General features: G+C 44.7%; 1 long non-coding RNA gene across 5 annotated transcripts; it reads right to left on the bottom strand.

The window, feature by feature from the left end:
* Positions 1–21,044: 21,044 nt before the first annotated feature.
* On the bottom strand, positions 21,045–26,624 carry LOC125543962 (uncharacterized). 5 transcript variants are annotated; one of them, XR_007299169.2, is made up of 6 exons: positions 26,165–26,622; positions 23,876–23,919; positions 23,605–23,748; positions 22,851–22,934; positions 22,481–22,565; positions 21,045–21,516 (listed from the first exon to the last, which is right to left on the bottom strand). It is a non-coding gene; the product is annotated as an uncharacterized LOC125543962 (long non-coding RNA). The 5 variants fall into 5 exon arrangements; XR_007299168.2 differs by having other exon boundaries at positions 22,467–22,565; XR_007299167.2 differs by having other exon boundaries at positions 22,515–22,565; positions 26,165–26,620.
* Between the last annotated feature and the right edge of the window lie 45,465 nt (positions 26,625–72,089).

The following is a 72,089-nucleotide window of genomic DNA, read 5'->3' on the forward strand; positions in this document are numbered from 1 at the left end:
AAGCCGTGCCCGCGGTTATGGGCAGATTGGAATTTGTTAATGTCCGGTTGTAGATAACTTGAACCTTAATTAATTAAAATGAATCAACTGAGTGTGTTACCGTGATGGCCTCTTCTAGGCGGAGTCCGGGAAGTGGACACGGTGTTGGAGTAATGTTTGCGCAGCTTGCTCTCTAGTTTCTCGCTCGCGCTTTGCCTCCTCTTCTCGCTCTCTTTTTGCAAATAAGTTAGCCACCATACTTGCTAGTCGCTTGCTGCAGCTCCACTCATATTCACCTTGCCATACCTATAAGCTTAAATAGTCTTGATCGCGAGGGTGCGAGATTGCTGAGTCCCTGTGGCTCACAGATTACTATTACACCAGATGCAGGGCCTGATGATTCCGCTCCAAGAGACGCGTACGAGCTCAAGTGGGAGTTCGACGAAGACTCTCAACAATACTACGTTTCTTTTCCCGATGATCAGTAGTGGTGCCCAGTTGGGGGTGAACGGGACCGTTGTCGCATGTTGGGTTCTCTTTTATTTTGGCGCCGTAGTCGGGCCATGAGTGTTTGGATGATGTAATGTTATTTATGTAATTGATTGACGTGGCGAGTGTAAGCCAACTATGTTATCTCCCCTTTATGATTTATATTACATGGGATGTTGTGAAGATTGCCTAACTTGCGACATATGCCTTCAATGCGATTATGCCTCTAAGTCGTGCCTCGACACGTGGGAGATATAGTCGCATCAAGGGTGTTACAAGTTGGTAATCAGAGCCTTCCCCAACCTTAGGAGCCTCATTGCTTGATCGTTTTTAGCGGCCGAGTTGTGTCTAGAAAAAAATGTTTTGAGTCATTTAGGAATTATATATCGGAGAGTTTAGGAATTCTTTTTACTTCCCAGTCTCCTCATCGCCCTGGTAAGGCATCCTGATGTAGAGTTTTGACTCTTCTCTTCTCAAATTTCACTAAATTTTTTTTAGGATCACGCGGGTATCTTGGAATCATTCCGATGGTTTTATGATGAGAACATTGTCTTGGTGCCTCCTGTCAGGGGTTTAGTGGAAGTGTCCCGGGGAGTTGAGCTCTAAGGTGTTGTCATCATAATTTTATCGTTGTAGTTCTGGAATACCTGAGTTTAGTACGCCGACATCGAAAATCTCTTTTATGCAGTTCGTTGGTGAGATAACCACGACGCCACCCAGTACTGGGGCGGGAGTTCGGGAGTATTGCCATAACTTGTATAACGGATGCTTTTTGAAGGTTGAGGTAGATGGTTTTCCGAAGGTTTCTTGGTTATGTGTTGAAGGATGGATACAGCTGGATGTAGGATTTGCTAGATTTGGGTGAGATATTATGCTTCCCCTGTATCCCCAACACCTGATTGCATAACCGGAAAGGTTCGGGAGTTTCATAGGTGGGAATTCTAGTAGCTCTAGTTCTTCTTCCACGGATATTGGTTTGAGATTGGGATTTCTTACCGATTATTCGTTCTTGATCCGTACCTTGTTGATTTATTTCTCTACCTTAATTCTACGTGGCTTCTCAATTTGTGGATATGTGACCATTTCAAGAGGAATGCATTCGTTCATTTTGTTCGGATGTGAAGACTATATGTTGCAATTTTCATTCCGTTGGATTCAGCTTCAATATTTGTCTGTCTACGTGCTAATGGTGGTCAACCTCTTCAGGATGGCTCCTCCAACACGCACGACTCCGAATCCTGATCTGCCACCACCTCCACCTCCTCCGGAGGCATGGCAAGCTGTGATGGCCGCAACCAATGCAAACACACAGTTGATCACGCAAATTCTTAAAGAGCGCAATCAAGGCAACCAAGGGAACCAAGGCAACAATCAGAACCACTTTGATACACTCAACCAGTTCCTTGCTAACAGGCCAAAGACTTTCAGCAATTGTGTTGAGGCAACCGATGCTGACGATTGGCTTGTGGATCTGTGTAAGTATTTCGAGTGCAATAACGTCAGGCCTAAGGACTTTGTCAAGTTCGCTTCCTTCCAACTCAAAGATCAAGCTGCAGAATGGTTCCAGCAGTACAAGGACTCCAGAGGTGGACGTGTTATCACTTGGGATGATTTCCGTCGAGATTTCCGAGCTCATCATATTCCTCAAAGCGTGGTTGAAAGCAAGCGTGGTTGAAAGCAAGCGTGAGGAATTCTGCAATCTGAAGCAAGGCTCTTTGTCTGTCTATGACTACAACAAGTTGTTCCAGAAGCTCGCCCGCTTTGCCAAGCAGGACGTTCCTGATGAGAAGAGCATGATATATCAGTTCAGGGGTGGTCTCAGAGAAGAAATTCAGCTCGCTCTTGTTCTCTTTGAGCCCTTGAGATACGATGAGTTCTACAACATGGCATTGAAGCAAGAGGCTGCTCAGTTGAGGTGTGATGCTTCCAAGAAGCGAGTCAGAGATGTTACTCCTTCTTCCTCTACTCAAGTGGCCAAGCAGCAGAAGTTTTGGCTTCCTCCTCCTCCGTTCCGTGAGCTGTATCAGCAGAAGAGCAAAGGTGGCAGTGGTTCTTCCCACCCACCCAACCCTAGCTTTCAGAACAAGACTTCGTCTCAAGCTCCAAGATCGAGTGCTCCGTATCACTGTCCGCTTTCAGAGGTCACGTGCAACAAGTGCCAACAGAAGGGTCACTATGCCAACAAGTGTTTCAACCAGAGGCGTCTTACTCCTCCTCCTCCTGTGAGATCGGCAAGTACAACTGTGGTCAAGCATAACCCCAAGTACGCCAAGGTCAATATGGTGAATGCAGCTCAGGCAGAGGACTCGTCAGATGTCATCATGGGTAACCTTCCTGTTAACGATGTTCCTGCAGAAGTTCTTTTTGACACTGGTGCATCGCATTGTTTTATCTCGAGACCTTTTGCATCTAAGCATGGGTGGTTTTCTCAAGCTATGCATAAGCCATTAGCAGTCGTCTCTCCGGGTAGATGCTTGCTTGCTAACTACGAAGATCCGGATATTTCTATCTCGATGGGCGATTTCAAGTTTCTGGCTTCTCCAATGATCCTTGGTAACTCGGATATTGATCTTATTCTCGGGATGGACTGGCTTTCTAAGCACAAGGCTCAGCTTGATTGTGCAGCCAGGAAGATTCAATTGACTCATTCGTCTGAGGATGTAATTGTCTTTGCTGCTCGGGATAATACCATCCGTCTGTTTTCTCTCAATGAGAAGGGTGAACTCGATGCCATCTCTCAAATTCTAGTCGTTTGCGAATATCAAGACGTCTTTCCAGAAGAGCTTCCAGGAATGCCTCCGCACCGGCCAGTTGAATTCGTTATTGATCTTGAGCCTGGTACGGAACCTGTGTGCAAACTTCCTTACAAGCTCGGACCAGAAGAGTTGAAGGGGCTGAAGAAGCAACTCGATATTCAATAGAAAATGGGTCTCATACAGCCTAGTTCTTCTCCGTGGGGTTGTGGTGTTCTTTTTGTGAAGAAGAAGGATGGAACGGACCGACTTTGTGTTGATTACCGTCCAGTGAATAAGAAGACCATCAAGAACAAATACCCACTTCCCAACATCAATGATTTGTTCGAACAACTCAAAGGTGCCCAAGTATTCTCCAAGCTTGATCTCCGTATGGGTTATCATCAGATTCGAATCCGTGAGCAAGATATTCCCAAGACTGCTTTCAGGACAAGCTTTGGTTCATACAAATACACTGTCATGTCTTTTGGTCTCGTCAACGCTCCTCCGACTTTCTCTCGCATGATGAATTTCATCTTCAACGCCTACACCAATGACTTCGTTTTGGTCTATCTCGACGACATTCTGGTTTTCTCCAAGAACAAGGAAGATCATGCCAAGCACTTGCGTTTGGTTCTTGATAAGCTCAGGGAACACAAGTTCTACGCCAAGTTCTCCAAGTGTGAATTTTGGCTTGATGAGGTTCTTTATCTTGGCCATATCATCTCTGCCAAGGGCATTGCCGTGAATCCTGAGAAGGTGTCTGCAATTGTGAATTGGGAACCTCCTCAGAACGTGAAGCAACTCCGTAGCTTCCTCGGTCTCGCAAGCTATTGCCGAAGATTCGTTGAAAACTTTTCTAAGATCGCGAAGCCTCTCTCAAATCTTCTCTAGAAGCACGTCAAGTACGTCTGGTCTCCGGAGTGTGATATTGCTTTCAACACTTTGAAAGAGAAATCGATCACTGCTTCAGTTCTCACTCCGCCTGATGAATCCAAGCCGTACGAGGTCTTTTGTGATGCCTCTCTCCAAGGTCTTGGCGCAGTATTGATGCAAGAGAAGAAAGTTGTTGCTTATACCTCTTGCCAGTTGAAGCCTAATGAGAAGAACTACCCCACTCATGATCTCGAGTTGGCGGCAGTTGTGCATGCTCTTTTGACTTGGAAACATCTTCTATTGGGAGGAAAAGTGGACATTTTCACTGATCACAAGAGTCTCAAGTACATCTTCACTCAGCCTAATCTCAACCTCAGGCAAACTCGATGGGTCGAAATGATTCAAGAGTATAATCCGAGTATCAAGTATACTCCAGGCAAGGCCAATGTGATTGCTGACGCATTGAGAAGGAAAGCTTACTGCAACAGTCTGATTCTTAAGCCTTATCAACCCGAGCTTTGTGAAGCTTTCCGCAAACTTAACCTGCAAGTTGTTCCTCAAGGTTTCCTCGCCAACCTTCAAGTCTCTCCTACCTTGGAAGACCAGATTCGCCAGGCCCAACTTCTTGATGCTATGGTGAAAAAGGTGAAGATTGGAATTGCCAAGAGTCAGTCCAAGTACAAGTGCTACCGCCTTGATGACAAGGACACTCTCTTCTTCGAGGATCGTATTGTTGTTCCCAAAGGTGACCTCCGTAAACTGATCATGAACGAGGCTCACAATTCTCTCCTCTTCATCCACCCTGGGAGCACGAAGATGTATCAGGACCTTAAGCAAGCTTATTGGTGGACTCGAATGAAGCGCGAGATTGCTCAATTCGTGAATGAATGTGATGTCTGCAGAAGAGTGAAGGCAGAACACCAAAGGCCAGCTGGTCTCCTCCAACCTCTTGCCATTCCAGAATGGAAGTTTGACCACATTGAAATGGACTTCGTGACTGGGTTTCCAAAGTCCAAGCGTGGCAATGATGCTATATTCGTTGTCATCGACAAACTCACCAAAGTGGCTCATTTTCTGCCTATCAAAGAGTCGATCACAGCAGCTCAATTGGCGGACCTCTATACCTCTCGTATTGTCTCTCTGCACGGTATTCCTCAAGTGATCTCTTCAGACCGTGGCAGCATCTTTACCTCGAAGTTTTGGGATTCTTTTCAGAAGGCCATGGGCACCAACATCCGCTTCAGCACAACTTTCCATCCTCAAACTAGCGGTCAAGTCAAGCGTGTCAACCAGATTCTTGAAGATATGCTCAGGGCTTGTGTGATCTCCTTCGGCATGAAGTGGGAGGATTGTCTTCCTTATGCTGAATTCTCCTACAACAACAGTTTTCAAGCAAGTTCGGGCAAGGCCCCATTTGAAATTCTGTATGGCAGGAAGTGCCGTACCCCTCTCAACTGGTCCAAAACCGGTGAACGCCAGCTTTTGGGTAATGACTTAATCACAGAAGCAGAAGAAATGTGCAAAGTCATTCGTGATAACCTCAAAGCAGCCCAATCCCGCCAGAAGAGCTACTATGATAGTAAGCACCGTGATTTGGCTTTCGAGATCAGAGATCATGTTTACCTCCGCGTCTCTCCTATGAAAGGTACTCGTCGCTTCGGTATCAAAGGGAAGCCCCTAGATACGTGGGACCTTTCAAGATTGTCAGCAAGAGAGGCGACCTCGCCTATCAACTCGAGCTTCCTTCAAACTTTGCAAATGTTCATGACGTGTTCCATGTCTCTCAGCTTTGAAAGTGCTTCAAGACTCCTGACCGCACTGGCAACTTCGAGGACATTGAGCTCCAAGAAGATCTCTCTTATCGTGAGCACCCAGTTGCTATTCTGGAAGAGACTGAACGCAAGACTCGCAACAAGTCAATCAAATTTCTCAAAGTCAAGTGGTCACACCATTCCGACCGTGAAGCTACCTGGGAACGCGAGGATCACCTCTGTTCTGAGTACCCGGCGTTCTTTCAGTCCTAGATCTCAGGACGAGATCCTTTCGTAGTGGTTGAGTGTTGTAACACCCCGGATGTAACTTTCCCTATTTGTACTCCAACTCTTGCCGTTTTCGGCGTTAAGTTATTTTATTTTCTCGGGTTCGGGTCTTTGTCTCCGTGTGTTGTTATCGTTGTCATGCATCTCATATCATGTCATCATGTGCATTGCATTTGCATACGTGTTTGTCTCATGCATTCGAGCATTTTCCCCGTTGTCCGTTTTGCATTCCGGCGCTTCGTTCTCCTTCGGTGGCCATTTCTAGCTTTCTTTCGTGTGTGGGGATTAAACATTTCCGGATTGGACCGAGACTTGCCAAGCGGCCTTAGTTTACTACCGGTAGACCGCCTGTCAAGTTTCGCACCATTTGGACTTCGTTTGATACTCCAACGGTTAACCGAGGGACCAAAAAGGCCTCGTGTGTGTTGCAGCCCAACACCCCTCCAATTTGGCCCAAAACCCACCTAACTCTGCTCCATCATCTAGAGCGTTCGATCACGATCGCGTAGCCGAAAACCGCACCTCATTTGGACTCTCCTAGCTCCCTCTAGGCCTATAAATAGACCCTCTCCGAAATCTCCTTCCCCTTCCTCCCGAAAAACCCTAGATCCACCTCATCGCGCGCCGCCGGACAAAACTGCACCGACGGACATTGTCCGGATCATCCCCGCCGCCACTTGTCGCCGCGCCATTCACCCGCGCCCTCAGCCCCACTTCGCCGCCGCCACCAGCCCGCGGGGCCCGAGACGGGCCCTCCCGGCCCACGTGTGCCCCGCGCCTCCCCCCGGGCAGCGCCGCCCGCGCCCCTCGCTGGCGCCCTTCGCCCCGACGCCGGCCGACCGCTCCGCCCCGCCGCCTCGACGCCGGCGCGTCGCCGCGCCTCGTCCGCCGCGCCCACCACCTCGGCGTCCGTGCCCGCCGGCGCCGCCTCCTCGCCACCTCCTCGTCGTCTCCTCGCCGCCCCGGCCGCCGTCCTCTTCTTCTCCGGCATGAACAGTAATTCCGGTGAACTTCGTAATCCGTGCCCGCATCCCAGATCTGTGAACAGTGAAACCCTAGGTCATTTTTTTTCTCTAAGTCCCGGAGATTTTCAATTCATATGCTCATGTTCGTGGCCCCGTAACTTTGCATCCGTAGCTCCGATTCATGCATATAGCATATCAAAATGTTCATCTCGGAGAGTACATCATTTCATTCCATTGCATCATTTTTATTTGAGTTCATCTTGATGCCCGAAATGCCGTTAGAAGAGGGCTACTTGAGTTAATTGTCAGATCTGCTGGTCCATTTATCTTTGTCATTTTTGCCATGATTAATGTGTGCATGATATGCCCTGATGTTCTACATATGTTTTGTTAAGGGTTTTGTCATCTTTCCAGAGGTGCAACCCATGTATTTTTGTGATGTGTGTGGTGACTAGTGCAAGCTTGCAAAGTGGTGCACTTGTTAATTCTGTTTTCAGGGACTTGGCAATTCCACCAAGTCCTTGGGCTGTTTATCTCATGATGCCATATGTTCATGTTGTTTCCTAGTGATCCGTGACTCTTTTGAGGATGATCAGTAAGGATGTTTTGTTAATATTGTAGTGCTCTATCCATCCATGTCTTTGTTTGCAATTATGGAGCACCTAGGTTGAGTCAATCGAGCTCTACTTTTGCTACTTTGTGAATCTAGGCAGATTGTCAACTTGTTTGCAATTTTGCCGGTGTTGTTGTAGTTGATCCGTGCATGCTATGTTATTGTTCTTTCCATGTCTAGTTTGCATTTTGTGCCTTCTTGATGGGTGTATGCTTTTCTTGCCATGACTTGCACCGTAGTGAGTGCATCGAGCTCGTAAACATGCCTACTTGAGTTATGTTTTAGCATGTGCCAGATTTCACTAAGTCTAAAAACTGATTATGTTTTTGCTATGTTCACAGGCTTGCAATTGTATTTTCCGATCCCTTTTGGCTCAAGGTAACTAAGGGACTTTTGTTAAGATCTTTGAGTAGCTCCATGCCATGCCTTACTTTGCCATGTTCAGGTCCGGTAGCATGTAGTTTTGTTGCTCCGAAGTGGGCTACCTAATCTGAAATTCCAGACGAGTGTTAATTTCACTAAGTCTGAGTTCTGTTTGCCATATGCATTTTTGCCATGCTTGTTTGAACCTGTTAATGGATGAATTGGCCATAGCTCAGTGCTAGACTTTTGTGAAGCATCATTAATGCATCCCTGCCATGTATTTTGTTGTCTTGTTTGGGTGCTGTAGCATGTTCATCTCGTTGCATTTAGATGGCTACTTGCTGTAAATTGCAGACCGGTGTCATATTTGAATCGCTTGCCATTTCCAAACCGTAACTCCGTTTCTGGTGTTCTTTATATCGTTTTCAAGCGATTTCATCTCATCTTTCCAGTGGCACACTTGGAATTCCAAGTTGAGGCCAGGTTCTTGCTTTTCCTGTCATATCTTGCATTTTGCATCCCACATCGCATCCCGCATAGCATGTCATTTTTGCATCATCTTGTTTGGTCCTTGCACGTGGTTGATTGTGTCCTTGTTGATTGTTTGTCTTGTTTGGGTAGAGCCGGGAGACGAGTTCGCTAATGAGGAGCCCGTTGAGTTTGCTTTCGAGGATCCAGTCAACTCTGACAACTGTGCAGGCAAGATGATCATACCCTCGAAATCACTACTATCTTTGCTATGCTAGTTTGCTCGCTCTTTTCCTATGCCAATGCTACGATGCCTACCACTTGCTTTCAAGCCTCCCAAATTGCCATGCCAAACCTCTAACCCACCATGTTCCTAGCAAACCGTTGTTTGGCTATGTTACCGCTTTGCTCAGCCCCTCTTATAGTGTTGCTAGTTGCAGGTGAAGATTGAAGGCCGTTCCTTGTTGGAACATTTATTTACTTGTTAGGATATCATTATATTATCTTGTTATCTTAATGCATCTATATACTTGGTAAAGGGTGGAAGGCTTGGCCTCTCGCCTAGTGTTTTGTTCCACTCTTGCCGCCCTAGTTTCCGTCATATCGGTGTTATGTTCCCGGATTTTGCGTTCCTTACGCGGTTGGGTTATAATGGGAACCCCTTGATAGTTCGCCTTGATTAAAGCTTTTCCAGCAATGCCCAACCTTGGTTTTACCATTTGCCACCTAGCCTTTTCTTTCCCTTGGGTTCTGCAGACTCAAGGGTCATCATTATTTTAACCCCCCAGGGCCAGTGCTCCTCTGAGTGTTGGTCCAAACTATGAGCCGCCGGTGGCAACCAGGGGCAACTCTGGGCTGGCCTACCGGAAGTTTAGACAATCTGAGTGTGCCCTGAGAAAGAGATATATGCATCTCCTATCGGGATTTGTCGGCACATTCGGGCAGTGTTGCTAGTCTTGTTTTAACCTATCGAAGTGTCTTGAATTACCGAGATACCGAGTCTGATCGGAACGTCTTGGGAGGAGGTCTATTCCTTTGTTGACCGTGAGAGCTTGTCATGGGCTAAGTTGGGACTCCCCTGCAGGGATTTGAACTTTCGAAAGCCGTGCCCATGGTTATGGGCAGATGGGAATTTGTTAATGTCCGGTTGTAGATAACTTGAACCTTAATTAATTAAAATGAATCAACTGAGTGTGTTACTGTGATGGCCTCTTCTCGGCGGAGTCCGGGAAGTGGACACGGTGTTGGAGTAATGTTTGCACAGGTTGCTCTCTAGTTTCTCGCTCGCGCTTTGCCTCCTCTTCTCGCTCTCTTTTTGCGAATAAGTTAGCCACCATACTTGCTAGTCGCTTGCTGCAGCTCCACTCATATTCACCTTGCCATACCTATAAGCTTAAATAGTCTTGATCGCGAGGGTGCGAGATTGCTGAGTCCCTGTGTCTCACAGATTACTATTACACCAGATGCAGGGCCTGATGATTCCGCTCCAGGAGATGCGTACGAGCTCAAGTGGGAGTTCGACGAAGACTCTCAACGATACTATGTTTCTTTTCCCGATGATCAGTAGTGGTGCCCAGTTGGGGGTGAACGGGACCGTTGTCGCATGTTCGGTTCTCTTTTATTTTGGCGCCGTAGTCGGGCCATGAGTGTTTGGATGATGTAATGTTATTTATGTACTTGATTGACGTGGCGAGTGTAAGACAACTATGTTATCTCCCCTTTATGATTTATATTACATGGGATGTTGTGAAGATTGCCTAACTTGTGACATATGCCTTCAATGCGATTATGCCTCTAAGTCGTGCCTCGACATGTGGGAGATATAGTCGCATTGAGGGTGTTACAGGCTGGGAGGAGGTGGCTCGCGCGCGGCGACCACGCGCCCTTCGTCCTCCTGGCAAGAGAGGTGGGGATGGGCCGGGCTGGCCAGCCAGCTGGGCCGGCATCTCTCCTGGGCCAGGTAAGCCAGGTGAGGTTTTTCCCTTTTTGTTATTCTTTTCTATTTCTGTAATTTGTTTCCTGATTTAGTAAAATACTAAATCAACTTATTTTCTTCTGAAATTTATTGTAGGAGCTAGTTGAAATATTCCAGAGCCCCTCACATAAAAATCAGAATTATTGGACATTATAAATAAATATATCATATATATATCCAATGCAAATAATTATTGCATTAATTCCAAATGGCCAAATAAATATTTATGAGCTCATGAAAATATTGGTTTGATTTTTATCTCTGTCCAATATTTCCAGAGAGCAACATGAACATTTTCTTGGACCTTTTTGGAGCAAATTTTATCTGGGTCATTTCCAGAAATGATTTCTGAGGGTTTCACAAATCCACATTTCAAGTTTCAACGAAATTTAAACATGATGCAAACATGAAGGCTAGCCTAGGTCATACCAGAACTAGGGATGTGACAGGTCCTCCCGTTAGGGGTCTTGAATCCAAGATGGATCTTCTCCATAGAGGTCGCGGTCTCTCTTAGTGGGGTAAATTCAGATGGATGGGCAAATCTCTATCTCTCAAATGAGCTATCACCTTGCTAACCCTAGAAAAAGGGAGGAGGAGAAGTATATATAGTCAAAGGGGGTGAGAGGATGCAAGGGCCTCGGCTCAACACGCTGTGCACAGGCAAGCGTCGATCATCCGGACGCTGTCAGACGTCCGGTGGCTCGCGAGGGTCCAGACGTCCGAAAACGGTCGGATGTCTGACATTTTGGCTCGGGTCAGGTGGCGTCAGATTTCCGGATCCGGTCGGTTGTTCGGTCGTCGGTCGTCCGTAGGCTTCGGACTTCCGATAATTTACCTTCTATTGGGTAACACCGGATGTCTAGAGGGGCTCGGTCGTCCGGTCGCTGGGGGTCGTCGGACGTCCGGTCTGTGTCGGTCGTTCGACCACTGTAGCGAGTGCAGGATGGAACTTGGCTGGTGAGCTGGTGCTTCAGGCATCGGACATCCGGTGAGGTCCGGTCGTCCGGTGGCTGTAGAACTCCTAGTAGCACGTTTTCTTGGACCCTGTACTTGGTGTCCTCACCGTTATGGCCGTTGTGTGTAGTTGCTCCATGGCTATCCTCTAGGTACTTGATCACACATAGTATTTCTTCTTGAGGTAGTAGCCATGTCTCACATGTAGAAAGTGGTAGTTCGGAGAGGAGCGAGTTCACCTTATCTTCGATAGCCTTTGCTCGAGCTCTTCTCATTGGTCCAAGTGGTGTCGTGGGAGATGTAGATATGTCCATGGGGATGACCGAAGGACACTCTGCATCATCTCCCCCCCCCCCCTGGGAAAGATTCGATCTCGGATCAAAAACATCATCACCATGATAGGGAGAGAGATCTCTGACAGTGAAGACATCACTCACATTGTACTTGTCGCGCGGAAGATCGATCTTGTAAGCATTGTTGTTGTAGCATGCTAGCACCTTGAAGGGTCTGTTGGCTCGAGGTAGAAGCTTGGATTTGCATTCGTTGGGGAAATAGTCCTTGTGAAGTTGTAGCCACACGAGATCTCCGATATTGAATAGCATGGGTTGCTTGTTGAGGTTGAGCTTGGTCGCGAGTCTGTACTTGGCGCTTGATGGTGTGCCTTGAATCTTCATGCATCTTCTTGACGCAGCTCACTCGTGCACTCATGTCCATGTTGATGCACTCTTGTACAGGTAGAGGAAGAATGTCCTATGCGGATGATGGGTTGAAGCCATAGACGACCTCGAAGGGGGACTTGCCGGTAGTCGGATGTCTTGCACGTGTAGGCGTACTCAGCGATCGGTAGACATTCCTCCAACTCCTTGATGTTCTTCTTGTTCAACGCGCGTAGTAGAGTGGAGAGCGTCCAGTTTGTGACCTCTGTTTGGACGTCGCTTTGTGGATGGTATGCCAAAGAGAACAAGAGCTTTATTCCGAGCTTGGCGCATAAGGTCTTCCAAAAGTATCTCAAGAACTTGACGTCGCGGTCCAAGAGAATAGTCTTTGGCACTCCATGTAAGTGCAAGATTTCTCTACAAAAAAAGATTTGCAACATGTGAAGCATCCTCTATCTTGTTGCATGGGATGAAATGTGCCATTTTAGAGAAACGGTCCACAATAACAAACATGAAATCTTTGCCATTTCTAGTTTGACGCAAACCAAGCACAGAGTCCATACTAATTTCTTCACATGGGTGATATGGAATAGGAAGTGGCGTATAGAGACCATGGGATTGAGCTTTTCACTTAACTTTGCAACATGTAGAGCATCAGTTTGTAAAGCGTAGGACATCACGGAACATCTTGGGCCAAAAGTAGTTCTTGGAGAGCGTTGCGAATGTCTTGTCACGTCCGAAGTGTCCCATAAGTCCTCCTCCATGAGATTCTTGCATAAGTAACAAACAAAGAGAATACTCAGGGATACATAGTTTGTTAGCTCTCATAAGATAGTAATCTTTGATGAAATAGCGTTCCCAAGATGTATGCATCATACATTTGGCATAAGGAATAGCAAAAGTAGGATCATGCAAATAAAAGTCGTTTATGTGCTCAAAGCAAATGACATTCAATTCCAAACATGCATCAATGGGAAAGTGCATCCACCACAACATTTTCCTCACCTTTTATGTACTTGATGGCATAAGGAAATGACTCAATGAATTCACTCCACTTAGCATGATGCTTGTTCAACTTAGTTCGACCCTTAAGATACTTGAGTGTTTGATGATCCATGTGAAGAATGAGCTCATGAGGGCGGAGATAATGTTCACAAACATGCAAGACTCTAAATAAAGCATATAACTCTTTATCATAGATGGGGTAATTGATTTGTGCTCCAGAAAGTTCTTCACTAAAGTAAGCTATGGGGCGCTTCTCTTGGATTAACACACCGCCTATGCCATAACACCGCTAGCATCGCACAAATGGTTTATCAAAGTTGGGTAATGCAAGCAAAGGAGCATGTGTAAGCAAATTCTTCAGCTCATTAAATGCGGTATCTTGGGATGGTCCCCAAAGAAAAGGTGCATTTTTCTTACTCAAAGCATGCAAAGGGGATGCAATAGTGCTAAAGTCCTTAACGAATCTACGGTAGAAACCGGCTAAACCAAGAAAACTACGCGCTTGTTGCAAGTTGGTTGGATGGGGCCAAGTTTTAATAGCATTGATTTTAGATTCATCAACATGAACACCCTTAGAAGACACAACAAAACCCAAGAAAACGAGCTTATCAACACCAAAAAGGCATTTTTCCATATTAGCATAAAGGCGCTCTTTTCTAAGAGTTTGCAACATGGTTCTAAGATGAGTGACACGATCTTTAAGAGATTTGCTAAATACAAGCATATCGTCAAAGTAGAACAACAAATACGCCAATGTACGGGTGAAGGACAAAATGCATCACACGCATAAAGGTGTCGGGTGCTTCGGAAAACCCATTGGCATGACCAACCATTCATACAAGCCAAACTTGGTTTTGAAAGTGGTTTTTCATTCATCACCTTCTTGTATGCGTATTTGATAGTATCCACTTTGAAGATAAATTTTAGAGAAGATGGTGGCTCCGCTAAGCTCATCTAGCATGTCGTCTAAGCGTGGAATAGGATAGCGATACCTAACCGTGATAGCATTGATAGGACGACAATCAGAACACACCTGATATGTAACATCTTTCTTGGGAACAAGGATTACCAGGACGGCACAAGGGCTCAAGCTTTCTTGTACATGGTCGTTGTCTATGAGATGTTGTACTTGCTGTTGGATCTCCTTGGTTTCCTCGAGGTTGACATGGTAGGGGGCCTTGTTAGGAAGAGGTGCTCCGGGGATGAGGTCGATGCGGTGTTCGATGCCTCGTAGTGGAGGTAGACCCGAAGGTAGCTCGTCGGGGAATACATATTGGAATTCCTGCAATAGAGAAGATAAGACTAAAGGTAGATTGTGAGTGGTGTTAGTTTTTGGTGTCTCGTCCTTGCACAAAAGGACATAGTGCATAACACTTGATGGGTTCTCACACAATTTTCTCACCTCACTTTTGGTGGCAAATAGTACTAAGTTTTTCTTGTCACTCATCGTGGAGGCACTCAATTTGGGCTTGTGGCACTCACTCTCTTTTTGGTGGTTCGCTCTCTCACTATTCTCTCCATGATGGGTGGCTTTCTTGTTGGCGATCACTTGGATAGGAGACATTGGTCATAGCACATACTCCTTGCCCTTCATCTTGAAGCTATAGTGATTGGTACACCCGTTGTGGATGACGCGTCGGTCAAATTGCCATGGTCGTCCAAGAATGAGGTGGAAAACGGACATCAGAACGACATCACATTCCAACGTGTCTTCATATGCTCCTATCTTGAAGGAAACTTGCACCACGTGCTCCACTTGAATAGTGCTGGAGTCGCTTAACCATTGGACCTTGTAGGGATGAGGTTGCTTCATCTTGACCAGTTGGAGGTTGGAGCATAGTTCTTCAATTGCCAAATTAAGGCAACTTCCTCCGTTGATGATGACCTTCACAGACCTTCCATGTATGCGGGCCTTAGTGTGGAAGATATGTCATCTTTGGTGTTCGTCTTGTTGATGTTGAAGTGTCAAGACCTTGGAGACAACAAGAGCGAGGCTCAAATCTTCGTCACAAAAGACTTGATCATCGTCATCCATATTCACTTGTCGGTGCATAGCCAGATTCTCAAGGGCTTCCATTTCTCCTTCACTCATGGAGTCATATGTACCGTCATCGTTGAAAATCATGGTGCGCTTGTTGGTACATTTAAAGGACTTGTGGCCTCGGCCACCGCATGTGAAGCATTTGGTGGAACTTGTCTTATGGTCTCATCTGGTGGAGTTTTATATGATGAAGCTCTCGGCTTGAAGTTGCTTGAAGTAGGAGGACGACTTGAGGTTTTCAAAGTTTTCTTGTAACATGACTTGTCGCCGTTGCTTGTAGAAGGCTTGCTTGAGGTAGACGGTGTTGGAGTCATTGAATCCTGGGTGTTGGAGAAGCCATAGAACTTGGAAGAGAAATTGGCATACTTGAAGTCATGTTGTACTTATGCCTCCGCCTTGGTGGCTTGGTGTACTAGCTCGATGAGGTTTGAGTACGGTTGGATGTCGACAATCTTCTTGATATGATGATTGAGTCCATTGAAGAAACGTGTCATAGCACTACTAGGAAAAAGCCTAGTAGTAGCGTGGATTAAACAACTAGTAGTAGCGCGGGTGCCCGCGCTACTACTACGACGCTACAGCTAACTGGTAGTAGTAGTGCGATGCATCCCGCGCTACTAGTATGTGTGTTAGTAGTAGCGCGTGTCTGTGACCTGCGCTACTACTATTAATTTCAAAAACCAAAAAATATCTCGACCCCGTGCATGTTGTCAATGGTTCAATCCAGTGACGACAGGGGTCGCCGGAGGTGCGGACAGGTAGCGGCAGACCAGATCCGGTGACGGCTGTTGGAGAGGGACCGGATCCAGTGTAGAGAAAGACAACGGTGTGAGGATCCTCATCGGCGGCCAAGGTGGAGAGCTCCTGGTTGTCCATTTCGATGACCTGCGCGGGCATGGGCATGGGAGGTGAGTAAAATGGAAGGGAGAGGGAGAGGGAAAAAGAGAAACCAGGGAGAAAGGAAGGAGATGGAGGGCACATCGGGGCAGCTCACCGGTGGTGAGGTGCTCCCTTGTGGTGGCGTGGAGGCGAGGGGGAAGACGGGAGAGGTCCTGGATGCCAGCGACGCGAGGAGGCAGACTTGTTGGGCGCCATGGAGGAGTAGATGTCCTTGGGCAGGAGCACCTAACCACCGGAGAGCCTATGGAGAGAGGGGAGAGTGAGGGAGAGAGGATGGACTCGACCGAGGATATGGGGGACTTCATGATGTAGGGTGGAAACCCTCAGGCCGATCTTTCACGATTGGAGCGAATCCTACGAATGACCACAAGAGGGGAACGAGGGGATACACAAGAGAAAACTCTCAAACCAACAAGATTCGGTCACACATATGCTAGATTCTCGAAACACAACGAGATACACGATCTGAATCCAATAAAGTACGATACATAGGTAACGAGTTCTTCTCCGTGAAGAGGTCTTGAGGTCTTCCCGTTAAGGGTCTTGAATCCAAGTGGATCTTCTCCGAGGAGGTGACGGTCTTTCTCGGGGGAGTAGATCCGGATGGATGAGCGAGGCTCTATCTCACATATGAGCTATCACAACGCTAAGCCTAGAAAGAGGGAGCAGGAGGTCTATTCATAGTCTAGAGCCACGAAAGGGTAAGTGGGCTTCGGCCCAACACGCGGGCGACATATAGGAGTCGGACGTCCGACCATCATCGGTCGTCCGGTGGCTCGCATGGGACCGGACGTCCGTCCAGGGTCGGCCGTCTGATGTTTTGGCTCTGTTGGCGCTTGGTCGGTCGTCTGGTCAGGGTCGGATGTCCGGTGCGTCGGTCGTCTGGTCGGGGTCGGATGCCCGGTGCGTCGGTCATCCGGAGGTCTCAATTCTTCTGATGTTTTGGCTCGGACCCATAGGTGTCCGATTTCCGTAGGGCGTTGGTCGTCTGGTGGCTGGTGGCTGGAGGGTATCGGCCATCCGATAGCTGTCGGACGTCCGGGCACTGGAGCCTCTTCTGGCTAGGACTTGGTCGGTGGGCTGATGCTCCAAGCGTCGGTCGTCCGATGGATGAGGACTTTCAGGCTGCTTTTCTTCTCACTCCTTGTACCTAGTGCCCTCGCCGTCTTGTCCCTTGGGTGTAGCTGATCCGTGGCTATCCTCTAGGTACCTGATCACACATAGTGTTTCCACTTGAGGTAGTAGCCATGTGTCACATGTAGTAAGTGGTAGTTCGGAGATGAGTGAGTTCACCTTATCTTCGATAGCCTTTGATCCAGCTCTTGTCATTGGTCCAAGTGGTGTCGTGGGAGAGGTAGGTAGGTCCATGGTGATGACCTTGGGGTGCTACGCATCATCTCCCCCTCTTGGGAAAGATCCGACCTAGGATTGAAATCTTCATCACCATGGTAGGGAGCTAGATATTTGACATTGAAGATGTCGCTCATGTTGTACTTTTCACACGGGAGATCGATCTTGTAAGCATTGTTGTTGTAGCACTCGAGCACCTTGAATGGTCCATCGGCTTGTGGTACAAGTTTGGACTTGCATTCATTGGGGAAGCGGTCCTTGCGTAGGTGTAGCCATACGAGATCTCCAATGTTGAATATCATGTGTTGCTTGTTGAAGTTGAGCTTGGTCGCAAGTCGTTGTACTTGTCGCTCGATGGTGTGCCTTGTATCTTCATGCATCTTCTTGAGATAGTTCACTCATGCACTCGCATCCATGTTGATGTGCTCTTGTAATGGTAGAGGAAGAATGTCCAATGGGGACAACGGGTTGAAACCGTAGACGACCTCGAAGGGGGACTTGCCGGTAGTCGAGTATCTTGCGCGGTTGTAGGCGTACTCGGCAATGGGTAGGTACTCTTCCCACTCCTTGATGTTCTTCTGATAAACACGTGTAAGAGAGTGGAGATCATTCGATTTGTCACCTCCGTTTGGCCGTCGGTTTGAGGGTGGTATGCCCAAGAGAACAAAAGCTTTATTCCAAGCTTGGTGCATAAGGTCTTCCAAAAGTAACTCAAGAACTTAACGTCGCGGTCCGAGACAATCGTCTTAGGCACTCCATGTAGGCGCAAGATTTCCCTACAAAAAAGATTTGCAACATGTGAAGCATCGTCTATCTTGCTGCATGGTATGAAATGTGCCATTTTAGAGAATCGATCCACAACAACAAACACGGAGTCCTTTCCATTTCTAGTTCTAGGAAAACCAAGCACAAAGTCCATACTAATATCTTCCCTTGGGTGATATGGAATTGGAAGTGGCATATAAAGGCCATGAGATTGAGATTTAGACTTAGCTTTGCGACATTTAGAGCATCGGTTGGTGAAACGTGAGACGTCACGGAACATCTTTGGCTAAAAATAGTTCTTGGAGAGCGTAGCAAATGTCTTGTCGCATCCAAAGTGTCCCATTAGTCCTCCTCCATGAGATTCTTGCAGAAGTAACAAATAAAGAGAAGACTCGGGGATGCATAGTTTGTTAGCTCTCATAAGATAATCATTTCTGATGTAATAGCGTTCCCAAGATGTATGTGTCAAACATTTGGCATATGGAATAGCAAATGTAGGATCATGCGCATACAAGTCTTTTATGTGCTCAAAGCCAATGACTTTCATTTCAAGTTTGGTGACAAGCATGCATATGCGGGAAAGAGTGTCTGCCACAACATTTTCCTTACCTTTAATATACTTGATGACATAAGGAAATGACTCAGTGAACTCACTCCATTTAGCATGATGCTTGTTCAACTTAGTTTGACGCTTAAGGTATTTAAGCATTTCATGGTCGTATGGATTACAAATTCATGAGGGCTAAGATTATGTTCCCATTCATGCAAAACTCGCACTAAAGCATATAGCTCTTTGTCATAGATGGGGTAATTGTGTTGCTCTCCGGAAAGTTTCTCACTAAAGTAAGCTATGGGGCACTTCTCTTGCGTCAACAAACCTCCTGTGCCATTACCACTAGAATCACAATGAATTTCAAAGGGTTTGTCAAAGTTGGGTAATGCAAGCACGGGAGCATGAGTAAGCAAACTCTTAAGCTCATTAAATGTTCTATCTTGAGATGGTCCCAAAACAAAGGGTGCATACTTCTTACTCAAAGCATGTAAAGGAGATGCAATGGTGCTAACATCCTTAACAAATCTACGGTAGAAACCGGCTAAACCAAGGAAGCTACGCACTTGTTGCAAGTTAGTTGGTTGGGGCCAAGTTTTAATAGCGTTGATCTTAGATTCATCAACATGAACACCCTTAGAAGACACAACAAAACCCAAGAAAACAAGCTTATCAACACCGAAAAGGCATTTTTCCATATTAGCGTAAAGGCACTCTTTCCTAAGAGTTTGCAACACGATTAGATGGGTGACATGGTCTTTGAGGGATTTGTTAAACACAAGAATATCGTCAAAATAGACCACAACAAATACACCAATGTAGGGCCTAAGAACAAAGTACATGACTCGCATGAAAGTACCAGGTGCTTCGGATAAACCCATTGGCATAACAAGCCATTCATATAAGCCAAATTTGATCTTAAATGCGGTTTTCCATTGATCACCTTCTTGGATGCGTATTTGATAGTAGCCACTTTTAAGCTCAGTTTTAGAAAAAATGGTGGCTCCGCTAAGTTCATCTTTCTTGAATGGGATAACGATAACCCACGGTAATAGCATTAATAGGATGACAATCGGAACACATGTGATATGTACCATCTTGATAACCCACAATTTTAGGGTATCATTTGTATCCTTCTTCGATAAATAAGAGTGTCGAACCCAACGAGGATCTAAAGGCAGAACAAATATTCCCTCAAGTTCTATCGACCACCGATACAACTCTATGCACACTTGACATTTGCTTTATCGGAAACAGGTATGGAACTATTTTGTAGGTGTGATGCTAGAACTACTTTGCAACAACAGAACTAGAAGTACTTTGCAAGATCAGAAAAGTTAAGTGTTTAGAAAAAGGTTGTGTGTCAACAAGAAAGTTATTTGTCCCTAGGCAATCGATAACAAGTACCGGTAATCATTCTTGCAACTTTATATGAGGGAGAGGCATGAGCTAACATACTTTCTCTAATTGAATCATATGCACTTATGATTGGAACTCTAGCAAGCATCTGCAACTACTAAAGATCATTAAGGTCGTGAAACCCAACCATAGCATTAAGTAGCAAGTCCTCTTTATTCCCATATGTCACGTGAATGACACAAAACTGAAAACATACTGATACTTGTTGAAGAAAGATGGGATGCCTTCCGGGGCATCCCCAAGATTAGACACTTGAGTATCCTTGAATATTTACTTGGGGTGTGATGAGGACATGACTACCTTGGATACGACCAAAAATATTGCATACAATTGTCAGGTGATTTCTAGTGCAAACTATTCAATAATCTATTTATGTTATTCAGAATAAAAATACTTCACACACTTTTGTGTTTTGTCTAATTGTAGGTGTATGAGACATTTGTACAATCCACATATGAAGATAAGGGAAAATGAGAAGTTTAGGTTCTGTTCAAAAAGTCCTCTCACGTCACTTTTGGGCCAAAAGAAGATAGAGTCCAAGTCTCTCACGTTTTGGATTCAGATTCGGACTGCACAGATATACCTGAATCAAAACGTCAACAACTTTTTCATACGGACTCCAAATTGGGTGATTCTTTTTTTAGAAAGTAGATTTAGTGCTCTTTCCAACCCAATTAAAATCACCTTCAAATTCGTCCGAAGCGTTGAGATATCGACGAAACAATCTGACGCTGCAGCAGAATCTTCTATTATATACTTAAAACAGAAGTAAAACAAACCATTACGTGCGTCCACATAGATTAAATTATTTTGATCATTTATTTTATCTTTTAACGGCTGAGATTAAAATATGGAAACGTTACGTAAAAATATGTGTACATGTACAAGTAGTAAAACATGCCACGTACAAACAACGCACATAGGTTCCTTTCGAACGTCAACTAGCCCGCAGAAACAGGAAAAAATATTTCAATCAATGGGTCAAGGAATAAAAAATAATAGGAAACCTAAACAAATAAGGACAACGATTGGACCTAACCAGACCTTACATGAGAAACTTCCAAAACAGGAACCATGACATGAAAAAAGACCGATCTGCTTTCTCCACGGTCACAACCACCTGAACCCACACACCTCCACCCATATATAAATGAGTACAGCCGGCCGCAGAAGCACACACCCAAAGAATTTAGAAGTCAGCAAAGACGTCACACGCGACTAGGCAACTCGACGTCGACATGAAAATCCACCTCAGCCACCTCCAGCCGCTTCACTTGACGTCTGATGAAGTCACGCCAAAGCACGCTCAACGCATGACGAAGCCACGCCCAGCAATCCAATCGACATCGGAAGAAGGGACGCCAAAGCACTTTTGGCCTGAATCATCAGATAATTTAGTAATTGTTATTAACAGTCTTATTTTCTCTAGATATAATCTTTATAAATATTGTATCAATTGAAAAATTGTTCCCTATTAATATTCAAGGCAAAACACTATGGCATGTAACAAGTTGAGCGACTTAAATACAAGGGGACATCACTGGAACATTCAAGTAAAACAAATGTGAATACGGGATTCAGTCAATCCTACCACCGATGAGCTTATTAGCCTAGATATGATACACGTGCAAAGTAACATCACAAATCGACCAAATAATCGGTGCGGAGATCCCAGACAAAGATGACGATCCGGACGGATATGAAACTGTGGAAAATTTCATGATGCACGGGCCTTGCAGAGTGTCAAATACAAAATCATCATGCATGATTGACAACAGACGCACTAAGCACTTCCCAAAAGGATACAATGTCGATACCACAAATGATGAGGATGGCTTTCCAGTATATAGAAGGCGAGACAATGGAAGGAAGATCAAAAAGGGAGGAGCAATGCTCAACGATAGATTTGTCGTACCCTACAACCGAAACCTTTTGGCCAATTCCAAGCTCACATAAATGTCAAGTGGTGCCAAAGGCCAAGGTCAATCAAGTACCTACCTATTTAAGAACATCCATAAAGATGACGACCAGGTAACAACCTTGCTAAAGGGAAGAGATGCGGCAAATGACTATGATGACATCAAGAAATACCTAGAGATGAGATACATATCAACAACTGAAGCATGCTGGCAAACATTCCTGTTTGATATACACCATCATGATCCACCAGTCGAGAGACTACCATTCCACATTAAAAATGAGCAAGAACTTATTTTTCCGGACTCGACTGACATAGAGAAGATAGTAAGAAGGCCAGGATCCACGAGTACTAAGTTCACTGAGTGGATGGAGGCAAACAAAATACATGAGGTGGGAAAAGAATTAACCTATGCAGAATTACCATCAAAATTTGTATGGAAAAGCGAAACCAAAACCTGAGGAGCGGAAAAGGGGCTTCGCTGTTGGGAGAATCTACTATGGACACCCTGCAAGTGGAGATAGAGAAACTAATGAGGCAAGCAAGAAAAACACTAAAGGACTATCCAGACATAGAACTACGAAATGCTACAGAACTTGAACAACTTGGGAACAGAATGATAAACGAAGAACTTATCTATGACATGGAGGCACTAAAGAATGAGCACGAAACCATAATAAGCAATGTCAACCACGGCTAGAAAATGACCTTTGACGCAATAATAGAATTAGCTGAGAAAGGACTTGGAAAACAGATATTTGTAGAAGGCTATGGTGGCACAGGCAAAACTTACCTATGGAAAGCAATTACAACGAAGCTACGATCAGAAGGAAAGAAAGTGATTTCGGTAGTATCATCTGGCATTGCAGCTTTGCTCCTATAAGGTGGAAGAACAGCACACTCAAGATTCCACATTCCAATAAATACCACGGAAGAATCAACATGTGAAATAAAACAAGGATCACATTTGGCTGAACTGGTAAAGAAAACCTCGGTGATATTATGGGACGAGGCTCCTATGACAAACACTGCTTCGATGCACTAGAAAAAAGCCTTAGGGATATTCTAAGGTTCACAAACCAAAATAGTGACGAAAGGCCATTTGGTGACATGACAGTTGTGCTAGAAGGCGACTTCAGAAAAATACTTCAAGTGATAACAAAGGGAAAGAGAGAGCAGATAGTAAATGCCTCGGTCAAAGGTCATACCTACGGAAGTACTTTTAAATATTTTTCTAACTGAAAACATGCGGCTAAAGTTTGTCAGAAGATCCAATACAAAAGCAAAATGTGGCCGAATTTGCAGAATGGATCAAATTGCGATAAAAAAATGATGAAGCAGATGATTGGGTAAGAATACCTAAAGACCTACTTCTACTTAAAGGAGAAGACCCCAAAGAAGAGATACACGTACCCAAACTTGCAGCAAAACTATGGTAACAGTGAATTTGTCGAAGAAAGAGCAATACAGTGTCCAAGGAATGAAATAGTTGAGAGAAGATAAATTACTACATAATGAGCCAAATACAAGGTGAAGAGATGACATACCTATACTTGGACACTGTATGCAAGGCAACAATGAATTACAACACAATGGAGAATATGTGTCCAGCAGAGTTCCTCAACAACATGACCTTCCCAGGAATTCCAATCCACGAGCTAAAACTGAAGGTAGGCTTGCAGGTGATGCTCCTACGGAACATCAATCAAGCGGCAAGTTTATGCAATGGCACAAGAATGACTATCACACAGCTGGGCAAAAGGTACATTGAGGCACAAATAATCACAGGAACACACGTCAGTGACAAGGTATACATACCTGAAATCATTATGTCACCAAGCGACTTGAAGTGGCCCTTCGTGCTGAAAAGAAGGAAATATCCTCTATCAGTTTATTTTGCAATGACCATAAATAAAAGCCAATGTCAATCCCTAAAGAAGGTGGGCCTATATTTGCCTAAGCAAGTCTTCTGCCATGGGCAACTATATGTGGCATTATCAAGAGTCACATACACAGAAGGATTAAAGGTGTTGATTGACGACACAGAGTGCCCAAGCGAAGATAGCGCAAAAAATATATATAGAATACAAAGAGATCTTCTAATTTTAGAAGACCTCTTTGTAAATCATGACCTTAGTAAGAACATGACAATGCATATTATTATTGCCATACACTGCTTTCATGCATACAAATGCTAACAAGTATGTACATGTAGCTTCCTTTCTGTATGACAACAATCAATCGGTACATATTAATTTAAAAATATATACTCCATTGATTCTTATTATAGCGGATGAGCTTTAAAGATGAAAAGGTTACGTAAGACATAGAGCGCGTACACAGTAGATCATTGACACATCTACAAGGAGTTCTCTTTTTTCCCTAGAGAGGATGTACAGGGAAGTCCAACATGCATACGTACACATTTTAGTTAGAAAAAGCACACCAACTTCAACTCAAAAAGAAAAGGCACACCAACTTTCGTGAGATAACACACGTATAGGAGAGTCCAACACGCATACAAAGACATTAGTTAAAAAAGGAAACCAACTAGAAAGAGCAAACTACGAGAGGTCTGTTATCAGGAATAAAAAGCACATACATGGAAGAAAAAACACAAGAAGGTCTATACCAAATAAAAAACGCCTTATCGGATAATAATGAAAATATATATGAGTCTTCCCCGGACATGTATGCCGTACATGGAAGAGATGTGTCCCTGTCTATCTAGGATTCTAATTGAATGCAAATCTTATTTTTGCAAAAAAAAATCAACACTAATTTGCAACTCCCACATGCACGCATGCAAACAGGAAAGCTAGCATACATGTATGCATGCTTGTCTCCATACTTGCATGACAAATAAGAAAATAGACACCTATAATACTATAGCTAACACATCAAAATATCCCATACACTTATCAACCTACCGCGCATTGAATACAGAAGCGATGAGCATCCAACTAATTGAAATATCAAATCCATAGGTTCATACAGGATCTGCATTAGATGAGTTAAGAAAACATTGTATCTGTGAACACCCAAAAAATTGGTTTTAAAATTAATTTTTTAATAAAAATGTTAGGAATAGAATCAAAGATATTCTATATGAAGTCCATAAAAAAGAATCCAGTAAATTAAAATAAGAGGATAATTTAGCAATTTTCAATGAGTAGTTACATTTTCTTAGATGAGCAAGTTACATACTAATTAATAACCAAAAGATAAGCATGATTGCAACTGTATTTTCGTAATCAAGGAATGCAATTAAAACATTTTTAGGCGAAGGAACCGAGATGATAAGGTGAGACTGAACAATGTTTAGACTTGATCTCATGGCGGCAATTTTTCAAAACAATATAAAAACATAGCCAGACACTAAGAGATGAGATGTGGAAGAGGTAAATCATGACCTTAGTAAGAACATGGCAATGCATATTATTTTTTCCATACACTGCTTTCATGCATACAGATGTTAACAAGTGTGTACATGCAGCTTCCTTTCTGCATGGGCAGAAGTTTTTTTGAATAATAACCACTCTAATAAACATGATTCTCAGAAACCATATTAGCCGACAAGATTCCATAATCAAGATAAGAAACTATATGTGTAGCTAATTCAGACGCCTTACATTTGTGTGTGCACCATATAACATTGTGTATGTTCACCATATAGCAGTGCCTCTACATGGTAATTAAGACGCAAGAAGCCAACAACAAAACTAGCCGCACCTAAATCGCTGAACTTGAAAACTTCACCTGCAGCTAGACGCGTGCATGTCTCACATTAAGTTGATGCTTCTGTTACCTAGATCGGTAAAAGTGCATCTAAAATTCCTTTGTTTTACTGTCAATCAATAATTAAATGCAAGGGTCTGTTGCTAGGTTCAGTTAGACTTAATTCCAGCAGATCCATATGTTTGCTTTACTGTGTTCTCTACTACAGAATTCAGAGAACAAGTATAAGTGCACTTCTCCACACAGAAATTTTTGGTATAATTTCTGATTTCACACGAAAAGTTGTTTAGTAACGGGAAGATAAAATCTTATTCTGATTTCTAGATCATTCAACTTAAACAAAACTTATATGGTTCAAATAACACTTACATTTGGTAGAAGTCCGGACAGTAGGAGGGCAACAACTAACATCGACTCACAGAAGATACTCACGTCTTGCAGATATTTCTTCATCCGCGAACTCCCTCAATGCCTTCGCAGCTCCAACATCCAGAAACTCCGGCTACGACAACTTTGAGTAGCACAACCCGCGTTCTCACTGGACATCTCCGTGACCGCGTTGCCAGAGTCGACGAGTTCGCCGAGATCCACATGCTCACCCAGCCACATGTGCCACCACCAAGGAAGAAAAATCAGGAGAAAAGAAGCGACATGCGGATCTGGGATAGCATGAGGATTAGTTTCCTAATGGGGCACATCGACGTCGTCCTTCGCCGGCGGCAAATTGGAAGAAATGGCAGGTGTGTATGAGGTGCCTGGTGGGATCGTATGGGAGGAGAGTTCTTTTTTTTACTGAGAGGGAAAGGAGAGAGAGTTCTATGTAGATATATTTTTAGGGCTGAGAGTTCTGTGTAAATGACTGGGACTGGGACTACCAGCTGTTTTACTTAGAAAAAAATTTATACGGAGTGGTAATCATCTTCACTCTAATGGGCTTGCAGAAAAGTATGTTAGGCATGACACATAATACATCTTTTCTTTTTGTGGGAACACATCATACATTGGCTATGCAAGATTGGGTGTATATATATATATATATATATATATATATATATATATATATATATATATATATATATATATATATATAGGGTCGCGCTATTCGTCATCCTGGGTGAGGAATAGTTATTCTTCACCCCCAAGAAGTGCATAAATGAACCCGAGTACATATGAACCCATTTTGAAAAACACATTTCTAAATTCTAAAAAAATATGGAAAAAAATTGCACGGGTACGTCTCCATGTTCTATGTGCGTGCATAAAGTTTCACGGAAAAATAACTTTTTTTGTGGCCTGTGCAAAAAAGACAAAAAAATTATGTCGTGAAACACTATTTAGAAGCACTGAAATTTGTCTTTTTTGCGGAGGCAAAACAAAAAGACATTTTTTCATAAAACATTGTGCCGCGTACACATATTTGCGAACATGTATGCATGATATTTTCTTTTGATTTTTTTGACATTTTAAAACATGCTTAAAATGCATTTTATGAAAAGTGGGTGCATATGCCCCTGAGTTTAGATGGTGCCCTCTCCTTCACCCCCTCTCTACTTTGACGTCAATGCATCGTATTTTTAGGTTTCTTAAATTTTGTCTTATTTCATACGTAAAAAGAGAACGTAAGAAAATATATACTCGCCGTAAAAAGTATTTTATGTTATTAAAGTTACAAACGTAAAAACATACATAAAAATGCGATATTTATGGTCTTATAACCTTTTTTTGTTTTTTTATACCAAATTTTATGTAGTGAATCAATATGAGTGTAACTATTTGTAATCCAAACGTAATTTGTTTATGAAGCGACCGTAAGATTACCTCGGGTGAAGAATAAGTTATTCTGCACCCTAGGTGATGAATAGCAACACTATATATATATATATATATATATATATATATATATATATATATATATATATATATATATACTTCTCGGTATACACAGATGCAAACATTAAAAACCATGAATGTGCTGGTGAAAAATGCTCTTAAAAAGATGGAACTTATACTTCCCCCAGAAAATAGATGAAACTTATCCATTGTTATTCAAAGGATCAGATATGATACAAATCTTTATATTTTTCACCATTAGATAATCAGCAAGATTAGTAGGAATCAACAAACATTTTTGAATGATAGGAATATATATATATAAATTACATGCCAAAATTCATGTTGGAAAATAAACAACCTTTAACATTTCTCAATGTACTATAAACAATTCAAAATGAATGTCATTTAATGCGAGAAAAAATAAGAACAAAATGTCAGGCCAAACTAAAATAGGAGTAGATAGAGAAATTGGAAACTACATATGAATAGTGAGGCTCTAAAAAATATTATAAAATTATGTACACTACATGTTCAAATTCATAAATTCAAACAGAAGACATCAACTGCCCCAAATATAAAACATAACAAAAACTACTCTAGCCGCGCAAATGCGCGGGTGCACCCGCTAGTTTGAGTCAAACAACAAGTCCAAAGGTGTTGCACAACCTCCACTTGGGCCCATGAGCCTTGTACGACCTAGGTTAGTTTTAGGTTGCCTTGGGACGTCCTTCCACCTCCTTGGCTGCCACCCCTTGCTCCTATATAAGTATATCTATCTACTAGCTTTTTCCTTGGGATTTGTTTAGTTAAAAGTTAGCCATTGCAACTTCGTGTACTTCGTTTGTGTCCAACGACCAGACCAAGACTGCTTTCGGATCCCACCTTTATCAATACTTCATCTATATTCGCAATATTCAGATTGCATTATCATATTCTTGCTTGTTCTTTGATTGCGTGCAGGAATAGACCTTCCTGGTCAGGCTGATCGTGCTTCTGAAGGAAATAGGCCCTAGAGGCAAAATAAAGTTATTATTTATTTCCTTATATCATGATAAATGTTTATTATTTATACTAGAATTGTATTAACCGGAAACATGATACATGTATGAATACATAGACAAACAGAGTGTCAGTAATATGCCTCTACTTGACTAGCTCGTTGATCAAAGATGGTTATGTTTCCTATCCATAGACAAAGAGTTGTCATTTGATTAACGGGATCACATCATTAGGAGAATGATGTGATTGACTTGACCCATTCCGTTAGCTTAGCACTTAATTGTTTAGTTTGTTGCTATTGCTTTCTTCATGACTTATACATGTTCCCATGACTATGAGATTATGCAACTCCCGTTTACCGGAGGAACACTTTTTGTGCTATGAAACGTCACAAGGTAACTGGGTGATTATAAAGGTGCTCTACAGGTGTCTCCGAAGGTATTTGTTGGGTTGACTTATTTCGAGATTAGGATTTGTCACTCCGATTGTTGGAGAGGTATCTCTGGGCCCTCTTGGTAATGCACATCACTTAAGCCTTTCAAGCATTGCAACTAATGAGTTAGTTGCGGGAAGATGTATTACAGAACGAGTAAAAGACTTTCCGGTAATGAGATTAAACTAGGTATTGAGATACCGACAATGGAATCTTGGGAAAGTAACATACCGATGACAAAGGGAACAACATATGTTGTTATGCGGTCTGACCGATAAAGATCTTCGTAGAATATGTGGGAGCCAATATGAGCATCTAGGTTCCGCTATTGGTTATTGACCGGAGATGTGTCTCGGTCATGTCTACATAGTTCTCGAACCCGTAGGGTCCGCACGCTTAAAGTTCGATGACGGTTATATTATCAGTTTATGAGTTTCGATGTACCGAAGATAGTTCAGAGTCTCGGATGAGATCGGGGACATGACGAGGAGTCTAGAAATGGTCGAGACGTAAAGATTGATATATTGGACGACTATATTCGGTAATCGAAAAGGTTCCGAGTGATTCGGGTATTTTTCGGAGTACCGGGGAGTTACGGGAATACGAGGGAAGAATTATATGGGCCTTACTGGGATTTAGGGGAGAGAGATAGAGGTAGGCTGCGCGCCCGCCCAATGACTAGTCCGAATTGGACTAGGGGGAGGGGCGGCGCCCCCTCCTTCCTTCTCTTCCCTCTTCCCCTTCCTTGTCCCCTACTCCTACTACTTGGAAAGGGGGGGAATCCTACTCCCGGTAGGAGTAGGACTCCTCCAGGGCGCGCCATAGGGGCCGGCCCTCTCCTCCTCCTCCACTCCTTTATATACGGGGAGGGAGGCACGCCTTGGAGATACAACAATTGATCGTTTGATCTTTTAGCCATGTGCAGTGCCCCCTTCCACCATAGTCCACCTTGATAATACTGTAGCGGTGCTTAGGCGAAGCCCTGCGTCGGTAGAACATCATCATTGTCACCACGCCGTCGTGCTGAGAAACTCTCCCTCAACACTCGGCTGGATCGGAGTTCGAGGGACGTCATCGGGCTGAACGTGTGCTGAACTCGGAGGTGTTGTATGTTCGGTACTTGATCGGTCGGATCGTGAAGACGTATGACTACATCAACCGCGTTGTGCTAACGCTTCCGCTTTTGGTCTACGAGGGTACGTGGACACACTCTCCCCTCTCGTTGCTATGCATCACCATGATCTTGCATGTGCATACGAATTTTTTTTGAAATTACTACGTTCCCCAACAGTGGCATCCGAGCCAGGTTTTATGCGTAGATGTCATATGCACGAGTAGAACACAAGTGAGTTGTGGGCGATATAAGTCATAGTGCTTACCAGCATGTCATACTTTGGTTCGGTGGTATAGTTGGATGAAGCGGCCCAGACTGCCATTACACGTATGCTTACGCGAGACTGGTTCTACCGACGTGCTTTGCACACAGGTCGCTGGCGGGTGTCAGTTTATCCAACTTTAGTTGAACCAGTGTGGCTACGCCCGGTCCTTGCGAAGGTTAAAACAACACCAGCTTGACAAACTATCGTTGTGGTTTTGATGCGTAGGTAAGAACAGTTCTTGCTCAGCCCGTAGCAGCCACGTAAAAATTGCAACAATAAAGTAGAGGACATCTAACTTGTTTTTGCAGGGCATGTTGTGATGTGATATGGTCAAGACGTGATGAGATATAAGTTGTTGTATGAGATGATCATGTTTTGTTGAAGTTATCGACAATTGGCAGAAGCCTTATGGTTGTCTCTTTATTGCATAAGATGCAAGTGCCAAATAATTGCTTAACTTTATCGCTATGCGATAGCAATAGTTGCAAGAGCAATAGTTGGCGAGATGACCATGTGACGACACATTGATATAGATCAAGATGATGGAGATCATGGTGTCATGCCGATGGTGATGGAGATCATGGAGATAGAGATCAAAGGCACAAGATGATGATGGCCATATCATGTCACATATTTTCATTGCATGTGAATTTTCTCCAAACCCTGCCAGACAAAGAAAACAATTACTTGATATCAGGAAATGAACAAAGTTGCTGATATGGTGGATAATGATCGATTTAACTTACTTCTCGAGCATTTGAGTCATGTCCGCATAGTCCTGGGGATCTTTTCGTCTTGAGTCTAAGACGGTTACTAGTCCCTGGTCAAGCTTAATCTCTAGGAGAATATAGTGGAACCTGTGCACGCATGCATAACTCATCAATTACATTACTATAACCTGGACTAATAAGGGAAACCGAATATGCACAAGACAGTAACACTCACTTGAAGTTGTAAGGAAAGAGTATTATTTCTTTGTTTTCATTTATTACCAACGATCATAGCAAGTTGGCCTTGGTATCTTCGGCACGATATTTAACCTCAGTTGCGACTATGAGATTTGTGTTAATGAACCCAATATCACCGATTTGTCTTCTCTTCAATTCAGTGATCTTCAATATGCATAATACAGTGAGGATAATTATAAATAAATGCAATGAAAGAGCTGACCTATATAGAGACTTAATGACAGAAGTAGTACTACTTACAGACAGTAGCAAGTGACTGTTGCTTTATCGAGGGCCTTTTGATTGAAAAACTGGAAGAACTCCTCAAATGGAACATTCAACAGTTCAATTCCAACGAGGTCATGCTCCTCTCTAACTCTTAGTGTCAAAGTATTCCTCCCCCTAGACTCTCTGCAGGTTTTCATGTACCAATCATGGAATCTTCGCATCATTGTTGTTAGAGATCTTTCATCTTTGACAAGAGGCTTCCCGTACTCGTATTTGTGTTCCTCCACCTCCAAGAACTCATAATGTACATCGTCGGGCAGGTAATCTCCAAGATTGCTATAACCGGGCACCATCCTCGGATCATTAGTAGGCACCTTGAGCGGGGGGCGCGATTGGTTCGCTTGTTCGCTGAGCTGGGCAATTTTTTCCCCAGCTCGTCATTCTTTTAACCATTGATCACTAACAGTACTTCCCAACCGCTCCGCTTCGACAAATAACTTTTCAATAATGCGCTCATAGTTGCCTTTCGGTGGAGACTTTGCTGGTTTTTTCTGGGAAGCCAGAGTGCGCTTCGCTTTCACTGGATCTACCTTCTCCTCTGGAGGTGGATGTTTCTTTGCTTTCACCCCTTCAAAGAAGTTCCTCACTTCAGCTCGCGCGATCTCGGCGTTCTCCTCCGGGGTCCTCTCGTATGGTAACTTTTCTGGAGTCTTCAAAGAAGGACCGAATCTGTATTTCCTCCCGCCTCTGGCTGTACTGCTAGACGTCGGTAGAGCAGATGGAGCGGCTGCGGCTCTCTTCTTTCCTTGCTTACGAGGTGGAGGAGAAGGACTATGACACGCCGGAGCAGCCGGAGCGGCGGCAGGTCTCTTCCGCCCTTGCTGACGAGGCGGAGAAGGAGGAGGCTGGCTGCTCGGGCGCGCCGGCGCAGGCGGAGAAGGAGGCGGAGTGCCGCCACGCGCCGGAGAAGGAGGCCGAGTGCCCTGATCGTCACTCGCCGGAGGAGGAGGCGGTGGAGGAGGCGGAGTGCCCTGACTCGCCGGAGGAGGAGGAGGAGGCGGAGGCGTCCAGTTCGGAAGGTTGATGAGCTCCTTCCGCCATAGGCATGGAGTCTTCAGAGCAGAACCCAGCCGAGTCTCCCCTTCACCGGTAGGGTGGTCAAGCTGGAGGTCCTCAAATCTCTCCGTTATTTCATCCACCATCACCCTAGCATATCCTTCTGGAATCGGCCGGCAGTGAAAAGTTGCACCGGGTTCAGTAGGAAAAACAGAGCCAACAGCCGCCTTGACCTTCAAATTCATCCATTGCGTCATAAGGTGGCAATTTTGAGACTCCATGATAGCATCCACGGGATAGCTGGCAGGAGCCGTCAAGACATGCTCCAGCTGAAGCAGCTCGGTGGAAGCCACACTGCTTCTCCGCTAAGATGGCGGGGTAGCTTCAGGGGAAGCTTCGGTAGTTTGTTTGCTGCGATGCTTAGGCGAAGCCCTGCGTCGGTAGAACATCATCATCGTCACCAGGCTGTCGTGCTGACAAAACTCTCCCTCAACACTTGGTTGGATCGGAGTTCGAGGGACGTCATCGGGCTGAATGTGTGCTGAACTCGGAGGTGTCGTACGTTCGGTACTAGATCGGTCGGATCATGAAGACGTACGACTACATCAACTGCGTTGTGCTAACGCTTCCGCTTTCGGCCTACAAGGGTATGTGGACACATTCTCCCCTCTCGTTGCTATGCATCACCATGACCTTGCGTGTGCATAGGAATTTTTTTGAAATTACTACGTTCCCCAACAGCTTCCATCATCATCTGTAACGTCAGGAGATTGGTTTAGCGATTGCTAAGGCGCAACGCCGTGCATGTTTGTAGTCGGATCATCAAAGTCGTCTCCACCAAATCGATAGTTACCATCTCATCGAAAGATCTGGACACCCTGGCCTCTATCAAGTGGTATCAGTTTTCAGGTTGCTCGGTGAGAATTTCCCGTTTTTCCTAGATTAGATTTATTTTCTTACCTATTGTCCAAGAAAAAGCCACAAAAAAAGTTAGATCTATTCATCCTTTGTCCAAGCTAGTCTGAGCCTTTGCAATTTTCTTTTCATTGCTTGCATAGTTGAATTATCGATTGCATCGTCGTGTCGAGTTGCTGGTCTTAGTGTCTAGTTCGTTTAGAGTTTTGAGTTCTGTTCACATTAGTCACACCGCCGCTGCATCGTTATCCCTTCCGTTGTCCACCACCTATCCATCAATTTCCTCCACGTCCTACCCACCGTTCATTGTCATAATCATAGTTGAGAACGTTCCCATCTTTGCTTGATCCAATCTACATCTTATCTAGTTTGTTTTGGAAAGAGGGAGAGAGAGAAAAAAAGACGGAGAAAAAAAACAAGAGAAAAAAGTTAAAAAAAGTTCGAGAAAAAAAGAAAGAAAAAGAAAAAAGTGTGAGGAAAAAAAAGAGAGGAGAAAAAAATCGGATCTATCTAGACTCAATCTCGTATTTGAATTCGGATTGGAATCTGTTTTGTGCACTGTTCAGTAAAATAGGCATAACATACTCATACGAAGTCCATTTTGGCTCCGTGAGTACTCAAATGAAAGCTAGCGACGAGCCGCATCTAAATAGTTGCAGAAGCAAGTTCAATATATGGCACCTCAAACTCAGCTTCTAAATAGGTGTTTTTGCCCTCCGAAGTTCACGAACATAACTTATTCCAGTTTTTTCAGGCCTGTTTTAGAATTTTTTTGACTCCAAATATCAACTTAGGATTGAGTGATTCCTTTTGCGTTTGAAAGCTTGAGTCAATACCATTCTTGAAAAAAATTATCAAAAAATTGGCACAAACTTTCCAGAGGAAAGTTGGAGAGAAAGTTGTTGATATATCCTGCTTGGCTGTTGTTTCACATCATTATCTTTACGGCTATTGTGATCTTCACTTATATTTTGCTGTCCAGAGCTACTTCATATCCTTTATTGATGCTAGTTGTGCTACGGCGTGACCTCATTAGTGTTCTAGGCTTGTGTCTCTAGTCCGGTCTAGCCTAGGACCAGCACGGTACCGTCGTTGAGCATTTATTCAACATTGCATCTCTGAATTGATCATTGCTAATCTTTTGCTACCAAATATAGCCAACCCAGCTCCACATATTTCTACACCGTGTATACGTATGTTCCCCTTGCAATCGCTTTACACAATCTTCAGAGTTATTTAACACTGCTGGTTCCCTGTCACCACCTGACGCATGGTCAGAACTTGTAAGATATTGATATTTGCTTTACTATGAGCACTTTACAACTACACCCTAGTAGTTCATAGGAACATTATCCTAGAATTTTGTTTCTTGTTTCTGCTAATCATGACAGGTTCCGGAGATAGAAGTTCTTGGACGACGGACACATCTTCACCATCACGAGAGTTGGGACAACACACACATGCACATGGTCAGGTTATCTGTTTACCGTCATTTGAGGGTAGATTTAATCCTGCTATTTATCTAGCTTGGGAGCTTGAAGTAGAACAAGTTTTTACTCACCATGATTTTTCTGAACTTGAGAGAGTATGAGCTACCACTAGAGCATTTACTGGTTTTGCTTTTGTTTGGTGGAGTGTACATTGTAAGAAAAACATTGATAACCAACCCACAACTTGGAAATTTTGAAAGTTGTAATGAGACAACAAATTTTTTCTCCTTACTATCGTCGTGAATTGCTTAGCAAATTGGAACAATTAAAACAAGGCAGTAACACTATTCATGCTTACTACCATGAGTTCAAATCTTATATGCATCATTATGACATGGAAGATACTGAGGATGATACAATGAATAGATTTTTTGGTGGTTTGAACCATGATATCCGTGCAATATTTCAGTATATTCCTCGTTGCATTACTGGTATGTATGTTCGTGCTTGTACCTTTGAGAGACAGATATGGGAGGATGCATTGGGTGACAACAACAACTACTATTCCAGTTCATGCTCACCATCGCCGGTTGGTTCCTCCACCGTTGCACCTACTATAGCAGCCCCACCTCGGATTGTGTCGGTGTACAAAAAGAGGGGTACGTTTTTTTTGTACCCCTATAACTGCGCACGGGCAGTCTGAGCCACGGGCACCACCACACTGAGCAAGACAAGGGAGGTGAGCCAAGGTAAGGCCGAAGCTCAGGAGAAGCAGAACAACGCCAAGATCGAGACCACAAAGAGCAAAGGGGACGAAGCGAACCTCCCCCCGGCAAGATCCTTGCCGGGAGGCGGTTTTAGCAAACCCGGCAAGACCCTTGCCGTGGCAGCTCGCCCCATACCTATGGAGTGAGTCACCCTTGAGTCCACTGCCCCCATGGGGCAAGGATTCGAGAGACATCCCCATGGTGGCTTGCAGATCTTTGTGAAGACATTCAAGATCAGATACACCCTTTAGAAGATGATGATCCCTGGCGGGATCCCATCCAAGGAGGACCACAAGGCCCCCAGCAAGAGCCTTGCCGGGGATGACAGCAGGCGCCACGGCAAGACCCTTGTCGGGGCCCCGGCAAGGCCCTTACCAAGAACACCCGTAGGGCCACCATCAGGCCCACGCCAGTCAAACCTCCACCGCCGTTCGCATGCAGCTGCCGACCCAACCAGCTGTGCAGGCACCTGCGTGGCGGCATGCAGATCTTCGTGGAGACCCAGCACTGTGCCACCTCAGCTACCTGCCTGCCTACATGGCACCACGGGCGCCGCTGGCCAGGGCACGTGTCGATGTGAGAGGGAGCGGCGACGGACGAGACAGGGCTCTCCCCCGTCCCCGATAAAGCGAGGACACCTGGGCAAGACGCATTAAATGCGCCTTGTCATGTAATGTGAGGGATAACCTCGCATCACTGTTCCCTTTCCACCTCCTGGTGCTACTGTGGCAACCCCTTTCCTATAAAAGGAGGCCCGAGGCGACCAGGAGGAGGATTCGGCTTTTTGGAGCTCCTCACGCCCCATAGCTAGCTCAAGAACACATATATACAATCCACCAAAGCAGGAGTAGGGTTTTACGCATCCTCGCGGCCCGAACCTGGATAAACGAACCGTGTGCTATCAGTTTGATCCGCTCTTCTCACGACCCCACGCCGCGCAACCGTAGTAGGGATTCTTGTGATCCCATAGGTGTCGTTCATCACCGACAGATTGTGAGCGCGACATCATCTCAATAGTATGGTACATTGTCAACATCCGCACCTACATCAGCTACGTCTTTGCGACAAGGTAACAATAAAGGTATTGATGATATAACTTCACATGAGAATGATGCATGCCTAGTTAACTTGAATGCATCATATGTTGAGTTACCTGTTGATGTGAGCACACCACCTATTTTAGAGAATCTTTTTACTGTCATGAATGTGTCATGTGATCAAATAACTGAAATACCAATAATTTTGAGTGCACCGATTGAATTAACTGTTGATGCAAAAGAACCAATGTTTAATCATTTTGATATGACCTCTAATATTGGTGATGATTCTATGTCCAATGACTTATTGCATGTTTGCTTATTTAAACATATTGTAGCATGTAAAATTGATGCAAGTAAGGTTTATTCACCAATGTTGGGATGGTTTAATGATGAACATTGTCAATCTTTTGAAATGAATAAGAGCTTCACTTATATGTGCCAACTGAGTTGCAATATTTTCATGCCTTCTACTTCTTGTGATAATTTTTTGGCTTTAGATTTTATGAACTATGAAAGTTACTCATGTATACATGTGTCATATGTGCTAAAATCAAGGGAAATAAAAATGTATGACATATACATATACAACATGCACACCTTGTCTCTTTTGTTAGCCACATTTCAGATTAAGCAACGCCGAGGACAGCTTTGTTTTCAAGAAGGGGAGGATGATGAGGAAATGACTACCTTGGATACGACCAAAAATATTTCATACATGCATATTTGTCAGGTGATTTCTAGTGCAAACTATTCAATAATCTATTTATGTTATTCAGAACAAAAATACTTCACACACTTTTGTGTTTTGTCTAATTGTAGGTGTATGGGACATTTGTACAATTCACATATGAAGATAAGGGAAAAGTAGAAGTTTAGGTTCTGTTCAAAAAGTCTTCTCACGTCACTTTTGGGCCAAGAGAAGATAGAGTCCAAGTCTCTCACGTTCTGGATTCAGATTTGGACTACACAGACATACCTGACTCAAAACGTCAACAACTTTTTCATACGGACTCCAAATTGGGTGATTCTTTTTTTGTTGGAAAGTAGATTTCGTGCTCTTTCCAACCCAATTGGAATCACGTTCAAATGAATCCGGAGCGTTAAGATATCGAAGAAACAATCTAATGTTGCAGCAGAATTCGAGTCAAACAACAACTCCAACGGTGTTGCACCACCTCCACTTGGGCCCAGGAGCCTTGTACAACCTAGGGTTAGCTTTAGGTTGCCTTGGGACGAACTTCCAGCTCCTTTGCCGCCACCCCTTGCTCCTATATAAGTAGATCCATCTAGTAGCTTTTTCCTTGGGATTTGTTTAGTTAAAAGTTAGCCATTGCAACTTCGTGTACTTCGTTTGTGTCCAACGACCAGACCAAGGCTGCTTTCGGATCCCCACCTTTATCAATACTTCATCTATATTGGCAATATTCAGATTGCATTATCATATTCTTGTTTGTTCTTCGATTGCGTGCAGGAATAGACCTTCGTGGTCAGGCTGATCATGCTTCCAGCATCGTCAGTAACCTCGGGAGATTGGTTTAGCGATTGCTAAGGCGCAACGTCGTGCACGTTTGTAGTCGGGTCGTCAAAGTCGTCTCCACCAAATCGATAGTTATCATCTCATGGAAAGATCGGGACACCCTTGCCTCTATCATGGTGCCTTGGGAATCCCCAAGCTTGAGCTCTTTCCTCTCCTCCTTCTCCTCATATCGAGACCTCCTCGATCTTTGATCACTTCATCCACACAAAACTCTACAGAAAACTCGGTAAGATCCATTAGTAAAATAAAGAAAATCACTAATCTAAGTACTGTTGCAAACGAATTCATATTTTGTTTTTGCATTGTAGCTACTGTAATATAACTTTTCCATAGCTTATACTACCGATAAAAATCGATAGTTTCATCAAAACGAGCAAAACAATGCATCAAAAACAGAATCTATCTTAAACAGGACAGTCTGTAGTAATCTGAACATTCACCATACCTCTGGTACTCTAACAATTCTGAACTAATTAGGAAAAATAACAATTTTGTATAGCAAGACTGTGCAAAAAAATTTAGAAGGTTCCGACATTCTAGTAAAAAAATGTAAAATCGCGCACTACGGCCAAATTTTTTGTTTCTGCACAGCACATACCAACAAGCAATCTAAACATCCTAAAGGCAAATATTGGCACATTATTTTTATAATACAAGGGAAATGTACAAGGGATAATTATTTTTGTTAGAATCTTCATGAAAAATTCTACATTGTTTCCATGAGCATGGACACAAGTGTTCAAGGTCGACCCTCACTTCTCCAATGCATAACTTCCAATCGCTTCTCTTTTGTGAAAAGGTTTTTAAGTTCCCCTCTATATTTTTTTCGTTTTTAAACTTTATGAAAGCACTCAACAGAAATAAATGACTCTCTAAAACGTCTGGTTTGTCTCCATGGCAGCGCTTTGTTTAAAACCATTAAGCTAGGCATAAAGTGCTCAAGTAATGAATCCACCCGGATCCCAAGGTATATCAAAGCCAATTTGAATTAACAATAATTTGGCATTTAGTAGTGAGCACAAAGAAACATAAATCAAGCAATGACGAAGTCTAACTCTCTTCCTATGCATCGGCATGTCATACAAGAACAATTCATGTGCATCTAGTAAAGGCCAATGCATAGTATAAGCAATTTCTTGCAATTCTATCGTGTTGGAAACATAAAGAGGCGGAGATGTATTTCCTCTCATATAATAATTGCAAGTAGGAGCAGCACACACATGCATATTATATTCATCAAAATCATCATGTGCAACGGTAAAAGCCAACCCATCAATATAATCCTTAACAAGAGAAAACTTCTCCGATATAGTATAGTTGGGAGAATTCAAAAAGATAATAGGACTATCATGTGTGGGTGCAATAGCAAAAATTTCATGTTTAACATAAGGAACAATAGCAAGTTCATCTCCATAAGCATAATTCATATTGGCATCTTGGCCACAAGCATAACAAGCATCAAGTTCATCGAAAAGGGATATTTCAAACGAATCATCGGGATCATAGCAATTATCATGGAATTCATCCTTTGGTAAGAACGAAGGGGCATTAAATAATGTATGAGTTGAAGAGTTACTCTCATTAGAAGGTGGGCACGGGTAGCTAATCCATTCTTCATCCGTTTGTTCTTCGCTCTCCTCATCATATTTTTCATCCAATGAGCTCGCAGTTTCATCAATTTCTTCTTCCATAAACTCATGCAAAATATTAGTCTTTTCTTGGACAGCAGAGTTATTCTCAATAAATACATCAATATCATAATTGTATTTATAATTATCATAGCAATATTTAAGGATACAAAGATTTTCAGGTCTATAAACTGAATCATCAAAATATTCAAACTTTTCAAACAAAGATTCAATTTCATATGCACCCTTAAAAGCAACAAATTCTTCTATTCGTTCCACATCATAATAATGATATATACCTCTAGCATAAGAAGCCAAGGTTTCATTATCATTAAATTTGCATGAATAGGGAAGGTGTGGAACCTCAATCTTAGAGAAACAAGTATCATCATATCTCAAGCATAGATTCCAAGCATACCATTGCAACATTTCAATTTGATCCCATAAAAGTTTTCCCTTTTGAGTCAAGCGATAATCCCTAAAGTATTCACGTTGATCCAACATTACTCCCATTATCAAGTTGAATGGGGTTTTTTAGGATTATCAAAGTAGTGCATAATATTTTTCACATAACGAGCATCGAGGGTTTTAGGAGTTCCCCATCTACATGAGTAGCAAGTACCACTAATTTTTTTGGTGTTTCGTGTTCCATATCCATAACTAAAGATAGAGAACAACTTAGAACAAGAAATAAAAAATACTTAGTGATAATGCAAACAAGCACACATGAGAATATTCACCCCACGCTATTGCTCGCCGACAACAGCGCCAGAAAAAGGTCTTGCTAACCCACAAGTATAGGGGGTCGTTTGTAGCCTTCTATGATAAATAAGAGTGTCGAACCCAATGAGGAGCTAAAGGCAGAACAAATATTCCCTCAAGTTCTATCGACCATCGATACAACTCTACAAACACTTGACGTTTGCTTTATCGGAAACAGGTATGAAACTATTTTGTAGGTGTGATGCTAGAACTACTTTGCAAGAATAAAACTAGAAATACTTTGCAAGATCATAAAAGTTAGGTGTTTAGATAAAGGGTTTGTGTCAACAAGAAAGTTATTTGTCCCTAGGCAATCGAGAACAAGTATTGGTAATCATTCTTGCAACTTTATATGAGGGAGAGGCATGAGCTAACATACTTTCTCTACTCGGATCATATGCACTTATGATTGGAACTCTAGGAAGCATCCGCAACTACTAAAGACCATTAAGGTCATGAAACCCAACCATAGAATTAAGTAGCAAGTCCTCTTTATTCCCATACGTCATACCCCACCTACTCGGGTTTAAGTTTTTGTCACTCTCGCAACCCACCATAAGCAAATCATGAACATATTTCAACACCATACAGTGGGAGACCCTCACGTTTGCGCGAGAATGGAGGGCACCATAGGATAGCACCATAAATAAAATATACAATCATACCAACCAAGATCACGATTAACCCACAAGACATAACTGATCTACTCAAACATCGTAGGATAACCATAGATCATTGGGAAATAATATATGGAGTTGAGCACCATGTTTAAGTAGAGAATACATAGGGAAGAAGAGGTGCTACACCATTGCATGGAGGGGGATAAAGTTGGTGTTGACGGTAGCAACATTGTTGATGTAGATCGTCGTCCCGATCGTTGCCCCGGCGGCACTCTGGTGCCACCGGAAGCAAGGGGGAGGGAGCCCCCCTCCTTCTTCTTCTTCACTGGCCTCCCCCTAGATGGGAGGAGAGTTCCCCCTCTGTTCCATGGTCTCCATGGCGGGGGAGGGGCAGGAGCCCCTCCGAGATTGGATCTCCCTCTCTGTTCTCTTTTGTTTCCCTCTCCCCGGATCTGTCCGAAAACCGTTTCTTATATTCCAGGAGATCCGTAACTCTGATTGCACTGATATTTTAACACTATTTCTTTTCGGATATAAGCTTCCTTTCTCCCTAAGTAGAGATCCAACTGACGTTCGAGGAGGGAACAACCCACCACGACGAGCCAGGCTCCCCTGGCGTGCCCTGGTGTCTTGTGGGTTGTTTGGGCCTCCGTTTGTGATGATTCCAACTCCCAAAAATCACATATATTCCAAAATAATTCTCTAAGAAATTTTATTGCATTTGGACTTTGTTTGATGTGGATACTCTGCGATACAAAAAACATGCAGAAAACAGGAACTAGCACTGGGCACTGGATCAATAGGTTAGTCTAATAAATCATATAAAAATTTGCCAAAAATATGTAAAACTTGTATAATATTGGCATGAAACAATCAAAAATTATAGATACGACGGAGGAGTATCACATCTTTCTTGGGAACAAGGATTACCGGGATGGCACAAGGGCTCATACTTTCTCGAACATGGCCGTTGTTGATGAGTTGTTGTACTAGCCATTGGATCTCCTTAGTTTCATCGGGGTTGATGCGGTAGGGAGCCTTGTTAGGAAGGGGTGCTCCGAGGATGAGGTCGAATCGGTGTTCGATGCCTCATAGTGGAGGTACACCCGGAGGTAGCTCGTCAGGGAAACGTCTTGATATTCCTGCAATAGAGAAGATAACACTGAAGGTAGATTGTGAGAGGTGTTAGCTTTTGGTGCCTCGTCTTTGCACAAAAGGACATAGTGCATGACGCTTGATGGGTTGTCATACACTTCTCTCATCTCACTTTTTGTGGCAAATAGTACTAGATTTTTCTTGTCACTCATCGTGGAGGCACTCAATTTGGGCTTGTGGCATTCACTTTCTTTTTGGTGGTTCACTCTCTCACTATTTTCTCCACGATGGGTGGCTTGCTTCTCGGTGATCACTTGGTTTGGAGACATAGGTCATAGCACGTACTACTTTCCTTTCATCTTGAAGCTATAGTGATTCGTTCACCCGTTGTGGATGACACCTCGATCAAATTGCCATGGTCGCCCAGCAAGAAGGTGGCAAACGGACATCGGAACGACATCACACTCCAAAGCTTCTTCGTAAGCTCCAATCTTGAAGGAAATTTGTACCCTATGCTCTACTTGGAGAGTGCCGGAGTCACTTAGCCATTGAACCTTGTAGGGGTGCGGCTACTTCATATTGACTAATTGGAGCTTGGAGCATAGTTCTTCACTTGCTATGTTATGGCAACTCCCTCCATCGATGATGACCATCACGGACCTTCCATTGATGTCAGCCTTGGTATGCAAGATATGGCATCTTTGGTCTTCTTCTGGTTGATGTTGAAGTGTCAAGACCTTGGAGACAACAAGAGTGGGGCTCGGATCTTCGTCACAATAAACTTGATCACCTTCATCTTCATTCACTTGTCGGTGCATTGCCACTTGCTCAAGGGCTTCCATTTCTCCTTCACTCATGGATCGTAAGTACCATCTTTATTGAATATCATGGTGCGTTTGTTGGTACACTCGAAGGACTTGTGGCCTTGGCCACCGCAATTGAAGGAACTTGTCTTGATGGCCTCATCGGTTGGAGTAGATGATGATGAAGCTCTCGGCTTGATGTTGCTTGTAGTAGGAGGATAACTTGAAGTTGTCGAAGTTTTCTTGTAATTTTACTTGTCGTCGTTGCTAGTAGAAGGCTTTGTTGAGGTAGAAGGTGTTGGAGTCGTTGAATCTTGTGTGTTGGAGAAACCGTAGGACTTGGATGAGAACTTGGCATACTTGAAGTCATCTTGCACTTGACGTTCTGCCTTGGTAACTTGGTGCACTAGCTCAATGAGGTTTGAGTATGGTTGGAAGTCAGGGATCTTCTTGATAGGATGATTGAGTCCATGCAAGAAATGTGCCACAGTTTGCTCATCAGCTTCCATTACATTGGCTCGCGTCATGGCAATCTCCATTTCCTTGTAGCACTCTTCAATGCTCTTGTCTCCTTGTCTGAGAAGTTGGAGTTTCTTGAAGAGGTCGCGGTTGTAGTAGGTTGGTACGAAACATGAACTCATGACATCCTTCATTTGCGCCCAAGTTGTGATGGGTGGTTCACCTCTAGCCTCTCGGCGCTCAATGACTTGTTCCCACCAAATGAGGACGTAGTCTTGGAACTCAAGGGATGCCATGGCAATCTTCTTCTCTTCCTCATAGTTAGGCAAATGAAAGATCTTGTCTACCATCAATGCCCATGAGAGGCACTCTTCGGGATCATTGCTTCCATTGAACTTGGGCATGGTGAATTTTAGCTTGTCGTAGCGTTGCTCTTCATTGTGTTGGGGTCGAGGGTGATGACGTCCTTGACGAGGAGGATTGTAAACCTCATGTTGCTCTTGAAGTGGAGGATTTCCATTGTCTACTTTCTCTTGGTGAACTTGAGGTTCTTGTCAAGCTTGTGGAGGAGCTTGAGGAATTTAACGATGCACTCATGATTGTAAAATCCTCTCTTGAACTTCATCGCGAAGTGCCTCTTCTTGTTCGCACCTATGGCGGTTGCGTGCGGCAACAACGCGACTTGTGTCGTGGTGTGCACGTTGCGCCTCAAGTGCTTGCGCTTCTCGCCGTAGTTGTTCTTGACATTGTGCCTCGGCATCTTGCTCATCTTGGTGTTTTCGCGCTTGCTCTTCCTCTTGTTGTTGTAGACGTTGCCGTTCTTGTGCTTGCGTGAATGTAGCTTGGTTTTGACGGTGTCGATGCTCTTGCGCTCGAAGTTGCTCTTGAGCATCGGTTCCATGTAGAGGATTGCGGTTTACTTGACGGTCTTTGCACGCGGCTTGTCGAAGATTGTTTGATGTTGGATTACTTGAGCTGGAGATGGTGTCATCGGAGTGTCGATTCGAGCGGCTCCATCTTGAGTAGGATGAAGAGGTAGAAGAACAGTTGACCAACAAGGCACGAATCCCGTCCATTCTCGCATTGCTCTCTTGTTTTTGTTTGTTGAGCTTGTTGTTGAAGTAGTCTCTTGTACGTTGCTCGGAGAGTCACAAGTCGGTGGCGAGATGGTCGATGTGGTCGCTCATTGCTTGTTGTTCTTGATGCAAAGCTTGTTGTGCACCGAAGAGGTGGCTCTTTGTGACGTAGGAGGACATGTCATCATCTTGCTCGATGAAGAGTGGGTTGGTAGAAGTACTTGGCCTATCAAGCAAATATGTGAGTAGGAGGAAGAGAAGAACATATACCAAATGTACCTTGACCGATGTTGAAGATGGATCAATGATCACTCAAATGTGTAACAAGGAAATAGCACAACTCATACCAATTCTTGTCGGTTCTCACACCTATAGAAATAAAAGCTTATGGTGGAGCTCGGTTAGGATGGTGGCACAAAATTTGATGCAATTGTTAGTGAGCCTCAATAATGTTGGAACAGATTCACAAATTTGAAAATGCAACAAGTAGACCAATAGCAAGATATGGGTACACGGAAACACACACGCAAATAGATAACTGGGGTCGTGCAACCAAGGAATGAGCCAAAATGTGGAATCCAGGAAAATGCTCTTGTTGCACAACGCTAGAGAGATTCTAGCACGATTGCACAATAGGCGGATACGAAACTTGTGCACAACCTACTCAGCAAAAATGCAATGACTTCTATCCCAAGTAAGCTATATGTATGGTATTTCGATGATATGATCCAATATGATCGAGTATGACAATCTTAATGTTGTATGATGCTATGGTACTTGCTTAAAACTCTTTTCTTATCTTTCCTTTTTGCTTAAAAGCTTGGTTGGCTCTTTCTCTTTGGAGTTCTTTTCTCGTGCAAAACTTCACGAACCAAGATAGCAATTGTGTATGCGATGGCAACCTTGAGACACAAGAGATGATACCAAGATATGCACTACGATGATACAGTAAGTATGCAATGGGAAACTATGATCACTAATGTGCAAAAGTATCATTGTCGACAATACTCAAAGGCTAGTTTCGATAGGCAAGGTACGCAAAATGGGCAATACTCAAAGGCTAGTCTCGCTAGGCAAGGTACGCAAAATTGGGGTTATCAATGCTATGGCAAGAATGTACAATGATGTTATATCACAATACCAAGATGATGTTTAAGTTTACCATATCTTGCTTACGGTGGTGTGAAAATTTTAGGATGGTTGTTGTTGATGACGAGTCCGTGTCAAAGATGAGCGGCGGTGATCTCGAAGTCGAACAGTTCCTAGTTAGCCGAAACACCCTAGGAAACGATGGACCGCAACTCAAATATCAAAACCAAATGTGTGAAAATTGTGTCGGAGTACGAAATGAGTAAGCAATGGTGGGGCGGGAAACGAGTTGTGGTTTTGAAGTGCATATGCAAAAGTTGAAGAGGGGGTAGAGAGCGTGTGTAGAAGTGTATGTGGAACGGTGGTGGTGGCCGAACTAAATTTTTTTAGTTTCGTCAGGAAACGTTGGACGTCCGGTGCGGGTCGGATGACCGGTACTCGTCAGACATCCAGAGACGGTCAGACGCCCGGTGCGTGGGCGATTTTGGGCACGGGATGAACTCGGGTTTTCGAGGTGGAGGTGGCAAAAATTGGCCAAATTCGAGCTATTTTGTGGATGGAAAAGGTGGAGATGATGGGGGAAAGCTAGATCCACTCATGGCAAACCAAATCCATGGACCAAATATAACAAAACTTCATCACACCAACAAATCACAAAAAAACTGGGGCTATATTTTGTGGGGATTTTTGAAATTGGGGAAGAACACAACATGATCAAGCTAGAAAACAAAGGGTAGGGGCTCCAAATCCGTGATCAATGTGGCTCATGATACCAAGATGATGTAGGGTGGAAACCCTCGGGCCGATCTTTCACGATTGGAGTGGATCGTCCGAATGATCACGAGAGGGGAAACACAAGAGAAAACTCTCAAACCATCAAGATTCGATCACACATATGCTAGATTCTTGTAACACAAAGGGATACACGATATGAATCCAACAAAGACGATACATAGGTAACGAGTTCTTCTCCATGAGGAGGTCTTGAGGTTTTCCCGGTAGGGGTCTTGATTCCAAGTGGATCTTCTCCGAGGAGGTGACGGTCTCTCTCGATGGAGTAGATTCAGATGGATGAGTGAGGCTCTATCTCACATATAAGCTATCACAACCCTCACCCTAGAAAGAGGGAGGAGGAGGTCTATTTATAGACTAGAGTCATGAAAGGGGAAGTGGGCTTCGGCCCAGCACACGGGCAGCATACAGGCATCAGATGTCTGGCCATCATCGATCATCCGGTGGCTCGCGGGGGACCGGACGTCCGGCCAGGGTCGGTCATCCGATGTTTTGGCTCTGTTGGCGCTTGGTCGGTCGTCCGGTCGGAGTCGCATGTCCTATTGCATTGGTCGTCTGGAGGACTCCATTCTTCCGATGTTTTGGCTCAGAATCGTAGGTGTCGGATTTCCGGAGGGCGTCGGTCGTCCGGTGGCTGCAGGGTGTCGGCCGTCCGGTTGATGTTGTCGTCCGACCACTGGAGCCTCTTCTGGCTGGGACTTGGTCGGCGGACTGATGCTCCAGGTGTCAGTCATCTGGTCGGGGTCGGTCGTCCGACCACTGGGGACTTTCAGGCAGCTTTTCTTCTCGCTCCTTATACTTGGTGCCCTCGCCGTCTTGTCCCTTGGGTGTAGCTGCTCCATGGCAGTCCTCTAGGTACCTGATCACACATAGTGTGTCCGCTTGAGGTAGTAGCCATGTCTCACATGTAGTAAGTGGTAGTTCGGAGATGAGCGAGTTCACCTTATCTTCGATAGCCTTTCCTCGAGCTCTTGTCATTGGTCCAAGTGGTGTCGTGGGAGACGTAGGTAGGTCCATGGGGATGACCTTGGGATGCTATACATCACTTCACCTACCTCGTACTTAGTAGTAGCGAGGGGTATAAACCCGCGCTACTACTAAGTTTATAGTAGTAGCATGGGTTTATACCCCTCGCTACTACTATGGCATGTCCCGGGTGGGCACAGTAGAGACCGCTTAATAGTAGCAAGGGGTAAAAACCTGCGCTACTACTATCAACTTAGTATTAGCGAGGGGTAAAAACCCGCGCTACTAGTAAGTAGCAGTAGCAAGGGGGCATAAACCCGTGCTACTACTAAGCGCCTGCCTATAAGCATTTCCCTAGTACTGTAGTTTGCTCATCATCTTCCATGACATTAGCTCGTATCATGGCAATCTCCATTTCTTTGTAGTACTCTTCAACGCTCTTTGTTCCTTGCTTGAGGAGTTGTAACTTCTTAAAGAGGTCACGGTTGTAGTAGGTTGGCACAAAATGTGCTCTCATGAAAATCCTTGATTTGCGCCCAAGTTGTGATGTGTGGTTCACCTCTTGCCTCACAGTGCTCAAGGACTTGCTCCCACAAAATGACTATGTAGTCTTGGAACTCAAGGGATGCCATGGCGATCTTATTCTCTTCCTCATAGTTGTGCAAGTAGAAGATTTTGTCAACCTTCAATGCCCATGAAAGGTACTCTTCAGGATCATTGCTTCTAGAAAACTTGGGCATGGTAAACTTGAGCTTGTCGTAGCATTACTCTTCATTGTGTTGGGGTCGAGGGTGATGACGTCCTTGACGTGGAGGTTTGTCTCCCTCAACTTGCTCTAGGCGTGGAGGATTTCCGTTGTCTTCTTTCTCTTGGAGAACTAGTACTTCTTGTCGAGCTTGTGGTTCTAGAGGAGCTTATTGTTGTTGTCTAGTTTGTGGAGGAGCGTGAGGAACTTGACGATGCACTCGTGCTTGATATCTTCTTTCTTGAACTTGGTCGCGAAGTGCTTCTTATTCTTGACATGTATGGCGGTTCCGGTTGGCAATGGCACGATTCGTATGTCGGAGGGCACATAGCGCCCCAAGTGCTTGAGCTTCATGTCATTATTGTTGTTGATGTAGCGCGATGGTGTCTTGCTCATCTTGATGTTGGTATTTTCGTTCTTGCATTAGCTCTTGTTGGCGTTGTTGTTCTTGTGCTTCCTCTTGTTGGCGCAGACATTGCCTTTCTTGTGCTTGCGCGAATGTAGCTTGATTTTGACAATGTCGATATTCTTGCTCTTCAAGTTGCTCTCATGGACCATTGCCGTGTAGAGGGTTGTGGCTTGCGTGATGGTCTTGTCGCATGGCTCGTCGAAGAGTGTTCGATGTCGGTCTACTTGAGCCAGAGATGGTGTCATTGGAGTGTCGGCTCAAGCGGCTCCTTCGTGAGTATGACGAAGTGGAAGAAGAGCGGTTGACCAACAAGGCACGAATCTCGTCCATTCTTGCATTGTTCTCTTGTTTTTGTTCATTGAGCTTGTTCTTGAAGTAGTCTCTTGTAAGTTGGTCGGAAAGTCGTAAGTCAGTGGTGAGATGGTGGATGTGGTCGCTCAATGCTTGTTGTTCTTGATGCAATGCTCTTTGAGCACTAAAGAGGTGGTTCTTGGTGACGTAGGTGTTCGGGTCCTCGTCTTGCTCGATGAAGAGTGGGTTTGTAGAAGTAGTTGGACTATCCATCATTCGAAGTAAATGTGTGAGTGGAACAAAGGAAGAAAAATACCAAATGTACCTTGAACGATGTTGAAAATGGATCAAAGATCACTCAATGATGTAACAAGGAAATAGCACAATTGGTACCGTATCTCATCAATCTCTCACACATACACAAAGAAAGGTTATGATGGAGCTCGGTTAGGATGGTGGCACAAAATTTATGCAATTGTTAATGAGACTCAATAATGTTGAAAAAGATTCGCAAATTTGCAAATGCAACAAGTAGACCAATAGAAAGATATGGTACACGGAAACACACACACAAATAGATAGATGGGGTCGTGCAACCAAGGAATGAGCCGAAATGTGGAATCCAAAAAAATGCTCTTGTTGCACAATGCTAGAGAGACGCTAGCTCGATTGCACAATAGGCGGATACGAGACTTGTGCACAACCTACTAAGCAAAAGCAACGACTTCTATCCCAAGTATGCTATATGTATGGTGTTCCGATGATATGATCCAAGATGTTTGAGTATGTTAATCTTAATGTAATATGATTCTATTGTTCTTGCTTAAAAGCTCTTGGCTTATCTTTCTCTTTTGCTTAAAAGCTTGTTTGGCTCTTTCTCTTTTGAGCTCTTTCTTTTCCCACTAATGCAAAACTTCACGAACCAAGAGAGCAATTGTGTACATGCTATGACAACCTTGTGACACAAAAGATGATATCAAGATACGTAATACCAATATGATGTGGTATGTATGCTATGGGAACTATGATCACTAATGTGCACAAGTAGCGTTGTCAGCAATACTCAAAGGCTAGTCTAGATAGGAAAGGTACACAAAATGGGCTATGGGGTTATCAATGTAATGGCAAAATTGTTGTCGAGGTTACTGTCCTTGCTTATGGTTGAAGGTGTCAAAATTGTTGAGCGAGATTTGTCGATGACGAGTCGGTGGAAAGGATGAGCGGCGGTCATGTCGATGACGTGTCGTCCCTAAGTTGCCGAAACGCGTGAGGAAACAAAAACCGCAACTCAAATTCTCAAAGAGCAAAACGTGTCGAAATTGTCGGAGTGCTAGCGAGTAAGCAATGGTGGATCCGGAAAGCGGTGGTCGTTTGATAAGTGGAGTTATCGGAGTGTTGGTGCGGAATGTTGTATTGGGGTGCGTATGCGGATGTGGAAATGGAGTGGCAATGCGGAAGTGTGGGTGGTGGCTGAAAATTTCCGAGCGAAAAATTTCAGTTTAATGAGGAAACGTCGGACGTCTGGTGGTGGTCGGATGACCGGTGATTGTCGGACATACGGAGACTGTCAGACGCCCGGTGCCTAGGCGATTTCGGGCACGGGGTGAACTTCTAGGGTTCGTAGTGGAGGGGCAAATTTGGTCAAAATTGGACGACGAATTTGTGGATGGAAACGGGGAAAATGATGGGGAAAAGCTAGATCTACCTGCTACACACGAAATCCATAGATCAAATCAAACAAAACTTCATCACACCAACAAATCACAAAAAACTTCGGCTCTATTTTTGGTGGGGATTTTTGAAATTGTGGTAGAACACAACAAAACAAGGCTAGAAAACAAGGGTAGGGGCTCCAAATTCATGATTAACCAAGGTCAAGATACCAAGATGATGTAGGGTGGAACCCTAGGGGCCGATGTTTCACGATTGGAGCAGATCCTACGAAGAACACGAGGGGAAAAGATGAGAGAAATCACTCAAACCAACAAGATTCAATTACACATATGCTATATCCTCGAAACACAACGAGATACATGATCCATGATCAACAAAGGACGATACAAGTAGCAAGTTCTTCTCCATGAGGAGGTCTTGAGGGTCTTCCCGTTAGGGGTCTTGAATCCAAGATGGATCTTCTCCATAGAGGCCGAGTTCTCTCTCGGTGGAGTAGATCAGGATGGATGAGCAAAGCTCTATCTCTCAAATGAGCTATCACCTTGCTATCCCTAGAAAGAGGAAGGAGGAGGAGTATATATAGTCAAATGGGGCGAAAGGTTACAGGGCCTCGACCCAACACACTGTGCACAGACAGGCGTTGGTCGTCCGGACGCTGTCGGACGTCCGGTGGCTCGCGAGGGTCCGGACGTCCAGAAGCGGTTGGATGTTCGACATTTCGGCTTGGGTCAGGTGGCGTCGGATTTTCGGAGCCGGTCGGTCGTCCGGTCGCCGGACGTCTGGAGGCTTTGCACTTCTGATTATTTCCCTTTTGTTGGGTGACACCGGATGTTCGGAGGGGCTCGATCGTCCGCTCATCGGGGGTCATCGGACGTCCGGTCCGTGTCGGTCATCCGGCCGCTGCAGCGAGCGCAGGATGGAACTTGGCTGGCGGGCTGGTGCTTCAGGTGTGAGACGTCCGGTGGCTATAGAACTCCTGGAATCACGTCTTATCCGCGCTGTTCTGGGTGTTGGGTGTAGTTGCTCCGTGGCTATCCTCTAGGTACCTGATCACACATAGTTTTTCCGCTTGAGCTAGTAGCCATGTCTCATATGTAGAAAGTGGTAGTTTGGAGAGGAGCGAGTTCACCTTATCTTCGATAGCCTTTGCTCAAGCTCTTGTCATTGGTCCAAGTGGTGTCGTGGGAGACGTAGATAGGTCCATGGGGATGACCAAAGGATGCTCCACATCATTTTGCTAACTTCAACTTTTCGGATTCGATTCGCAACTTTAACGGGAAAATAGTTTAGCCCAAGATCAAAGAGCAAGGTCCCCATGGACGTTGTATCATCCCACAGAAGTGGCACGGGCCCAATCGTTCATCATGAATTGCCAACTGCTGATGCTCTAGAGACTAAACTATTGGTAGAAAGAGATTCTACTTCTGCACTTAGAGATGAAGCTGACAAGTTGAGGAAGCAAATGGCATAATCACAAGCATTACTCAAGACAACCATTAAATATTTGGTGGATTTCAAAACGAAGCAAGCTGAGACTGACCGTGTTGTTAAGGCCCTGAAGGAAAATAGGAAATTAAATTCCTAGTTGGTAAATCATAGGTGAAATGTTTTTTCCATCTTTGAATAACCTTTGTGTTGTTTGTTCATGTAAATCGATCAAACCATTTGTTTTAGATATCATGTAATAATTGTTTTTGTGTTTTGGTTTGTAAATTTTTTTGAGCACGAGTCGGTATTAATTGATAAGACTCCGAGACATTTCATTTTGATTGTTGTGCCAGACCTACAAATATGCCGATTGGGCTGAATGTGCATTCTACAATAATAGTAGTATAGATGGTCCTTAAGTGGCACGCATCTAAAAGGGCCAAGATGCAGTACTAGCTTTGCTAAAAAAATGATGCTCTTCTAGCAAAAAAAGTACAACGACCCGAATTATGTATGTTACTGGATATTATTGATCCATATACTCTATAAGTTTTTATATGTCTATTAGTTTTGTACATTATTGGTTGACCGACTCAATATTTTGAATCTTGAGACATCGCTTGTGTACATATCTAAATGTTATACGTGTGTCATACATGTTACACTTGAGTTGGACATGAAGTGGTTTCAAATATTCGAATTCACCTTAAACTGGATTCTAGCTTCTAAGAATACAAAATGGATTTGAATTTAGTTGCCAGGGTAAACGTGGATGCTTATTGTCCCAAAATTTAAAAGAAGCGGCAAAATATCCACTCCCACATCGGCTGCCCCAAGCCAGTGTTTTGGAGATGGAAATTATTGCCTACCCCTTACACAGACAATGCATCAGCCCGATTTGCACTCCTCTCAATAAGGGTAGGTTAGTAACTTCAATTAGACGTGACACGACCACCTCTGAGCCCATTCAGACACGGTGGGTGCCAAACATGGGCGGCAAAACACTTTTGATTCAAGCTCGTCCGAAAGACCTTTGTCTCTCCCCCCATTTCCCCATTCATACATGGTGGGCGGCAAAACAAACTCGACTCGGCCGAAATCGATGTAGGAAAATATTTTCAATAGGGTTGGTTTGTAACTTCACTCAGATGTGACACAACTGCCCTACCTGTCAGCCCCGTTCATACACCTTCTCCTCACCCAAAATCGCTCTAGGCAAATATTGGGGAGATGCGAGATTACCGTCATATCCCCAACCGATGATATGTCCAAATTTTAAACGGGGGCTAATTTCGTAACTTTCAATATTTCAGACAGGCGCATCTCAAAGACATGGTTCCCCGCACCTCTCCCTCCATTTTCCCATTCATACACCGTCCGCGCTAGAACACCATCCCCACACCAGCCTCCTCCATCCACCACTAATATGTCTCAAACGTATCTATAATTTCTGAAGTATTCATGCTATTATATTATCATTCTTGCATGTTTTACAATAATTTTATAGCAACTTTATATCATTTTTTGGGACTAACCTATTGACATAGTGCCCAGCGCCAGTTGCTGTTTTTGCTTGTTTTTTACATGGCAGAAAATCAATACCAAACGGAGTCCAAACGCAGTGAAACTTTTTGGAGATTGTTTTTGGACCAGAAGACCACCAGTGGGCCAAAGAAGTACCAGAGGGGTGCCCCGAGGGGGGCACAACCCACCTGGGCGCGCCTGGGCCCATAGGCACACCCTGGTGGGTTGAGTCCACCTTGGTGGCCTCCCACACCGCCTCTTCGCCATATAAATTGCCAAATAATCCAAAACCCCCGATGGTAACCCTAGATCAAAAGTTCTTCCGCCGCAAGCCTCTGTAGCCATGAAAAACCAATCTAGACCTCGTTCGGGCACTCTGCCAGAGGGGGAAATCATCATCGGTGGCCATCTTCATCATCCCGGCAGCCGCCATGATGAGGAGGGAGTATTCCACCCTCGGGGATGAGGTTTTGTACCAGTATCTATGTGTTTAATCTCTCTCTCCCTCTCTCTCTTTTGTGTTCTTGATGGCATGATCTTGATGTATCGGGGGCTTTGTTAATATAGTTGGATCATATGGTGTTTTCCCCTCTCTATCTTGTTGTGATGAATTGAATTTCTCTTTGAGATTTTGATGTAGGGTAGAAACCTGAACGCCCGATCTTTCACGAAAGGAGCGGATCCTGTGAAGAACACGGGGAATACAAGGGGAAACCACAAGAGAAACACGGGAGTAATCACTCAAACCAACAAGATTCGGTCACACATATGTTAGATCCTCGAAACACGAACGAGGTACAAGATCCACAATCAACATGGGATGATACAAAGGGTAACCGGTTCTTCTCCTTGAGGAGGTCTTGAGGTATTCCGGTTAGGGGTCTTGAATCCAACTAGATCTTCTCCGAAGAGGCGATGGTCTCTCTCGGTGGAGTAGATCCAGATAGATGAGCGAGGCTCTATCTCACATATGAGCTATCACAACTCTAACCCTAAAACATAGGCAGGAGAAGAGTATATATAGTCTCGGGGGCAACAGGGTACATGGGCCTTGGCCCAAGTCACTGCACGCAGGCAGGGCCGGAAGTTCCGGGCGAGGCCGGAAGTTTCGGGCACCAGAGGTTCTAGGACAGGTTCTGGGGAGGGTCCGGCCTAACCAGAGAGTTGGCACGGGAGGAGCTCGGCTGGCGTCCGAGGGACGGAAGGTCCGGGCCAGGTTCCGGCCTGGTTTTGGGCTGACTAGAGAGTTTTCGTGCCTGGGTTGGTCTGGTTCGTTGGAGGCCCGAGGTTCCGGGTCGGCCGGAGGTTCCGGGTTCTGGCCGGAAGTTCCGAGCTGGACGGAGAGTTGATGCCTATCTCTTCTTCCTCAGCTCTCGGCTCCATGGCTTGTGCGTTGTACCTGATCACACATAGCGTCTCGGACATAGGCAGTAGCCATGTCTCACTGGGGAAATCAAGTAGGAGTGATGTCACCTCGGATTGAATAGCATGAGCTCTTGCTCTTGTCATGGGCCCACTTGGAGCTTGGATAGTTGAGGTAGTGTCCATGTGGATGACCATGGGATGTTCCGCATCATCTCCCCCCCTTGGGAAAGATCCTACCTTGGATCGAAATCCTCATCACCATGGTACGAGGAGAGATTTTGACATTGAAGATGTCTCTCATGAAGTTCTTGTCGCGTGGGATGTCAATCTTGTTGGCATTGTTGTTGTAGCGCTCAAGCACCTTGAAGGGTCCATCGGCTCATGGTAGATGTTTGGACTTGCGTTCGTTGGGGAAGCTTTCTTTGCGAAGGTGTCGCCACACAAGATCTCCAATGTTGAATATCATGGGTTGCTTGTTGACGCTGAGCTTAGTCGCGAGTCATTGTACTTGGCGCTCAATGGTGTGCCTTGTATCTTCATGCATCTTCATGAGATAGTTCATTCAGGCACTTGCGTCCATATTGATGCGTCCTTGTAGTGGTAGAGGAAGAATGTCCAATGGGGACAACGGGTTGAAACCGTAGACGACCTCGAAAGGGGACTTGCCGGTAGTCGAATGTCTGGCGCGGTTGTAGGCATACTCGGCAATGGGTAGACACTCCTCCGACTCCTTCATGTTCTCCTTGATCAAGACGCGAAGTAGAGTGGAGAGTGTGCGGTTCATCACCTCCATTTGGCCGTCGGTTTGTGGATGGTATGCCGAGGAGAACAAAACCTTGATTCTGAGCTTGGCGCATAAAGTCTTCCAAAAGTAACTCAAGAACTTGACGTCGCGGTCCGAGACAATCGTCTTGGGTACTCCATGGAGGCGCAAGATTTCTCTAAAAAAAGATTTGCAACATGTGAAGCATTGTCTATCTTGTTGTAAGGAATGAAATGAGCCATCTTTGAGAATCGGTCCACAACAAAAAATACGAAATCCTTTCTATTTCTCATTCTAGGCAAATCAAGCACATAATCGATGCTAATATCTTCCCATGGTTGATACGGAATAGGAAGAGGCATATAAAGATCATGAGATTGAGCTTTATACTTAGCTTTGTGACTTGTAGACCATCGGTTGGTGAAGCGTGAGACGTCGCAGAACATCTTGGGCCAAAAATAGTTCTTGGAGAGCGTAGCGAATGTCTTGTCGCGTCCAAATTGTCCCATTAGTCCTCCTCCATGAGATTCTTGTAGAAGTAACAAACGAAGAGAAGACTCAGGGATACAAAGTTTGTTAGCTCTCATAAGATAATCATCCTTGATGTAATAGCGTTCCCAAGATGTATGCGTCAAACATTTGGCATACGGAATAGCAAATGTAGGATCATGCGCATACAAGTCTTTTATGTGAAGACAATGATATTTAGTTCAAGTTGAGTAACAAGCATGCATATGCGGGAAAAAGTGCATCTGCCACAACATTGTCCTTACCCTTGATGTACTTGATGACATAAGGAAATGACTCAATGCATTCACTCCACTTAGCATGGCACTTGTTCAACTTAGTTTGACCCTTAAGATACTTAAGTGTTTCATGATCGGTGTGAAGAATGAACTCATGAGGATGGAGATAATGCTCCCAAACATGCAAGACTCTCACTAAAGCATATAGCTCTTTGTCATAGATGGGATAATTGAGTTGCGGTTCAGAAAGATTTTCACTAAAGTAGGCTATGGGGCGCCTCTCTTGCATTAACGCACCTCCTATGCCATAACCGCTAGCATCACAATGTATCTCAAAAGGTTTAACGAAGTTGGGCAAAGCAAGCAATGGAGCATGTGTAAGAAAATTCTTAAGGTCTTTGAATGCAGCATCTTGAGATGGTCCCCAAACAAAGGGTGCATTCTTCTTGCTCAAATCATGTAAAGGTAAAGCAATGGTGCTAAAATTCTTCACAAATCTATGGTAGAAACCGGCTAAACCAAGAAAACTACGCACTTGTTGCTAGTTGTTGGTTGGGGCCAAGTTTTAGTAGCATTGATCTTAGATTCATCTACATGAACACCCTTAGAAGACACAACGAAATCCAAGAAAACAAGCTTATCAACACCAAAAAGGCATTTGTCCATATTAGCATAAAGGCGCTCTTTCCTAAGGGTTTGCAACACAGTTGTAAGATGGGTGACATGATCTTTAAGAGATTTGCTAAAAACAAGGATATCATAAAAATAGACCACAACAAATACACCAATATAGGGTTGAAGAACAAAATTCATGAGTCGCATGAAAGTACTGGGTGCTTCGGATAAACCCTTTGGCATAACAAGCCATTCATATAAGCAAAATTTGGTCTTAAATGCGGTTTTCCATTCATCACCTCCTTGGATGCGTATTTGATAGTAGCCACTTTAAAGATCAACCTTAGAGAAAATTGCGGCTCCATTAAACTCATCTAGAATATCATCTAGGCGTGGAATGGGGTAATGATAACACACATTAATAGCATTGATAGGATGGCAATCGGAACACATGTGATATGTACCATCTTTCTTGGGAACAAGGATTATCGGGACGACACAAGGGCTCAAGCTTTCGCGTACATGGCCGTTGTCGATGAGTTGTTGTACTTGCCATCGGATCTCCTTGGTTTCCTCAGGATTGACGCAGTAGGGAGCCTTGTTATGAAGAGGTGATCCGGGGATTAGGTCGATGTGGTGTTCGATGCCTCGTAGTGGCGGTAGATCCGGAGGTAGCTCATCAGGGAAAACATCTTGAAATTCCTGCAATAGAGAAGATAACACTAAAGGGAGATTGTGAGGGTTGTTAGTTTGGGGTGCCTCGTCCCTGCACAAAAGGACAGAGTGCATGGCATTTGATGGGTTCTCACACACTTCTCTCATCTCACTTTTGGTGGCAAATAGGACTAGATTTTTCTTGTCGCTCATCGAGGAGGCACTCAATTTGGGCTTGTGGCTCTCACTCTCATTTTGGGGGTTCGCTCTCTCGCTATTATCTCCATGATGGGTGGCTTGCTTGTTGGTGATCACTTGGCTTGGAGACATAGGTCGAAGCGCATATTCCTTTCCTTCATTTTGAAGCTATAGTGATTTGTTCGCCCATTGTGGATGACGCCCCGGTCAAATTGCCATGGCCGTCCAAGAAGGAGGTGGCAAATGGACATCGGAACGACATCACACTCCCAAGTGTCTCCGTATGCTTCAATCTTGAAGGAAACTTATACCATATGCTCGACTAGGATAGTTCCGGAATCGCTTAGCCATTGAACTTTGTAGGGATGTGGGTGCTTTGTTTTGACCAATTGGAGTTTGGAGCTTAGTTCTTCACTTGCTAAGTTATGGCAACTCCCTCCATCGATGATGACCTTGACAGACCTTCCATTGATGCCGGCCTTGGTATGGAAGATATGGTGATGCGGAGCATCCCAAGATCATCCCCATGGACCTACCTACGTCTCCCCTGACACCACTTGGACGAATGACAAGGCACGAGCAAAGGCTATCGAAGATAAGGTGAACTCATTCCTCTCCGAACTACCACTTTCTATACATTAGACATGGCTACTACCTCAAGCGGAAACAATATGCGTGATAAGGTACTTGGTGGAGAGCCACGGAGAAGCTACACCCGTTGGACAAGATGACGAGGACACCAAGCGCCAAGGTCATGAAGAAGGAAGGCCAACAACGCTACAACAATCGGACGACCGGTCGTCCGGAGCCTGAAGCCCCAGCCAAAAGCTACAGCGAGCGGACGTCCGGCCAGGACCAGACGACCGGCCACACCTCCCAGCGAATGGACGACCGGGCAGGACCGGACATCCGGCGCCACCGCACCCGAGCCAAAATTAGAGGAAGTCCGAAGTGACCGGGCGTCCGGCACCTCCATCACATAACGGAAATAGCGGAAGTCCGGTGACCACCAGACGTCCGGCGCTCACGAGCCACCGGACGACCGGTCCACAGCGGACGTCCGGTACCTGTCTGCACATAGGATTCGGGCCCGAGGCCCATGTACCCCCTCACTTCGTCCCCATTTGAACTAAGACTATAAATAGACCTCCTACTCCTCCTAGCTAGGGTAAGCAAAGTAGTAGCTCATTTAGAGATAGAGCTTTTCTCATCCACATCGGATCTACTCCTTGAGAGAGACCGCGTCCCCTCTTTGGAGAAGATCCCTTTGGATTCCAAACCACCTCATGGAGAAGACCCCTAGAAAAACCTCGTTTGGAGAAGAACCGGTTACCGTGTATCGTCCCTTGTTGATTGTGGGTCTTGTATCTCCTCTCGTGTTTCGAGGATCTAGCATATGTGTGATCAATCTTGTTGGTTTTAGTGTTTATCTTGTGTTTCCCCTCGTGTTTATCCTCGTGATTCCCCTCGTGTTCCTCGTGTTCATCACGGGATCCGCTCCTTTTGTGAAAGATTGGTCATCTAGGGTTCCACCCTACATCATCTTGGTATCTAGAGTCACGTTGATCACGATTTCGGAGCCTCCCCGTTGTGTTTCTAGCCTTGTTTTTGTTTATTTTGTCACTAATTCGAAAATTCCACACAAAAATGGCCCCAATTTTTTTTGTGATTTGTTGGTGTGATGAAATTTTGTTGGATTTGATCCGTGGATTTGCTTTGCCTTGAGTGGATCTACCTTTTCCCCTTCGTCTACACCTTTTCCATCCACAAAATCGCCCGGATTTGACGAATTTCATCCTCTCGATCACGAACCCTAGCTGTTCTTCCCGTGCCCAAAGTTGCCCAGGCACCGGACGTCCACTAGCCACTGGACATCCGACGACCGGACGACCGCTCCTCCACTGGACGTCCAGCATTCCCTGACGAAACTGAAAAAATTCAGTTCGGTCACCACCACCGCTCCATCTCCACCCCCGCTTAGGCACCCCCATACCTCTACACCATCACCACTTCCACATACCACCACCATTGCTTCCTCGTTTCGCACTCCGATATGTTTCTGCCACATTGTGCTTTGAGAATTTGAGTTGCGATTCCATGTCCTATTGTGTTTCGGCTATTTATGTATGGTTCGACATCAACATCACCGCCGCTTGTCTTTGCCACGGACGCGTCATCGACAACAACCACTACACCATTTTGACACCATACCGTAAGCAAGAGCGGTAAACTCATCTTGGTATCATGCTACATCATTCTTGCCATTGCATTGATAGACATCATAGCCTTACTCTTTTGCATCGCTTACCCATCGAGACTAGCCTTTGAGTATTGCTGGCAACATGACTTGTGCACATTAGTGATCATACTTCTCATAGCATACATACATAGCATTGGTGCATATCATCTCTTGTGTCATGAAGTGTCATCGCATACTCAATTGCTATCTTTGTTCGTGAAGCATTGCATGAGAAAAAAGCTCAAACGGCAGAGAGCCAAACAAGCTTTTAAGCAAAAGGTTAAGACGAGCAAAGAGATTTTAAGCAAGAACCATAGCATCATACAACATTAAGATTGCCATACTAGATCATCTTGGATCATATCATCGAAACACCATACATATAGCATACTTGGGATAGAAGTCGTCGCATTTTTGCTTAGTAGGTTGTGCACAAGTCTTCGTATCCGCCTATTGTGCAATCATGCTAGCGTCTCTATAGTGTTGTGCAACAAGAGCATTTTCGTGGATTCCACATTTTGGCTCATCCTTAGTTGCACGACCCCACTTATCTCTTTCCGCGTGTGTTTCCGTGTACCTCATTTTGCTTGGTATACTTGTTGCATTGCAACTTTGCAAATATTTTCCAACATTATTGAAGCTCACTAACAATTGCATCAAATTTTGTGCCACCATCCTAACCGAGCTCCACCATAAGCTTTTACTTGTGTAGGTGTGAGAAACCGACAAGAATTGGTACCAATTGTGATATTTCCTTGTTCCACATTAGTGTGATCTTTGATCCATCTTCAACATCGGTCAAGGTACATTTGTATACGTTCTTCTCTTTCTCCCACTCACATATTTCTCTTGGAATGATGGATAGGCCAAGTAATTCTACCAACCCACTCTTCATCAGGAAAGACGACGACATGAACTCCTACGTCACAAAGAGCCACCTCTTTGGTGCACAACGTGCTTTGCATCAAGAGCAACATGCAATGAGTGAACACATCAACAACCTCGCCATCGACTTGCGCCTCTCCGAGCAACGCACAAGAGATTACTTCGACCACAAGCTCGACGACCACAAGCAAGAGAACGATGGAAGAATGGACGAGATCCGTGCTTTGTTGTTCAACCGCTCTTCTTCCACTTCGTCCTCATCAAGACAGAGCCGCTCAATTTGACACTCCGACTACACCATCTCTAGATCAAGGACACCAACATCGAACACTGTTCGTCGTGCCGCACGCCAAGATCGTCAAGCCAACTGCAACCCTTTACACGACACCAACTCTCAAGAACAACGAAATCGTCAAAACCAAGCTACATTTGAGAAAGCACAAGAATGGCAACGACAACGCCAACACGAAGAGGAAGAGCGAGTGCGTCTTCACCAAGAAGCACAAGATGCCGAGGCACAACGTCAAGAGCAACAACTGCGAGAAGCTCAAGCACTTAAGGCGCAACGTGCCCTCCGAGAATCAAGTCGAGCCGTAGCCAACCGAGGCCGACAAGCTTGTGAACATGAAGAAGCACATCGCGATGAAGTTCAAGAACAAATATATCAAGCTCGCGTGCAACGTCATGCTCGACAAGTTCCTCCACAAGCTTGCCAAGAACATCAAGTTCAACAAGAACAAGAAGACAATAGAAATCCTCCACGGCAAGAGCAAGTCGTGAGAGACGATCCTCCTTGTCAAAGACGTCATCATCCCCGACCCGAACACAATGAAGAGCAACGCTATGGCAAGCTAAAGTTCACCCTGCCCAAGTTCAATGGAAGCAATGATCCCGAAGAGTACCTTTCATGGGCATTGAGGGTCGACAAAATCTTCCGCTTGCACAACTATGAAGAAGAGAAGAAGATTGCGATGGCATCCCTTGAGTTCTAAGACTATGTCCTCATTTGGTGGGAACAAGTCATTGTGCACCGAGAGGTAAAAGGTGAACCACCCATCACTACTTGGGCGCAAATGAAAGATGTCATGAGAGCACATTTCATGCCTACCTACTACAACCGCGACTTCTTCAAGAAACTCCAATTCCTCAAGCAAGGAACCAAGAGCGTTAAAGAGTACTAAAAGGAAATGGAGATTTCAATGATATGAGCCAATGTCACGAAATATGATGAGCAAACTATGGCATGTTTCTTGAATAGACTCAATCACCCCATCAAGAAGATCGCCGACTTCCAACCATACTCAAAGCTCAATGAGCTAGTGCATCAAGCTACCAAAGCGGAACGTCAAGTGCAAGATGACTTCAAGTATGCCAAGGTCTCATCCAAGTCATATGGTTTCTCCAACATCCAAGCTTCAATGACTTCAACACCGTCTACATCATCCAATCCTTCTACAAGCAACATCGACATGTCGAGTTACAAGAAAGCTTCGTCAACATCAAGTCATCCTCCTACAACGAGCAACTTCAAGCCGAGAGCTTCATCATCATCTACCCCAACCGATGAGACCGTCAAGACAAGTTCCTTCACATGCTTCACATGCGGAGGCCAAGGCCACAAGTCCTTCGAGTGTACCAACAAGCGGACCATGATCCTCAACAACGATGGTACATACGACTCCATGAGTGAAGGAGAAATGGAAGCACTTGAGCAAGTCACCATGCACCTGCAAGTGAATGATGAAGAGGAACAAGTCTTTTGTGATGAAGATTCAAGTCCCTCTCTCGTTGTCTCCAAGGTCTTGACCCTTCAACATTACCAAGAAGAAGACCAAAGATGCCACATATTCCATACCAAGGCCGGCATCAATGGAAGGTCCGTCAAGGTCATCATCGATGGATGGAGTTGCCATAACTTAGCAAGTGAAGAACTTTGCTCCAAGCTCCAATTGCCCAAGACGAAGCACCCACATCCCTACAAAGTTCAATGGCTAAACGACTCTGGCACTATTTAAGTCGAAGATAGAGTGCAAGTCTCCTTCAAAATCGGAGCTTACGAAGACACTTTGGAGTGTGATATCGTTCCAATGACCGTTTGCCACCTTCTTCTTGGTCGACCATGGCAATTTGATAGAGATGTCATCCACAACGGCCGAAGAAACCACTACATATTCAAGATGAAAGGAAAGGAGTACGTACTTCGCCCTATGTCTCCAAGCCAAGTGATCACCGACAAGCAAGCCACCCATCATGGAGAAAATAGTGAGAGAGGGAACCACCAAAAAGAGAGTGAGCGCCACAAGCCCAAATCGAGTGCCTCCACGATGAGCGAAAAGAAGAACCTAGTTCTCTTTGCCACCAAACGTGAGATAAGAGAAGTGTGTGAGAACCCATCTAGTGTGATACACTACATCCTTTTGTGCAAGGACGACGCACCAAAAGCTAACACCTCTCACACTCTACCTTTAGTGTTGTCTTCTCGCTTGCAGGAATTCCAAGATGTTTTCCCCGACGATCTACCTCCAGGACTATGTCCACTATGAGGCATCGAGCACCGCATCGAACTCATCCCTGGAGCACCACTTCTGAACAAAGCTCCCTAGCACGTCAACCCCGAAGAAACCAAAGAAATACAAAGGCAAGTAAAGCATCTCATAGACCATGGACATGTGCGCGAAAGTTTGAGTCCTTGTGCCGTTCCGATCATTCTTGTGCCAAAAAGAGACGTTAGCTTTCACATGTGTTCCAATTGTAGACCTATCAATGCTATCACCGTTCGCTATAGGTATCCCATTCCACACCTTGATGATATGCTTGATGAACTTAGTGGTGCCACTATATTTGCCAAAATTGATCTTAAAAGTGGTTACTATCAAATCCGCATACAAGATGGTGATGAATGGAAAACCGCTTTCAAAACAAAGTTTGGCTTGTATGAGTGGTTAGTCATGCCTATGGGTTTATCTGAAGCACCGGGTACTTTCATGCATCTTATGAATTATGTGTTTCGCCCTTACATTGGTGAGTTTGTTGTGGTCTACTTCGATGATATCCTTGTTTATAGCAAATCTCTCAAAGATCATGTCACCCATGTTCGAACCATTTTGCAAACTCTTCAAAAAGAGTGTCTCTATGCTAACATGGAAAAGTGCCTTTTTGGCGTTGATAAGCTAGTATTCTTGGATTTTGTTGTTTCCTCTAAGGGTGTTCATGTTGATGACTATAAGATCAATGCTATTAAAGCATGGCCACAACCAACAAACTTGCATCAAGTGCATAGCTTCCTTGGTTTAGTCGGTTTCTACCATAGATTTTTGAAGGACTTTAGCACCATTGCTTCACCTTTGCATGCTTTGAGCAAGAAAAATGCGCCTTTTGTTTGGGGACCATCCCAAGATACCACTTTCAATGAGCTTAAGAATTTGCTTACCCACCCTCACATGCAGAAACATTCGATCGAGATCGGAGGGATGAAAAACACCCCCCTAGACCTCAAACCCTAGCAAATCTGCTATATATGGACGTCCTCCCTTGTCATTTTTGAACCTCCTCTTTTTCTGTGCGCCCCCAACCAGCCACCACCACCTGTCACCCCTATGAACCTGAACCTTAATGATATTTGAAGTACGCAATCCATACTTGAAGTGCATATCAAGTTTGTGCTTATATGGTTCCTGTAGCATGTTGTTTTGATGATTGCAAAGGGCCTAGTTGCTGTTTAGGTAGATTATTGTCATATCTTGTTTTGAGTGTATGTGTTGAACCGTTGCTCCGTTTTGAGCATGCTCTATATGAAACTTGCTTGGTTTTACATGTAGTTTCATTAGGTCATGTTGCATCCTTGATTTGAGTTCTTGTGGTTGATGTTTGCATGCATTTTGCATCAATGCCATGTTTAACTTGTTTTGCTCATATCTTGTAGGCCGTAGCTCCGAATTAAGTGAAGTTTATATGTAACTTGATTAGAAAGATGTGTAGATCATCATGGTGCATATTAACTTGCTGTTTAACAACTTCAACATAATGTGTTATTCAGATCTGGGACAATTTCGAAATTTGCACATGGGGAGTTTTCGGAATTGGTGTATGTTGATTCCGACCTCATTTAAACTAGCTTTGATGTGGGCTTCTTGTATGTATCGTCTCTTGCCATGAGTAGCATCATGTAGCCTTGTCATGCATTGTAATTGGTTGAGCATCCTATCATGTTATGTGTTGTGTGTTTACCATGTTGTTTTCTCATTTCCGGTTGTGCTTCTTCTCGATAGTTCTTGTTTCGTTGCGATCGTGAGGATTTGTTCGACTTCGCTTGGTTCATCTACGCTCGTTCATCTTCTTCATGGACTCGTTCTTCTTCCTAGCGGGATTTCAGGCAAGATGACCGTTACCCTAGATACCACTACTATCTCTGATATGCTAGTTGTCTCGATGTTATCGCTATGTTACCCTACCTACCACTTGTTTATCAAGCCTCCCAATTTGCCATGTTAACCTCTAACCTTTTCCACCATCCCAGCAAACCGTTGTATGGCTAGGTTACCGCTTTGCTCAGCCCCTCTAATAGCGTTGCTAGTTGCAGGTGCAGTTGCATGTTGTCCCATGTTGGTACATGGATATCATAGGATATCATAATATGTCTTATTTAATTAATGCATCTATATACTTGGTAAAGGGTGGAAGGCTTTGCCTTTTTTTTGGTGTTTTGTTCCACTCTTGCCGCCCTAGTTTCCATCATACCAGTGCTATGTTCCTTGATTTTGCATTCCTAACACAGACGGGGTTTATGGCCCCCCTTGACAGTTCGCTTTGAATAAAACTCTTCCAGCAAGGCCAAACATTGGTTTTACCATTTTCCTAATAACAACTAAAAATTTGCATAGGGACCTGCCGGCCCCTGAGGTCTCTTAGTCAACCCAGCGGTCTAGTGCTCCTCATGAGTGTTGGTCCAAACCGGGCAATGTTCGGTGCCCCCTTGGCAACTAGGGTCTCAGCCAACCCGACGTCTTCCCATTCGGTGTGCCCTGAGAACGAGATACGTGCGGCTCCTATCGGTTGTCGGCCCATCGGGCAGCCTTGCTGGTTTTGTTTTACCATTGTCGAAATGTCTTGTGAACCGGGATTCTAAGCTTGATTGGGTTGTTTTGGGAGGAGGATTTTCCTCCGTTGATCATGAGTGCTTGTCATGGGCTACGTTGGGACACCCCTGCAGGGTTTGATCTTTCGGAAGCCGTGCCTGCGGTTATGTGGCAGTTGTGAGTTTTTAATATCCGGTTGTAGTGAACTTGAACTAAACTCAATTAAAATACACCAACCGCGTGTGTAACCGTGACTGTCCCTTTTCGACGAGGTTCAGGAAGAGAACACGGTTGGGTTATATTTGAGCATAGGTAGTTCAGCATCACTTCTTGATGATTACTAGTTTGTGACCGCTACGTAGTTTCTCATCTTATCCTTGTACTCGTAAGTTAGCCACCATACAATGCTTAGTCGTTTGCTGCAACCTCACCACTTATCCTTTCCATACCCATTAAGCTTTGCTAGTCTTGATACCCATGGTAATGGGATTGCAGAGTCCCTGTGGCTCACATATTACTACAACAACAGTTGCAGGTTCAGGTAATGCGATGGTCATGATGTGTGTAACACCCCGAGACCGATGTGCCAGGTGTCCTCCAGTTATTCGTTGTTGTTGCGTTGTCATTGCTTGCGTGTCATGCATTGCATATCATGTCATCACGTGCATTTCATTTGCATACATGTTCATCTCATGCATCCGAGCATTTTCCCCATTGTCCATTTTGCAATCTGGCGCTCCTATGTCACCCGGTGTCCCTTTCTACCTCTTTTCGTGTGTGGGTGTTAAACGTTTTTGGATTGGACCAAGACTTGTCATGCGGCCTTGGTTTACTACCGGTAGACCGCCTGTCAAGTTTCGTGCCATTTGGACTTCGTTTGATACTCCAACGGTTAACCGAGGAACCGAAAAGGCCTCGTGTGTGTTGCAGCCCAACACCCCTCCAAAGTGGCCCAAAACCCACCAAAACCGCCTCCATCATCTCGGTCGTTCGATCATGATCGCGTGGCCGAAAACCGCACCTCATTTGGACTCTCCTAGCTCCCTCTACCTATATATATGTGCACCCCGTCAAAATTCGTGGACGAAACCCTAAAAACCCCTTCCCTCGCGCCGCCGGATGCGTCCTCACCGCGCCGGACATGTCCACCGCGCCCTCCACCTCACTCCGACCAATCGGGTCGTGCCACATCAGCAGCGCCACCGCCCTGGGCCACTCCCGTCGCGCCAAGTGGCACCCCGCCGCCCCACTTCGCCGCCGCCGCCCGGGGCCCAGATCCGGCCCGCCCCGGGGCCGAATCGGGCCGCGTCGGGCCCGCGCTCTGCCGCCCGACCTCACCAGCGCCTCCACCCCGCTGCCTCGCCACCATCGACGAGCACCGCGCCAGAGCGCCGCCGTCCCGGTGAGCTCGCACCTCCCCGTCGCCCTGTTTCTTGTTTTTCTCTCTCTCTCTCTCTCTCTCTCGATCTCTCCTCATCTCTCTCTGCACTACGACAGGAAGCACGACGCCGCCCCGATCCGCTCCCGGTGCCGTTTGGAGCTCCTCCGAGGATGGATCCGGCACCCTCTCCTCTGGATCCGTCCATTCCCGCCGATCCCTACCGTGCCTGCCTCGCCGGAGACCCTCCCCGGCCGCCGTTGACCACGTCATGGCTCCTGCTTGTGTGGGAGCACGAGGAAGACGACGAGCACACACACAGCCACCGCGCGTGGGATGCACGTGGGCCTCGGCCTCCCAGACCTAGCTCCAACCGGCCCGCCTCGACCTTCCTCTCCCTCCTTCCTGGGCCGAGCCCAGTGGTGAGCTCCCGATATATCCCGCCTGTGCGTTGTTTTACTATTCGACGCTCGCTAAAATTCTAATAAGTCCTAGTTTCCAGTAATTTTATGCAATGTTCATCATGCCATAACTCATCACCCGTTGCTCTGATTCGTGCGTGTAGCATATCAAAATGTTCGTCTCGACGAGTACATCATTTCACCTCATTGCATCATTTTCATTTGAGCTCATCTTGATGCCCGAAATGCTGTTGGAAGAGGGCTGTGTGAGGATTATGTTAGATCTGTTTCAGCAAATGGCCTTTTGTCATTTTTGCCATGATTAATGTGTGCATGCTATGATCCTGAGCTCCACATGTGTTTTGTTATATGCCATGCCATCTTTACAGAGGTGCTTGCCATGTATTTTTGTGATATTTGTGGGGACTAGCACAAGCTTGCAAAGTCCTTGTTCTGTTTTGTTGTTATGCCATATGTTCATGTTGTTTCCTAGTGATCCGTGCCTCATTTAAGGATGATCAGTAAGGATGTTTTTGTTAACATTGTGGTGCTCTATCCATCCATGTCTTTGTTTGTATTTATGGAGCAACCTAGCTTGAGTCAATCGAGCTCTACCTTTGCTATAAAATAATCCTGACAGATTGTTGACATGTTTAGCGATTTTGCTGAGGATGTTGCTATTGATCCGTGCATGCTATGTTGTTGTTCTTGCCATGTCTAGCTTCTATGCCTTGTCTTCTTGATGGGTGTATGCTTAGTTTGTCATGTCATGCTTTGTAGTGAGTGCATCGAGCTCGTAAACATGCCTACTCGTTAACTGATTTGCATGCTCCAGTTTTTCACTAAGTCTGAATCTGTTTATGTTTTTGCCATGTTCACATGCTTGCCATTAAATTTTCTAATCCCTTTTGGCTCAAGGTCACTAAGGGACTTTTGTTAAGTGCTTTGAGTAGCTTCATGCCATGCCTTGCTTTGCCATGTTGAGTTCCTGTAACCTGTTATCATTTGCACTTTTGCCATGCTTGTTTGAACCTATTAATGGATGAATTAACCGTAGCTCAGTGTTCATCTTTTGTCAAGCTTCATGAGTGGATCCCTTCCATGTATTTTGTTGCCATGTTTGAGTGCTGTAGCATATTTATCTTGATGCATTTAGTTGGTCACTTGTTGATTATCGCAGACCGGTGCCATGTTTGTTTTGCTTGCCATTTCCAAACCGTGCATCCGATTCCGGTGATCTTTATATCGATTTCAACCGAAATCACCTCACCTTTCTAGTGGAACTCTTGGATTTCCAAGTTGAGTCCAGGTTCAATAATTCCTTTGCAAATCTTGCATATGCATCACATACCGCATCCCGCATATCATACCATGTTCATGTGTTGGTTGTTTACTATGTTGTGTGCTTCTTTCCGGTATTGCTTCTTGGGGTTGGTTCCGAGAGCGTCGCGTTTGTGAGGAACCGTTCAACTACGTTTGTGTGTCTTCTTCGTGGACTCGTTCTTCTTCCTTGCGGGATTTCAGGCAAGATGACCATACCCTCGAAATCACTTCTATCTTTGCTTGCTAAGTGCTCGCTCTTTTGCTATGCCTATGTTGCGATACCTACCACTTGCTTATCATGCCTCCTATATTGTTGAACCAAGCCTCTAACCCACCTTGTCCTAGCAAACCGTTGTTTGGCTATGTTACCGCTTTGCTCAGCCCCTCTTATAGCGTTGTTAGTTGCAGGTGAAGGTGAAGTTTGTTCCTTGTTGGAACATGGAGATGTTGTTCCTTGTTGGAACATGTTTACTTGTTGGGATATCACAATATCTCTTATTTAATTAATGCATCTATATACTTGGTAAAGGGTGGAAGGCTCGGCCTTATGCCTGGTGTTTTGTTCCACTCTTGCCGCCCTAGTTTCCGTCATATCGGTGTTATGTTCCCGGATTTTGCGTTCCTTACACGGTTGGGTTATAATGGGAACCCCTTGACAGTTCGCCTTGAATAAAACTCCTCCAGCAATGCCCAACCTTGGTTTTACCATTTGCCACCTAGCCTTTTCTTTCCCTTGGGTTCTGCAGACTCAAGGGTCATCATTATTTTAACCCCCCGGGCCAGTGCTCCTCTGAGTGTTGGTCCAACCTATCAGCCGCCGGTGGCCACAAGGGGCAACTCTGGGCTGGCCTACCGGAAGTTTGGATAATCTGAGTGTGCCCTGAGAACGAGATATGTGCAGCTCCTATCGGGATTTGTCGGCACATTCGGGCGGTGTTGCTGGACTTGTTTTACCATTGTCGAGGATGTCTTGTAACTTGGATGCCGAGCCTGATCGGATTGTCTTGGGAGAAGGAATATCCTTCATTGACCATGAGAGCTTGTGATGGGCTAAGTTGGGACACCCTTGCAGGGATTTGAACTTTCGAAATCCGTGCCTGTGGTTATGGGCAGATGGGAATTTGCTAATGTCCGGTTGTAGATAACCTGAAGTTGACCTTAATTAAAATACATCAATCGCGTGTGTAACCGTGATGGTCTCTTTCCGGCGGAGTTCGGGAAGTGAACATGGTGTTGGAGTTATGCTTGACGTAGGTTGTTCTAGGATCACTTCTTTATCATACTTTTATCGACCGTGCTTTGCCTTCTCTTCTCGCTCTCATATGCGTATGTTAGCCACCATATATGCTAGTCGCTTGCTGCAGCTCCACCTCATACCTTTTACCCTTCCTATAAGCTTAAATAGTCTTGATCGCGTGGGTGCGAGATTGCTGAGTCCCCGTGGCTCACAGATACTTCCAAAACCAGCTTGCAGGTGCCGTTGAACCATGCAGATGACGCAACCAAGCTCAAGGAGGAGCTCGATGAAGATCTTGTCCTTTGTGTTGTTTCGTTCTAGTTGATTAGTAGTGGAGCCCAGTTGGGGTCGATCGAGGATTTGTGTAGCATTTGGGGTAGTCTTCTTTTACTTTTGGTTCCGTAGTCAGACCTTGATTGTATCTGGATGATGTTATGCTTTATTCATGTAATTGTGTGAAGTAGCGATTGTAAGCCAACTATGTATCTTTTTCCCTTATGTATTAAATGGGTTGTGTGAAGATTACCTCACTTGCGACATTGCTTTCAATGCTGTTATGCCTCTAAGTCGTGCTCCGACATGTGGGAGATACAGCTGCATCGAGGGCGTTACAACGTGAGAGCGATGTTTACTTGTTTGGAGTTCTTCTTTTGCTTCTTCTTCGATTAGGGGATATGTTCTTGGTCGGCAGCCTGGGCTACCAGCGTGGATGCCGTTTGTGTTTTCCATTTTATTTCATCCGTAGTCGGATGCCTCTCTTCTCTACAATGTAATGATGTATTCTTCTGGAATTTGTATGCCTTTGCATGTATCCCCAACTATTATGTAATGGTACGATGTAATGATATCCACCTTGCAAAGCATCTTCAATATGCGGCTCTATCCTTGGTGGGACCTTTGAGTTCCTCTCGGGTAGGATCGCATATTGGGCATGACAGATCCGGCTCCCACGGTTCTGTGCAGAGGATATAATGCCAAGGGAGCCGGCTGAGCTATGGCTGCAACACACCGGGTGCTATGGCCAAGCTACTGAAGTGGAGGTCGAGCTCGTCCGCTTCGGCGACATATTCATGAATCAAGGATGGGGCGAGATCGCCCGTGTCTGCTACCTGGAGGGAGCCCTCACCATCTACTTCGTATACGACGAGGCTTCGACTCTCCTCTTCAAGGTTTTTGGGGAGGGCGGTCGGCGCCTGGAATGCTGCCCCAGGAGAGGCGGTCAAGGTGGCGCGGCCACGGGCATTGAAATTGCCCTTGGCATTACCCATAGCTCCTCTGACAGCAGCAATGATTCTCCAGAATCCAGCGACGACGACAGCTACGAGCCGCAGAGTCACCGCGCCCAGAGCGCAACAGCGGCATCGCCTCGACGCCATCGGTGATGTCGCTGAGGCAGGGGTTCTTCAGGGTCCTTTTCTTTTGCTTTCCCTACACAAAAACATGACGAGCCCGGTGGGGGTATGTATGAAATTGCAATGCTTTTGTCTAGA

This window comes from Triticum urartu, chromosome 3A (assembly GCF_056163025.1).
Source record: "Triticum urartu cultivar PI428250 chromosome 3A, HENAU_Tu73, whole genome shotgun sequence".
NCBI lineage: Eukaryota > Viridiplantae > Streptophyta > Magnoliopsida > Poales > Poaceae > Triticum > Triticum urartu.